Source organism: Coregonus clupeaformis, chromosome 22 (assembly GCF_020615455.1).
Source record: "Coregonus clupeaformis isolate EN_2021a chromosome 22, ASM2061545v1, whole genome shotgun sequence".
Classification (NCBI taxonomy): domain Eukaryota; kingdom Metazoa; phylum Chordata; class Actinopteri; order Salmoniformes; family Salmonidae; genus Coregonus; species Coregonus clupeaformis.
Window position 1 is genome coordinate 3,946,710 of NC_059213.1, and position 69,224 is coordinate 4,015,933.

Below are 69,224 nucleotides of genomic sequence, written 5' to 3' on the forward strand. Positions count from 1 at the left end.
GTCACACCAGATACTGACTGGTTTTTCTGATCCAAGCCCCTACCATTTTTTAAAATGGTATCTGTGACCAACAGATGCATATCTGTATTCCCGGTCATTTGAAATACATAGATTAGGGCCTAATGAATTTATTTAAATTGACTGATTTCCTTATATGAACTGTAACTCAGTAAAATCTTTGAAATTGTTACATGGTGCGTTTATATTTTGTTCAGTGTAGATATATTGTCTTTAGAGGTCTCTCTCTCTCCTCACCCGTCTGTGAGGTTCCCGAGCTTCTCTCCTCGGCTTCCTCGCCAGCTCTCCCACAGTCCGCACATTTCCCCCTCCGGTCTCCCTTGCCATCCCTCTCCCTGCGTCTGTTCTCCGACCACTGCAGACGCTTCTTCAGCGACTCGACCTGCTCCCGGCTGCGGGACACCTCCTCCAGGAAACTATCCTCTACCAGCCTGGTGATCTCATATATGGCTGACTTTAGGACCGTCTCCATGACTCCCGAGAGCTGGGCCTGGAAGCTTACGATGGCCTCGGACATCATGGCAAACTGTCTGAGTAGCTAGCTACAGTTAAGAGTTCGTAAAGTTTACCTACTTTTTTTCAGGTGGGTTAGTGTTACGATCCAGTCTATCAAAGGGATAGAAAGCTAGCTAATTAGCTAACGTTAGCAGCAAAGATACTAGTACTAAACCTCTTTTGTCTCTATCAATAACTGTCCTATTGCAATTTTTAATCATTTTGAGATATAAGCTGTAGCATTTACTGTATATGAGGCTATTCGAATGAATATAAATACCAGGGGTATTGAGAGAAAGTAAGGCTATGGTAATTGGCTTGCTACTTAGCTAGCCAGGCAACACAAAGAAAATCCACAAAAACTTCCGTAAACAAACCAACGGGTCGGGTAGTGGGACAGTCTACATTGGAAAGCTCCTCACTGGAGTCTTCGATGAGGTTTAACGGCGGTTGGCATCCAATAAATGTTGCATTACCGCCACCTACTAGACTGGAGTATAACTCCCTTATACTTTGCTTTTAAAAAATACAACAAATACCCTACCATCTAACACTACACTCACATATATATATATATATATATATATATATATATATATAAATAATAACTACAATACTCCACTATTTAAATATATTTATTCCTACTTCAGGCCAACAGCCTGAAAGGATGGGACACCACCACTTAACATACCCTGTAACTCTTCTGATGTCAAGTCTCGCACACCCAAATACCTCTCTGCAGCTGCCACCACAACCTCTATTTTCTGCAACTTACGTTCCATCCCTGCAGTACAGTTGATAACCATTGCTATGAATGCTAAAAATCCAATCTTACTAAAACATACAGTTGAAGTCGGAAGTTTACATACACTTAGGTTGGAGTCATTAAAACTTGTTTTTCAACCACTCCACATATTTCTTGTTAACAAACTATAGTTTTGGCAAGTCTAACCGACTTGACACATGTAAATGTTCCAACAATTGTTTACAGACAGATTATTTCACTTATAATTCACTGTATCACAATTCCAGTGGGTCAGAAGTTTACATACACTAAGTTGACTGTGCCTTTAAACAGCTTGGAAAATTCCATAAAATGATGTCATGGCTTTAGAAGCTAATTGACATAATTTGAGTCAATTGGAGGTGTACCTGTGGATGTATTTCAAGGCCTACCTTCAAACTCAGTGCCTCTTTGCTTGACATCATGGGAAAATCAAAAGAAATCAGCCAAGACCTCAGAAAAATAATTGTAGACCTCCACAAGTCTGGTTCATCCTTGGGAGCAATTTCCAAATGCCTGAAGTTACCACATTAATCTGTACAAACAATAGTACGCAAGTATAAACACCATGGGACCAAGTAGCCGTCATATCGCTCAGGAAGGAGACGCGTTCTGTCTCCTAGAGATGAACGTACTTTGGTGCAAAAAGTGCAAATCAATCCCAGAACAACAGCAAAGGACCTTGTGAAGATGCTGGAGGAAACAGGTACAAAATGATCTATATCCACAGTAAAATGAGTCCTATATCGACAACCTGAAAGGCTGCTCTGCAAGGAAAAAGCCACTACTCCAAAACTGCCATAAAAAAGACATTTTGGAGAAATGTCCTCTGGTCTGATGAAACAAAAATAGAACTGTTTGGCCAAGGGGGTGGCTTGCAAGCTGAAGAACACCATCCCAACTGTGAAGCACAGTGGTGGCAGTATCATGCTGTGGGGGTGCTTTGCTGCAGTAGGGACTGGTGCACTTCACAAAATACATGGCATCATGAGGAAGGAAAATTATGTGGATATATTGAAGCAACATCAAGACATTAGTCAGGAAGTTATAGCTTGGTCGCAAATGGGTCTTCCAAATGGACAATGACCCCAAGCATACTTCCAAAGTTGTGGCAAAATGGCTTAAGGACAACAAAGTCAAGGTATTGGAGTGGCCATCACAAAGCCCTGACCTCAACCCTATAGAAAATGTGTGGGCAGAACTGAAAAAGCGTGTGCGAGCAAGGAGGCCTACAAATCTGACTCAGTTACACCAGCTCTGTCAGGAGGAACGGGCCAAAATTCACCCAACTTATTGTGGGAAGCGTGTGGAAGGCTACCCAAAACGTTTGACCCAAGTTAAACAATTTAAAGGTAATGCTACCAAATACTAATTGACCGTATGTAAACTTCTGACCCACTGGGAATGTGATGAAATAAATAAAAGCTGAAATAAATAATTCTCTCTCTATTATTCGGACATTTCACATTCTTAAAATAAAGTGGTGATCCTAACTGACCTAAGATAGGGAATGTTTACTAGGATTAAATGTCAGGAATTGTGAACAACTGAGTTTAAATGTATTTGGCTAAGGTGTATGTAAACTTCCGACTTCAACTGTATATCACTTGTTGGCCTATCCCTCTGTACTGGTACAGATCTACTACTCACACCACTCCTCTCAGGATCCCTCCCCCTTGACCCATCTTCCTCTATTGTATTCCCTGCCTCAGCATATGACAACTTCTGCACTACTCTAACCCTGGAAACCTCAACCTGCCTCTCTCGCACCGGACATTTCGGATCCCCAGCCCCATGGGCACCCCTACAATTAACACATATGCTCCACACTTTCCCCAATGCTACACATTCCTTTGTCTCATGCCCTTCTGCACACTTCTCACACCTAGGAACCTCCCTCCTACACACTGCTGCCACATGCCCATAAGCATGTATGTGGATTATGTGAAATGGGAACTGGAAAAATGGGAGGTAAATCATGACGTCAGTGATCTTCAGGTTGGAGCTCTAGAAAGAGGACCGAGTTGAATTCCGAGTTGGATGACCGTTCAAATCGATTTTCCCATTTATATTTTTCGTCATTTAGCAGACGCTCCTATCCAGAGCGATTTTACAGTTAGTGAGTGCATACATTTTTCATACTGGCCCCCCGTGGGAATCGAACCCACAATCCTGGCGTTGCAAGCGCCATGCTCTACCAACTGAGCTACAGGAGGCCAGTCGGAGCTCGTTTATTTCCGAGTTCCCAGTTGTTTTGAACGCGACAATAGTCCACGCACTTTGAAAAATGTATTAATTTCTACACTATCACTGTAATGTAGTGCATGTAACGAAAAGCTAGATCGATCCTTCAGTAAATGAACAGGAAATCTACACGGAAGCAGTTTACCCCGGCCAACACTCAGTGCGTCACACAAAGCACTGTGCGCAGAGTTCCATTGCCTTTGTACACAAAACACCCATTGAATTATTCAAATAATCGTTGCTGAGGACGATTTTTCCCCCAATCACTCACAGACGAAGTTATTGGCAGTGTTCGAGAGGATCAAAACAGCAATTTATCATGGCTAAATTGACTGAATGATCTACAAATAATAATTAGTCTGTATTTATGATGCAAGGTGATATGTAGATCAGTCAGCCTGCAGTCGTTTTTATGCTCGCGCTGCTCCCTCGGCGCACTGAGTGCTAGTGCGCATGTGATGTTGGTCCGTATAAACCGGATGCAACCCGCCAACCCGGATATAAACGGTCAATGAATCGGCGTATGCGAACGTGGGTAGATTACCTCAAACAACGGTCAGACATCTTTTGGACGCAGTCTCCAGTTAATATTATACCGCAGCGTTCCATAGCGGAAAGAGGAGCCATGATGTCACTGACATAGGCCGCCAATTCTGATCAATCCTGTACATTAAATTGGAAATAATAATCGAAAGTGTGGGTTGAAGCTGGTTGCCGCCAACATGTCGAAAGACTGTTTTCAAACCCAGTTCGCCTTTGTTATGGAGAGTGTATTGAAGAATGCAGTCACTGAGACAACGAAACTTTTCGAAACAACTATTGAGGAACTGCGAGCCGAAATATCCAGAATAAAAGAAGAGAACGAGTACCTCAAATCGAGGCTTCTATCCCTCGAAAAAACGAAGAGATCGACTGGTGAAAGTGAAAGCGAAAGCCAAACCGCAGAGCCCAGACCGAGTCAAAGAACCACACTTATCGGCAAACGTGACATTGGCGTTCAGTGCGGTGAGTAGAAAACAGGGGTGTATTCATTCCGCCAAACAATTGCAGATGGTTTTGCAACAAACGAGTTTCTATTGGACAAATTCAGGTAGGTCCCTCCCCGTTTGCTTCCGAAACATTTTGCAACAGAATCGGCGGAATGAATACACTCCTGGACTAGCTAGCTAAAATACGTTCAGATGATCACACATCCTGATAGCCTAGCTATTTAGCTGAGTATGAAGGCTCAAAGCTGAGAATATTTTCCAAAACTGCTTCATGTATACGTTTTAATTTGTATAGAATTTGGAACGTAAAACTAATTCAGAATGCGCGGCCCCACTCTACATCAGGCGAACTAGCTTCCCTGGAGAACTCAACATGTCAAGTGTATGTTACAAGCAGAAAAGGAAACAAAATTATATTTATAAAGACGGAGAAGCGGGCTTACATGTAGCCTAGTCAGTGTATGGAGAAATTGGAGGCGGAGCTAGCCAAACACTACAGAGGATGTGGAATACTTGGCCTGGATACTTGGCGAGAAGCAACAGGGGAGGTGACTCCGAGTCGATAAGGAATTCCCCTCAACCACGCCCAAAAATAGATGGGGGAAACCAACTTAATTTCCTATTGACCACTGCTGTGTTCTTCAATGTACATGTAGCCAGGTCAAACATCCCGACCATACAATTGATAATGGGCGGCAGGTAGCCTATTGGTTAAGAGCGTTGGGCCAGGAACCGAAAGGTAGTTGGTTCGAATCGCCGAACCGGCAAAGTGGTAAAAATCTACCTTTCTGCCATTGAGCAAGGCGCCGTTGACGTGGATGTCGATTTAAGCCTGCCCCCTGCAGCTCTCTGATTCAATGGGGTTGGGGTTAAATGCCGAAGACACATTTCGGTTGAAAGCATTCTGTTGCGCAACAGACTAGGATACCCCCTTCTGATTCCCTTTCATTTTCTCAATGCTCCCACATAGGGAAATAGAGCTTGCGAGAAAGCCCTGTGGCGTCAGCCTATTCGCCAAGTAGGCTTAACGTAGCTATGTGTGTGTGGAAAACATTTAATCAAAGGTGAGACATTTAACTTGTTTAGTACTGTCCGTGTGTAACTCCATTCGCTAATTCTAGCTGTATAGTCCGTTTTTGTGTTGTTGGACTTGGCTAGCTTTATCAAATATTTTTATAACTAACCCAAGACAGACCTGAGCCTGTCATTTCCAATGGGAGCAAATTAATCATGGTGGGCAGAACAAGCGAGGAGGAGTGCAGAGCCAATCACCAGCTAGTGAGATCCTATAGAGGTGTCATAGTACCCATAAAACCTAGCGGTCAAATAGGGAAATGGTTCCAATCATTTTCCACCATTCATTTTTCCCATAGGAGATTCCATAAAAACTTAAACTAAAGGCTGTGTTTTGTGTAGGCTTACCCTGCCGTGACGTTTTGATAACTATCAGGCCTAGCTTGCTATTATGAAAATCGAATTAAAAAATACAAATAATGTTTTCAATTGGACTTTTGCTTTCAACAGCAGCTCAAACAAAACATGTAACGATGAACTATAGCCATTGAATTCTACTATGTCAATATACCATGCATTATAGGGAAATAATACAAGCTCTAGAACGCCCTTCAAGCCAATCAGAAATGAGTATTCAACAATGCCATGGTATAAAGAAATAAGAATGTATGACAGGCAGACAGTCGAACAACGTTTCTGGTTAGGAAGAAATACTTAAGCCTAATTTTTATTTATCCTTTTATAATTTCTGAAATTTGATAGGCCCATGTTTCATATATGAATAAATGTTCCATATGCACAAAAAGTGTATTTCTCTCATTTTGTGCACAAATTTGTTTACATCTCTGTTAGTGAGCATTTCTCCTTTGCCAAGATAATCCACCCACCTGGCAGGTGTGGCATATCAAGAAACTGATTAAACAGCATGATCATTACACAGGTGCACTTTGTGCTGGGGACAATAAAAGGCCACTCTAAAATGTGCAGTTTTACCCGACCTCAACCCAATTGAGATGGTTTGGGATGAGTTGGATTGCAGAGTGAAGGAAAAGCAGCGAACAAGTGCTCAGCATATGTGGGAACTCCTTCAAGACTGTTGAAAAAGCATTCCAGGTGAAGCTGGTTGAGAGAATGCCAAGTGTGCAAAGCTGTTATCAAGGCAAAGGGTGGCTTTTTTGAAGAGTCTCAAATATAAAGTATATTTTGATTAGTTTAACACTTTTTTTTGGTTACTACATGATTCCATATGTGTTATTTCATAGATTTGATGTCTTCACTAATATTCTACAATGTTGAAAATAGTAAAAATTCAGAAAAACCCTTGAATGAGTAGGTGTCCAAACTTTTGACTGGTACTGTATATTTCTAAACTACTGGACAGATATGCATGCCACTTTCACCTAGTAGTAGTAGTAGACACATTAGGCTTATGATTATGGGCTGAGATTTCTAGCTAACAGTTCTAGGATTTTCGTCAAAGGTCTATAGACTACAATATTACACAGAAGAACATGTGGTTTTGAGAGGCGTAGTCTATAGCTATGGTGTTTTGGGTTTACCTACTAACCACTCTCTCCCCTGATCTGGTATTCCCAGTTCTGACAGCGCACGCGTTGCCTTGGGCTGGGGTGCAGCAACAGCGCGAGGAGAACCAGGGGACGGAGCTGCACCGTGGGGCCCACGACGAGGAGGGAAACCCACAGACTGCCTTAGCACCACAGGAAGTGGACTGGGTAAGACGGTGCCCACCTACCCTGAGTCCCGATCTGTTTGGGTCAGTGCAATCTCGGATCGTTGGGACGTCCCTACCCTAAACCCCTACCAAACCATGTAAAATGTCAACTTCAATGGGGTAGGGACGTCCTAAGGAACCTGGATAGCACGGACCGATTTGTTTGTGCTGTCTTGCCAATTCATCCACCTCTCTATACTCAACCTATTGTTGTTGACCCAAGAGAGAAGAAAAACCTGTACACTGCACTTGCTAGCATGCTTTTTATTTATTTAAACTTAAGTACATCGGCCTAACAGCCTTCGTCAGAGTTTTGTTGACCCTATTAACCTGTCCATCCACTTCTTTATACTCAAACTGTTGTTGTGGTTGCCTTTTTCCACCACCCAGACTACCTCAGGAGCCGCAGTGGCCCTCCTCCAGGGAGATCCAGACACCCAGGAGGCCCCCCAGGCTCTCAGCCCATCCCAGCCCAGGACCAGAGGGGTTACCAGGGGCAGTGCAGGGCAGGACCAGGCCCCTGGAGGAGAACAGCAGTCACTGGTAATACCAGCAGCAGAGTCTCCATCAACATTACACCTGACAGCATCTTCTCAATCACCAGCCACTATCCAGTCTACATCAACTGTCCTGTCGACTGTAATGGTCCAGTCCACGGTAACTACTCTGTCAAAAGAAACTGTCCAAACGACCGCAGCGGTCCAGTCTACCGTAACGGCGACAGCAGCAGCGTCAGAGCGCCCGCCACCTGTCCTCTCCGGGTTACCCAGTACCCCTCTTCAGGATACACAGCCCAGCCTCGTACCCCCTTGTCCACCCCGACCTCCTCGAGCACCACCATCACAGTCTCACACAGACGTACTACCTGTAGCTCGTCCAATAGTAGTGCCCTCAACACAACCAGCTAGGCCTACAGCCGTACCCGATGGACCACCGGCCGCACCACCAACACAACCGCCTACGGTTTTGGAGCAGTCGGGTGTTGGCACGGCAACATCGTTAACACCACCGGTCCAGTCCTCTCCGTCTCCGACTGAGTTGACAGAACCTTCCGGCACCCCTGAAAAGCAGGCGTCATTGGTCACTGAGCATGTGCAACGCTCCTCCACCGTGCCACCTCCGAAGTCACCTGCTGTCCCAGAGACGTCTGATGAAGCCCCTCTACAGCCGTCAGCCCCTGCTGTAACCACACCCTCACCCTCTGGCCCCTGTCAAATGTCTAAGACACAGTTTTTAGCTCAGTTGTCAGTAGTACCCCTAGTACGCACCCCGCCGAGGGTGGAGGAAGATGAGGAGGGGGAGAGGCTTTCCCCCCTCCCTGCCATGTCTACGGAAGCTGTGATAACCAGGTCTGTCGCTACGGAGACGACTCCCGCCAAAGAGACTAAGGAGGAGATTGTTGTCCAGGTAGGCGGCCGCCGAAAGTCAAGTCCACGTGAAGCGATCCTCTCTGGTCTCCGCCTCCGCTTAAGGCCCCGCCCCAGGACAGCGCGACATCTCCCGTGGTTGCTAAGAAACCCAGAGGAGATAGAACCGCCCCTCTAGACCACGACTACTCAAAGGTGATGCAGAACGGAGGAGAAAAGTCCAGTGAATCACACGTTGACCAGGATGTAGTAGAGGACACCACTAACGGTGTGACGGCTGACGACAAGTCTACTGGACAAGGAAGTAGTAACCAAGTCATCAGTGAGGAAGAGGGAGGAGCTAACACTGATGTGACCTCCCCGACTAGACAGTCACCTATTGGTGGAGGAGGAGGCGTGTCCAAATCCAAGAAGAGAAACATGACCTGGGTGCAGGCTCAGAGACTATTGGCCCTAGCCCAGGCTAAGAGGAGTAGGTCAAAGGTCACCAAGACCTCCCAGAGAGGTCTGAGGTCAGAGCTAAGAGGTCTGGTGACACAGTTTCTGCCTTCCAACCCACAGCGCCGCCTGTCATACAGCCCCAGCCCTCACGCTACCTCCACCTCCAGCCCACGCCGCACCAGTCCTCGCCAGGCTACAAGGGCGGACACAAACCCTTCTCCTGCCACCGCTCCTCACTCACAGCCTCACCAGTTCAAAGTTACTTCCACCACCTCTCGTCGCGGAAGACCTCGTTCAGGGGCCGTGGCGGCTTTAAATTTGAAACGGTCTCCCTCCAACCCTCAACCTATCCCCTTCATTGTCAAAGTCAGCCCTCGCTCCGGATTCAAGAAGTCCCCCCAGTGCATGCTGACGTTAAAGCAGGGGCGCCGATACCGCCAATCACAACCGATGTGGTCACCGCCGGGACCGTTCCAGCACCAACAGTCTCCCCAGTCTCCACGGAAACGTCTCGCCAAGAACCAGTGTGCAGACTGCGGTCGTGTCCTGAGCAGCGGCGCTGCTTTAGAGAGCCACGCCTCCCTCCACACGGGGAAGCGCCCGTTCGCCTGCTCCGCCTGCGGCAAGGACTTCCCCAACCTCAAGGGCCTCAACCGCCACGCCCGCGTCCACGGCGACCAGCGGGGCCACCAGTGTCCGCAGTGTGACAAGACCTTCGTCTACCGCTTCGGCCTGACCAAGCACGAGCAGGTGGTCCACAGCGGCGTGCGTCCGTTCGTCTGCCCGATCTGTGACAAACGCTTGATCACCCGGCGTGACCTGGAGACGCATATCCGCGTTCACACTGGAGAGAAACCATTTGCCTGTTCCCTCTGTGTGAAGCGGTTCAAGAGGCGTGTGGAGCTGAATGTTCACCTGATGTGGCACAACGGGGAGAAGAGACACTGGTGCTCATACTGCGGGAAGGGATTTCTGGATTACAATAATCTGAAGAGCCACAAACTGGTCCACACAGGGGAGAAGCCCTACACCTGCTCTGAGTGTGGCAAGTGTTTCAAACAGACTGGCCATCTGAAGAAACACCTGAAGACCATACACAAACACAGATAGGGAGGGGACGAGTCTTAAATGGCACCCTATTCCCTATATAGTGCACTACTTTGGACCAGATAGTGTCAGGCCCTGGTAAAGTAGTACACTATCCAGTGAGGGAAAAAAGTATTTGATCCCCTGCTGATTTTGTACATTTGCCCACTGACAAAGACATGATCAGTCTATAATTTTAATGGTAGGTTTATTTGAACAGTGAGAGACAGAATAACAACAAAAAAATCCAGAAAAACGCATGTCAAAAATGTTATAAATTGATTTGCATTTTAATGAGGGAAATAAGTATTTGACCCCTCTGCAAAACACGACTTAGTGGCAAAACCCTTGTTGGCAATCACAGAGGTCAGACGTTTCTTGTAGTTGGCCACCAGGTTTGCACACATCTCAGGAGGGATTTTGTCCCACTCCTCTTTGCAGATCTTCTCCAAGTCATTAAGGTTTCGAGGCTGACGTTTGGCAACTCGAACCTTCAGCTACCTCCACAGATTTTCTATGGGATTAAGGTCTGGAGACTGGCTAGGCCACTCCAGGACCTTAATGTGCTTCTTCTTGAGCCACTCCTTTGTTGCTGTGTGTTTTGGGCCATTGTCATGCTGGAATACCCATCCACAACCCATTTTCAATGCCCTAGCTGAGGGAAGGAGGTTCTCACCCAAGATTTGACGGTACATGGCCCCGTCCATTGTCCATTTGATGCGGTGAAGTTGTCCTGTCCCCTTAGCAGAAAAACACCCCCAAAGCATAATGTTTCCACCTCCATGTTTGACGGTGGGGATGGTGTTCTTGGGGTCATAGGCAGCATTCCTCCTCCTCCAAACACGGCGAGTTGAGTTGATGCCAAAGAGCTCGATTTTGGTCTCATCTGACCACAACACTTTCACCCAGTTCTCCTCTGAATCATTCAGATGTTCATTGGCAAACTTCAGACATGCCTGTATATGTGCTTTCTTGAGCAGGGGGACCTTGCGGGCGCTGCAGGATTTCAGTCCTTCACGGCGTAGTGTGTTACCAATTGTTTTCTTGGTGACTATGGTCCCAGCTGCCTTGAGATCATTGACAAGATCCTCCCGTGTAGTTCTGGGCTGATTCCTCACCGTTCTCATGATCATTGCAACTCCACGAGGTGAGATCTTGCATGGAGCCCCAGGCCAAGGGAGATTGACAGTTATTTGGTGTTTCTTCCATTTGCGAATAATCTCACCAACTGTTGTCACCTTCTCACCAAGCTGCTTGGCGATGGTCTTGTAGCCCATTCCAGCCTTGTGTAGGTCTACAATCTTGTCCCTGACATCCTTGGAGAGCTCTTTGGTCTTGGCCATGGTGGAGAGTTTGGAATCTATCTGATTGATTGCTTCTGTGGACAGGTGTCTTTTATACAGGTAACAAGCTGAGATTAGTAACACTCCCTTTAAGAGTGTGCTCCTAATCTCAGCTCGTTACCTGTATAAAAGACACCTGGGAGCCAGAAATCTTTCTGATTGAGATGGGGTCAAATACTTATTTCCCTCATTAAAATGCAAATCAATTTAACATTTTTGACATGCGTTTTTCTGGATTTTGTTGTTGTTATTCTGTCTCTCACTGTTCAAATAAACCTACCATTAAAATTATAGACTGATAAAACATTTTGTCAGTGGACAAATGTACAAAATCAGCAGGGGATCAAATCCTTATTTCCCTCACTGTATAGGGAATAGGGTGTATAGAAATAACTATTCCCTCATATCGGCTTTCTATTTGCTGTGAATTCAAAACCCAGCCATGTTAGTTTTATCGAAGCAGGGATCCCAATCTATTCTCACAGTGCTTTGGAAGGACTTGTTATTTTATGTATTGATTACAAGAGTCAAAGCTTTTGTTGTCTAAACATTTGGGGCTGATTTTGTTGTGTGGAAGAATCATGCTGCAAGAGAATGACGTCGCTAAGTGTAAAAATGTTTTTACAAGTTGTTGACTTGAATTGAGTTGGTTATTTGTATTTAAAACATCAATTCTGGTTATTCGTCATTTGTTATTCATTAGGAAAGTTATAAGCCTAAACAAGTTTGAATGTAGGTGTACTGTGTTTACGTCTCACGTCATGGTTTTTATGTTCTGCGGTTTTGAACTACACTGAACAAAAATATAAACTCAACATGTATAGTGTTGGTCCCATGTTTCATGAGCTGAAATAAAATAACCCAGAAATGTTCCATACGCACAAAAAGCGCATTTCTCATATATTGTGAACAAATTTGTTTACATCCCTGTTAGTGAACATTTCTCCTTTGCCAAGATAATCCATCAACCTGACAGGTGTGGCATATCAAGAAGCTGATTAAATGTGGAGTTTTGTCAAACAGAGTGCCCCATGGTGGGGTTACGGTATGGGCAGGCATAGGCTACAGACAACGAACACATTTGCATTTTATCTAAGGAAATTTGAATGCACAAAAATACCATGAGATCCTGAGGACCATTGTGAGGCCCATTTTTTTTGAAGGTATCTGTGACCAACAGATGCATATCTGTATTCCCAGTTGTGAAATCCATATACTAGGGCTTAATGAATTTATATAACTTACCTGATATCTTCATATGAACTGTAACTCAGTAAAATCAATGAAATTGTTGTTTATATTTTTGTTCGGTATAGATGCATTAAAATGTTTTTATTTTTATGTAAAAATCTGCGCTGGACTTGAATGACCCTCCAGGTCGTAATTAGAAGTAGAAAACGCTGAAAAAATATTGTTACCCAAGTTGTGACGTTTTACCTTTCACCTTTTCAACCAAAACATGACAAAAAATCAAATTCTTTACAGAAAAGTCTATCAATTAGGATAATGTAGCTAGTTTGACAATATTGTCAATGTTAAGCAAGCTAACTTTTATTAGCAACGTTAACTAGCTAAATGTTTATTGGTTGAAGATTTGTTCGGACTTCAAAAGCACTTGAACACAATCATGGCAGACTTACGACATCCCACAAGCACATGAATGCCCCATTTTCAAATGTTTGTTAGGTTGGCATGGTCATTATGACAGACAATTCATAGACAGTCTATAATTTAAGGCATACATTCTTATTCAACACAGGGTTAGATTTCCAACAGTTCATATTTTCAATGTCCTTATTAATAAACAATTGATCACCCAAAAAATAAATGTTCTCAATGTCAAATTAAAACTAAACAAAAAATAGTTGTTTTCTAGACCACCACTCAGTCCACGAGATTCGGCCTGTGTTTGTGCTGGTGTGACTTCAGATGGTTCAGTTGTTTGAAGCGGAGTCCACACACAGCACAGCAGTACGGTCTCTCCCCAGTGTGGGTGCGCTTGTGCACCTTCAAAATGTCTGCCCGTGTGAAGCTCTTGTCACACATGGTGCAGCGGTGGGGTTTCTCCTGCGTGTGAATGCGCTGATGCAGCTTGAGGTTCCAGAGCCGACTGAACTTGTTCCCGCAGAGGGAGCAGCAGTAGGGCTTGTCTGTCGTCTGGCTGCATTTGTGCCTCTTCAGGTCGGAGAAGGAGGTGAAGCCCTTGCCGCAATCTCTGCAGAGGTGGAGTCCCTCGGCCTGGTGGACCTTGAGGTTGCAGGCCTGGGTGAAGGTCTTACCGCACTGGGTGCGGGAGTACAGACGCCCTGGCCCTAAACTCGACCATCTCCCAGTTTTGTGTTTCTCCTTGTGGGCCTTGAGGGAACCAGAGTCTGGGAAGGTCATTGTGCATTGATTGCAGGCGTGACGCCTCCCCCCTCCTCCGGTTACCTGCTCTTGTGAACGATCTCTCAGGTTTAGAGAGTGTCCAAAGTCATCAGCGGCACCATACAGGCTCTCTGTGTTGTTGTGGGCTGAGCTTCCAGAGTGGATGGAGGTTAGACCCCTTTGGCCAGCTCTGCTACCCATGTCCGGAACACCGTGTTCAGGGTACCCCTCCTCGTTGATCAACAGGCAGTTCAGGTCTCCCACCTCCTGGTGGGGGGACCTCGTTAGCGACCCCATCCGCTCCCTCATGCTCTGATGGGGGCCAGTCATGTGGGAGCGATGGTGATGGTCTCCCCCCTCAGACCCCACCAGGTTCACCTGGTAGTGACCCACAGCTCCGTAGCTCAGCGCCCCCAGACGAGACGAGGAACCAGGAAGCCTATCCAGCCCTTCCATGTCTAGAATATGGTCGCCACCACCACCACCGCCGTAACCAGACTTCTCAAAGCCGCCCCCCAGTTCCTCCATGCTGTAACGAGGGCGGTAGAGAGGGTCAGTGGGGTCCCCTGGGTCTCCCTCGGGACCCGGTGGTTCAGGCCCCTGGTCTAGACCGGATCCCCAGTCATCCTGGCACTGCTGCAGCTCCTGCTCACTGAAACTCTTACTGGGCCCCGAGACGTCCAAACCATCGGCCCCTGAAGAACACAGGAGCCATGAGGTATTAGAAGCATTAGCATTAGAGGCATTGGTAATAGTAGAAACTGTAGTAGAGTAACTAATGCTAAATGTGAACTTAAAGTTTCAAGTTGATTTGTTATGATACCAATGACAACATATTAGAAGCTACTTTCCTTTTCATTCTCATCATCATAAAGATGGTCTGTTATGTTTGTTGTAAACTCCTCAACTCACCGTCCAGGCAGCCGGCCCATCTCTCCCGTAGTTCAGTGTTGGGGAGAGCCTCCTCTTTCAGCAGGCTGTCCTGCTTCTGACCTCTGACCTCTGTGGACTGCCAGAGGAAATTAATGAGTCGATTCAGACTAAATGATGGATAAACTGACAGTGAATGAATAGAGTGGACATGACGGTCCCCTATTCCTCCTGACAGACAATAAGTTCTAATCTGTTCTACACAATACATTTTTATCTGAAGGTTCTGTAACACTGGTGTTTAGTCCATCCCCTAGCTACCTCAGAGGTACTCCTAGGGCTGGTGGCCTCGGCCTCCTCCAGATCATGCGAGGCTGTTTCCTCTGCCACGGCCCCACAGCTGCTCCACTCCTCCCCTGGAACCTTCTCCTGCTTCAGGCCAAGCTCCCTCTCTGCATCTGGCCACAGGTAAACAAAGAGAAAAATGAATCTTAAGGAAAGGTGAAAGCTGAATTGTGAATAATGTAGTCTCCTCGTATCAGTGCAGATGAAGGAAATAAAGCATCTTACCACCAATTCAACTGATCAGTGTTCACCAAAATCTGGAAGGTACACATTACAGCAGCCGCACTTCAGAGTGATTCCTCCATTCGGAAAGTATTCAGATCCCTTGACTTTTTCCACATTTTGCTACGTTACAGCTTTATTCTAAAATAGATTAAATCTACACACAACACCCCATAATGACAAAGCAACATCAGGTTTAGAAATGTTTGCAAATTTATTGAAAATAAAAAACTAAAATATCACATTTACATAAGTATTCAGACCCTGTACTAAGTACTTTGTTGAAGCACCTTTGGCAGCGATTTCAGCCTAGAGTCTTCTTGGGTATGATGCTACAAGCTTGGTACACCTGTATTTGGGGAGTTTCCCCCATTCTTCTCTGCAGATCCTCTCAAGCTCTGTCAGGTGTGATGGGGAGCGTCGATGCACAGCTATTTTCAGGTCTCTTCGGAGATGTTAGATCGGGTTCAAGTCCGGGCTCTGGCTGGGCCACTCAAGGACATTCAGAGACTTGTCCGGAAGCCACTCCTGCGTTGTCTTGGCTGTGTGCTTACGGTCATTGTTCTGTTGGAAGGTGAACCTTCGCCCCAGTCTGAGGTCCTGATCGCAGGTTTTCATCAAGGATCTCTGTACTTGGCTCCGTTCATCTTTCCCTCAATCTTGACTAGTCTCCCAGTCCCTGCCGCTGAAAAACATCCCCACAGCATGATACTGCCACCACCATGCTTCACCGTAGGGATGGTGCCAGGTTTCCTCCAGACGTGACGCATGGCATTCACTCCAAAGAGTTCAATCTTGGTTTCATCAGACCAGAGAATCTTGTTTCTCATGGTCAGAGTCCTTTAGGTGCCTTTTGGCAAACTCCAAGCGGGCTGTAATGTGCCTTTTACTGAGAAGTGGCTTCTGTCTGGCCACTACCATAAAGGCCTGATTGGTGGAGTGCTGCAGAGATGGTTGTCCTTCTGGAAGGTTTTCCCATCTTCACAGAGGAACTGGAGCTCTGTCAGAGTGACCATCGGGTTCTTGGTCACCTCCCTGACCAAGCCCTTCTCCCCCGATTGCTCAGTTTGGCCAGGCGGCCAGCTCTAGGAAGAGTCTTGGTGGTTCCAAACTTCTTCCATTTAAGAATGATGGAGGCCACTGTGTTCATGGGGACCTTCAATGCTGCAGAAATATTTTGGTTCCCTTCCCCAGATCTGTGCCTCGACACAATTCTGTCTCGGAGCTCTACAAACAATTCCTTCAACCTCATGGCTAGTTTTTGCTCTGACATGCACTGTCAACTGTGGGACCTTACATAGACAGGTGTGTGCCTTTCCAAATCATGTCCAATTAATTTAATTTACCACAGGTGGACTCCAATCAAGTTGTAGAAACATCAAGGATGATCAATGGAAACAGGATGCACCAGAGCTCAATTTAGAGTCTCATAGCAAAGGGTCTGAATACTTACACTACCAGTCAAAAATGTGGACACCTACTCATTCAAGGGTTTTTCTTAATTTTTTTACTATTTTCTACATTGTAGAATAATAGTGAAGACATCAAAACTATGAAATAACACATATGGAATAATGTAGTAACCAAAAGTGTTAAACAAATCAATATATATTTTATATTTGAGATTCTTCAAATAGCCAGCCTTTGCCTTGATGACAGCTTTGCACACTCTTGGCATTCTCTCAACCAGCTTCATGAGGTAGTCACCTGGAATGCATTTCAATTAACAGGTGTGCCTGTTAATTGTTCTTGTGGAATGTCTTTCCTTCTTAATGCGTTTGAGCCAATCAGTTGTGTTGTGACAAGGTAGGGGGGGTGTACAGAAGATAGCCCTATTTGGTAAATGACCAAGTCCATATTATGGCAAGAACAGTTCAAATAAGCAAAGAGAAACGACAGTTCATCATTACTTTAAGACATGAAGGTCAGTCAATGCTGAACATTTCAAGAACTTTGAAAGTTTCTTCAAGTGCAGTCGCAAAAACCATCAAGCGCTATGATAATAATAAATAATATGCCATTTAGCAGACGCTTTTATCCAAAGCGACTTAGTCATGCGTGCATACATTTATTTTTTGTGTATGGGTGGTCCCGGGGATCGAACCCACTAACTTGGCGTTACAAGCGCCGTGCTCTACCAGCTGAGCTACAGAGGACCATGATGAAATTGGCCCTCATGAGGACCGCCACAGGAATGGAAGACCCAGAGTTACCTCTGCTGCAGAGGATAAGTTCATTAGAGTTACCAGCCTCAGAAATTGCAGCCCAAATAAATGCTTCACAGAGTTCAAGTAACAGACACATCTCAGCATCAACTGTTCAGAGGGGACTGTGTGAATCAGGCCTTCATGGTCAAATTGCTGCAAAGAAACCACTACTAAAGGACACCAATAAGAAGAAGAGACCTGCTTGAGCCAAGAAACACGAGCAATGGACATGAGAGAGAGAGAGCGAGAGAGACCCAGAACGTGAGCAGAGCAACAGGCCCAACACTATTACACCCGCCCAATCACCATCCTGCGACCTAAGAGGTATGAATCAGATGCTCAACATTCTCTTCTCACATCTACTGTGATGGTCCGGGCCTAAACCACACTAGACACTATGGAACACAAAGCTTTTACCATCTCATCCTGGAATATACAGTTGAAGTCGGAAGTTTACATACACTTAGGTTGGAGTCATTAAAACCTGTTTTTCAACCACTGAACAAATTTCTTGTTAACAAACTATTGGCAAGTCGGTTGGGACATTTAGTTTGTGCATGACACAAGTCATTTTTCCAACAAATGTTTACAGAGATTATTTCACTTATAATTCACTGTATCACAATTCCAGTGGGTCAGAAGTTTACAATACACTAAGTTGACTGTGCCTTTAAACAGCTTGGAAAATTCCAGAAAATGATGTCATAGCTTTAGAAGTATCTGATAGGCTAATTGACATCATTTGAGTCAATTGGAGGTGTACCTGTGGATGTATTTCAAGGCCTACCTTCAAACTCAGTGCCTCTGCTTGACATCATGAAAATAAATCAGCCAAGACCTCAGAAAAAATGTGTAGACCTCCACAAGTCTGGTTCATCCTTGGGAGCAATTTCCAAATGCCTGAAGGTACTACGTTCATCTGTACAAACAATAGTACGCAAGTATAAACACCATGGGACCACGAAGCCGTCATACCGCTCAGGAAGGAGACACGTTCTGTCTCCTAGAGACAACAGCAAAGGACCTTGTGAAGATGCTGGAGGAAACAAATGTATTACTGTAAAACGAGTCCTATATCGACATAATCTGAAAGGCCGCTCAGTAAGGAAGAAGACACTGCTCCAAAACCGCCATAAAAAGGCCAGACTACGGTTTGCAACTGCACATGGGGACAAAAATCTTACTTTTTGGAGAAATGTTCCCTGGTCTGATGAAACAAAAATAGAACTGTTTGGCCATAATGACCATCGTTATGTTTGGAGGAAAAAGGGGGATGCTTGCAAGCTGAAGAACACCATCCCAACCGTGAAGCACGGGGGTGGCAGCATCATGCTGTGGGGGTGCTTTGCTGCAGGAGGGACTGGTGCACTTCACAAAATAGATGGCATCATGAGGAAGGAAAATTATGTGGATATATTGAAGCAACATCTCAAGACATCAGTCAGGAAGTTAAAGCTTGGTCGCAAATGGGTCTTCCAAATGGACAATGACCCCATAAATACTTCCAAAGTTGTGGCAAAATGGCTTAAGGACAACAAAGTTAAGGTATTGGAGTGGCCATCACAAAGCCCTGACCTCAATCCTATAGAACATTAGTGGGCAGAAATGAAAAAGCGTGTGCGAGCAAGGAGGCCTACAAACCTGACTCAGTTACACCAGCTCTGTCAGGAGGAATGGGCCAAAATTCACCCAACTTATTGTGGGAAGCTTGTGGAAGGCTACCCGAAACGTTTGACCCAAGTTAAACAATTTATAGGCAATGCTACCAAATACTAATTGAGTGTATGTAAACTTCTGACCCACTGGGAATGTGATGAAAGAAATAAAAGCTGAAATAAATCACTCTCTACTATTATTCTGACATTTCACATTCTTAAAATAAAGTGGTGATCCTAGCTGACCTAAGACAGGGACTTTTTACTAGGATTAAATGTCAGGAATTGTGAAAAACTGAGTTTAAATGTATTTGGCTAAGGTGTATGTAAACTTCCGACTTCAACTGTACAAGGTCTGAGGTCATCTGCCTTTGGCCTAAGAGCAGGAACCCAGACTTCCTCAAAGAAATTGGAAATACAGACTCAGGGGTATGCTAATTTGGTATAGAGCAGACCTAACTCACTCTATTAAATTAGTCAAAACAGGAACATTTTACATCTGGCTAGAAATGAATAAGGAAATTATTTCAGAGAAAAATGTACTCATGTATGCTACCTATATCCCCCCAATAGAATCCCCATACTTTAACAATGACAGCTTCTCCATCCTAGAAGGGGAGACCAACAATTTCAGGCCCAGGGACATGTAATAGTGGTGACCTAAATGCCTGAACTGGACAAGAACCCACACAGGGGGATAAACACCTACCTGGAGGTGACAGAGATCCATTTCAGGCCCAGGCCCATTTCCAGACCCAGTGATTCCTATGTTGTTTATGTAAAGAATATTTGTTGGTCCATGGTGGGTAATGAGGAGCAAACAGACACTGCACTTGACACATTTATGAAATTGCTTATTCCAGTTACTAATAAGCATGCACCCATTAAGAAAATGACTGTAAAAACTGTTAAATCCCCGTGGATTGATGAGGAATTGAAAAATTGTATGGTTGAGAGGGATGAGGCAAAAGGAATGGCAAATAAGTCTGGCTGCACAACCGATTGGAAAACGTATTGCAAATTGAGAAATCATGTGATTAAACTGAATAAAAAGAAGAAACAACACAAGGATTAATGACAAAGAATGATAGTAAAAAGCTTTGGAGCATCTTAAATGAACATTTGGGAAAAAAGGCAAACTCAGCTCCATCATTTATTGAATCAGATGGCTCATTCATCACAAAACCAACTGATATTGCCAACTACTTTAATAATTGTTTAATTGGCAAGATTAGCAAACTTAGGCATGACATGCCAGCAACAATTGCTGACACTACACATCCAAGTATATCTGACCAAATTATGAAAGATAAGCATTGTAATTTTGAATTCCTTAAAGAAATTGACAACAAACTTTCAGCATGCTTATAGAGAAGGACATTCAACAAGCACAGCACTTACACAAATGACTGATGATTGGCTGAGAGAAATTGATGATACAAATATTGTGGGGGCTGTTTTGTTAGACTTCAGTGCGGCTTTTGACATTACCAATCATAGTCTGCTGCTGGAAAAACTTGTGTTATGGCTTTACACCCCCTGCTATAATGTGGATAAAGAGTTACTTGTCTAACAGAACACAGAGGGTGTTCTTTAATGGAAGCCTCTCAAACATAATCCAGGTAGAATCAGGAATTCCCCAGGGCAGCTGTCTAAGCCCCTTGCTTTTTTCATCTTTACTAACGATGCTTTGAGTAAAGCCAGTGTGTCTATGTATGTGGATGACTCAACACTGTACACATCAGCTACTACAGCAACTGAAATAACTGCAACACTTACAAAGAGTTGCAGTTAGTTTCAGAATGGGTGGCAAGGAATAAATTAATCCTGAATATTTCCAAAACTAAAAGCATTGTATTTGGGTCAAATCATTCACTAAACCCTAAACCTCAACTACATCTCGTAATGAATAATGTGGAAATTGAGCAAGTTGAGGAGACTAAACTGCTTGGAGTAACCCTGGATTGTAGACTGTCATGGTCAAAGCATATTGTAGCTAAGATGGGGAGAAGTACAGTGGGGAAAAAAAGTATTTAGTCAGCCACCAATTGCGCAAGTTCTCCCACTTAAAAAGATGAGAGAGGCCTGTAATTTTCATCATAGGTACACGTCAACTATGAAAGACAAATTGAGAAAAAGAAATCCAGAAAATCACATTGTAGGATTTTTAATGAATTTATTTGCAAATTATGGTGGAAAATAAGTATTTGGTCACCTACAAACAAGCAATATTTCTGCCTCTCACAGACCTGTAACTTCTTCTTTAAGAGGCTCCTCTGTCCTCCACTCGTTACTGTATTAATGGCACCTGTTTGAACTTGTTATCAGTATAAAAGACACCTGTCCACAACCTCAAACAGTCCACACTCCAAACTCCACTATGGCCAAGACCAAAGAGCTGTCAAAGGACACCAGAAACAAAATTGTAGACCTGCACCAGGCTGGGAAGACTGAATCTGCAATAGGTAAGCAGCTTGGTTTGGAAATCAACTGTGGGAGCAATTATTAGGAAATGGAAGACATACAAGACCACTGATAATCTCCCTTGATCTGGGGCTCCACGCAAGATCTCACCCCGTAAGGGTCAAAATGATCACAAGAGCGGTGAGCAAAAATCCCAGAACCACACTGGGGGACCTAGTGAATGACCTGCAGAGAGCTGGGACCAAAGTAGCAAAGCCTACCATCAGTAACACACTACGGCCGGGGACTCAAATCCTGCAGTGCCAGATGTGTCCCCCTGCTTAAGCCAGTACATGTCCAGGCCGTCTGAAGTTTGCTAGAGTGCATTTGGATGATCCAGAAGAGGATTGGGAGAATGTCATATGGTCAGATGAAACCAAAATATAACTTTTTGGTAAAAACTCAACTCGTCGTGTTTGGAGGACAAAAATGCTGAGTTGCATCCAAGAACACCATACCTACTGTGAAGCATGGGGGTGGAAACATCATGCTTTGGGGCTGTTTTTCTGCAAAGGGACCAGGGCGACTGATCCGTGTAAAGGAAAGAATGAATGGGGCCATGTATCATGAGATTTTGAGTGAAAACCTCCTTCCATCAGCAAGGGCATTGAAGATGAAATGTGGCTGTGTCTTTCAGCATGACAATGTTCACAAACACACCGCCCGGGCAACGAAGGAGTGGCTTTGTAAGAAGCATTTCAAGGTCCTGGAGTGGCCTAGCCAGTCTCCAGATCTCAACCCCATAGAAAATCTTTGGAGGAGTTGAAAGTCCGTGTTGCTTAGCGACAGCCCCAAAAACATCACTGCTCTAGAGGAGATCTGCATGGAGGAATGGGCCAAAATACCAGCAACAGTGTGTGAAAACCTTGTGAAACTTATAGAAAGCGTTTGACCTGTGTCATTGCCAACAAAGGGTATATAACAAAGTATTGAGAAACTTTTGTTATTGACCAAATACTTATTTTCCACCATAATTTGCAAATAAATTCATTGAAAATCCTACAATGTGATTTTCTGAATTTTTTCTCCTCATTTTGTCTGTCATAGTTGATGTGTACCTATGATGAAAATTACAGGCCTCTCTCATCTTTTTACGTGGGAGAACTTGCACAATTGGTGGCTGACTAAATACTTTTTTTCCCCACTGTATGTCCATAATTAAGCGCTGCTCTGCCTTCTTAACAGCACTATCAACAAGGCAGGTCCTACAGGCCCTAGTTTTGTGGCACCTAGACTACTGTAGTGTGGTCAGGTGCCACAAAGAGGGACTTGAGAAAATTGCAGTTGGCTCAGAACAGGGCAGCACGGCTGGCCCTTAAAAATGCACTGAGAGCTAACATTAATGACATGCATGTCAGTCTCATGGCTCAGAGTGGAAGAGAGATTGACTTCATCACTGCTTGTTTTTGTAAGAGGTGTTGACAAGCTGAATGTACCGAGCTGTCTGTTTAAACTACTATCACACAGCTCGGAAACTCATGCATACCCCACAAGACATGCCACCAGAGGTCTCTTCACAGTCCCCAAGTCCAGAGCAGACTACGGGAGGCGCAGGAGTACACATAGAGCCATGACTACAAGGAACTCTATTCCACATCAGGTAACTGATGCAAGCAGTAGAATCAGATAAAAAAATTATGGAACAACGGGGACTGTGGAAGAGACACATGCATACGCACACATTGTGATATTGTTGTATGGTGGTATTAAACATTTTGATTGTAGATAGGTAGTGGTGTAATAATGTCATATGATGTACTTTTATATTTGGTTTTATATGTAATGTAAGTGCTTTAATATGTTTGGATCCCAGGAAGAGTAGCTGCTGCTAATGGGATCCCTAATAAATACAAATACTAGCCTGTGGTGACCTGTATGCCAAAACTGGACAAGAACCTGACACCCTAGGCACACAGGGGGACAAACACCTAACTGGAGGTGACAGCATTCCCTCCCCCAACATGCCCCCTAGACACAACTACGACAACATAACCAACAAAAACGGGTCACAACTCCTGCAGCTCTGTCGGACGCTGGGTATGTACATAGTCAATGGTAGGCTTCCAGGGGACTCCTACGGCAGGGTACACATATAGCTCATGTCTTGGCGTAGTAATGTAGACTACTTTATCACTGACCTCAAACCAGAGTCTCTTATTGCGTTCACAGTCAATACACTGATACCCCCTATCAGATCACAGCAAAATCACACTACTTGAACAGAGCTATGCTCAATCATGAGAACATCAAAGCCAAAGGAACTGAATAAGACATGCTATTGATGGAAGGAAAGTAGTGTGGAAATCTACCCAAACACTATATTTTCTTTTTTATTTTATTTTATTTGGCAACATCAAAAACAATCCCTTCTAGACAATTTCCTGGACAAAATGTTTCACTGTAATAGTGAAGAGTGTAAACTTGGCAGTAGAAAACCTAAACAGTATATTTGACCTCTCAGCTTCCCTATCAAATCAAAAATATCAAGCAGACAACCTTAGAAAATTTACAACAATGACAAATGGTTTGATGAAGAAGCAAAAACCTAAAAGAAATTGAGAAAGCTATCCACCGAAAAAACATAGAGACCAGAAAACCTGAGCCTATGCCTTCACTATGGTGAATCACTAAAACAATACAGAAATGCACTACGGAAAAGAGAAAGAACAGCAAGTCAGAAATCAGCTCAATGTAATTGAAGAATCCCGGAGAATAGCTGTGCCGCTAGAGATCCTGGTTCGAATCCAGGCTCTGTCGTAGCCCTGGGCCGCGACCGGGAGACCCATGGGGCGCGCACAATTGGCCCAGCGTCGTCCAGGGTGGGAGGAATGGCCGGCGGGGACGTAGCTCAGTTGGTAGAGCATTGCGTTTGCAATGCCAGGGTTGTGGGTTCGATTCCCCACGAGGGGCCAGTATAAAAAATTATAATAATAAAAATAAAAATAAACAATTTATGCAAAAATAATCCATAGAATCTAACCACTTCTGGGAAAATTGGAAAACTAAACAAACAACAACCACGAAGAATTATCTATCCAAAACGGAGATGTATGGATCAACCACTTCTCCAATCTTTTGGCCCTATCACAAAGAACAAACAGCAAAAACATATACATGATCAAATGAAAATATTAGAATCAACTATTATAGACTACTAGAACCCTCTGGATTCTCAAATTACGTTGAATGAACTACAGGACAAATTACAAACCCTCCAACCCAAAAAAGGCCTGTGGGGTTGATGGTCTGTAAAATATACAGACCACAAATTCCAATTGGCTATTCTTAAACTCTTTACCATCATCCTCTGCTCTGGCATATTCCCCCAATATTTGGAACCAAGGACTGATCACCCCAATCCACAAAAGTGGAGACAAATTTGACCCCAATAACTACCGTGGGATATCGTCAACAGCAACCTTGGGAAAATCCTCTGCATTATCATTAACAGCAGACTCGTACATTTCCTCAGCGAAAACAATGTACTGAGCAAATGTCAAATGGTCTTTTTCCAAATTACCGTGACCGACCACATATTCACCCTGCACCCTAATTGACAAACAAACAAACAACCTAAAACCAAGGCAAAGGCTTCTCATGCTTTCTTGATTTAAAAAAAAGCTTGACTCAATTTGGCATGAGGGTCTGCTATACAAATTGATGGAAAGTGGGGTTGGGGGAAAAACATACGACATTATAAAATCCATGTACACAAACAACAAGTGTGCGGTTAAAATTGGCAAAAAACACACATTTCTTTCCACAGGGCCCGGGGGGTGAGACAGGGATGCAGCTTAAGCCCCACCCTCTTAAACATATATATATATATATACGAATTGGCGAGGGCACTAGAACAGTCTGCAGCACCCGGCCTCACCCTACTAGAATCTGAAGTCAAATATCTACTGTTTGCGGATGATCTGGTGCTTCTGTCCCCAACCAAGGAGGGCCTACAGCAGCACCTAGATCTTCCGCACAGATTCTGTCAGACCTGGGCCCTGACAGTAAATCTCAGTAAGACAAAAATAATGGTGTTCCAAAAAGGTCAGTTGCCAGGACCACAAATCCAAATTCCATCTAGACACCGTTGCCCTAGTGCACACAAAAAACTATACATACCTCGGGCCTAAACATCAGCGCCACAAAATAGGTAACTTCCACAAATCTGTGAATGATCTGAGAGACAAGGCAAGAAGGGCCTTCTATGCCATCAAAAGGAACATAAAATTAGACATACCAATAAAGATCTGGCAAAAAGATTTGAATCAGTTATAGAACCCATTGCCCTTTATGGTTGTGAAGAATTCACAAAATGGGACAAACACCAAATTGAGACTCTGCAAGCAGAATTCTGCAAAAATATCCTCAGTGTACAACGTAAAACACCAAATAATGCTGCAAAGCAGAATTAGGCCGATACCCGCTAATTATCAAAATCCAGAAAAGAGCTGTTAAATTCTACAACCACCTAAAAAGAAGTGATTCCCAAACCTTCCTTAACAAAGCCATCAGCCTACAGAGAAATGAACCTGGAGAAGAGTCCAACACAGACCCCACAGAGCCCCAGGACAACAACAACACAATTAGACCCAACCAAACCATGAGAAAAAAAAAAAAAAAGAGATTTACTCTACATATTGGAAAGAATGTACAAAAAAACTGAGCAAACTAGAATGGTATTTGGCCCTAAACAGAGAGTACACCGTGGCAGAATACCTGACCACTGTGACTGACCCAAACTTAAGGAAATCTTTGACTATGTACAGACTCAGTGAGCATAGCCTTGCCCACAGAATGAGGTGGAAACTGAGCTGCACTTCTTAACTTCCTGCCAAATGTATGACCATATTAGAGACACATATTTCCCTCAGATTACACAGACCCACAAAGAATTCGAAAACAAATCCAATTTTGATCAACTCCCATATCTACAGTGGGGAGAACAAGTATTTGATACACTGCCGAATTTGCAGGTTTTCCTACTTACAAAGCATGTAGAGGTCTGTAATTTTTATCATAGGTACACTTCAACTGCGAGAGGCGGAATCTAAAACAAAAATCCAGAAAATCACATTGTATGATTTTTAAGTAATTAATTTGCATTTTATTGCATGACATAAGTATTTGATACATCAGAAAAGCAGAACTTAATATTTGGTACAGAAACCTTTGTTTGCAATTACAGAGATCATATGTTTCCTGTAAGTCTTGACCAGGTTTGCACACACTGCAGCAGGGATTTTGGGCCACTCCTCCCTACAGACCTTCTCCAGATCCTTCAGGTTTTCGGGGCTGTCGCTGGGCAATACGGACTTTCAGCTCCCTCCAAAGCTGTTCCTATTGGGTTCAGGTCTGGACACTGGCTGCCACTCCAGGACCTTGAGTATGCTTCTTACGGAGCCACTCCTTGGTGCCTGGCTGTGTGTTTCGGGTCGTTGTCATGCTGGAAGCCCAGCCCCACGACCCATCTTCAATGCTCTTACTGAGGGAAGGAGGTTGTTGGCCAAGATCTTGCGATACATGGCCCCATCCATCCTCCCCTCAATACGGTGCAGTCGTCCCTGTCCCCTTTGCAGAAAAGCATCCCCAAAGAATGATGTTTCCACCTCCATGCTTCACGGTTGGAATGGTGTTCTTGGGGTTGTACTCATCCTTCTTCTTCCTCCAAACACGGCGAGTGGGGTTTAGACCAAAAGCTCTATTTTTGTCTCATCAGACCACATTACCTTCTCCCATTCCTCCTCTGGATCATCCAGATGGTCATTGGCAAACTTCAGGCGGGCCTGGACATGCGCTGGCTTGAGCAGGGCTTGCGTGCGCTGCAGAATTTAATCCATGGCGGCGTAGTGTGTTACTAATGGTTTTCTTTGAAACTGTGGTCCCAGCTCTCTTCAGGTCATTGACCAGGTCCTGCCCGTGTAGGTCTGGGCTGATCCCTCACCTTCCTCATGATCGTTGATGCCCCACGGGTGAGATCTTGCATGGAGCCCCCAGACCGAGGCTGATTGACCGTCATCTTGAACTTCTTCCATTTTCTAATAATTGCGCCAACAGTTGTTGCCTTCTCACCAAGCTGCTTGCCTAGTGTCCTGTAGCCCATCCCAGCCTTGTGCAGGTCTACAATTGTATCCCTGATGTCCTTACACAGCTCTCTGGTCTTGGCCATTGTGGAGAGGTTGGAGTCTGTTTGATTGAGTGTGTGGACAGGTGTCTTTTTATACAGGTAACGAGTTCAAACAGGTGCAGTTAATACAGGTAATGAGTGGAGAACAGGAGGGCTTCTTAAAGAAAAACTAACAGGTCTGTGAGGGCCGAATTCTTACTGGTTGGTAGGTGATCAAATACTTATGTCATGCAATAAAATGCAAATTAATTACTTAAAAAATCATACAATGTGATTTTCTGGATTTTTGTTTTAGATTCCGTCTCTCATGGTTGAAGTGTACCTATGATAAAAAATTACAGACCTCTACATGCTTTGTAAGTAGGAAAACCTGCAAAATCGGCAGTATATCAAATACTTGTTCTCCCCACTGTATTGGGTGAAATACCACAGTGTGCAATCACAGCAGCAAGATTTGTGACCTGTTGCCACAAGAAAAGGGCAACCAGTGAATAACAAACACCATTGTAAATACAACCTATATTTATGTTTATTTATTTCCCCCTTTTGTACTTTAACTATTTGCACATCATTACAATACTGTATATAGACATATGGCACTTGAAATGTCTTTATTATTTTGGAACTTTTGTGAGTAATGTTTACTGTTCATTTTTTATTATCAATTTCACTTGCTTTGGCAATGTAAACACATGTTTCCCATGCCAATAAAGCCCCTTAAATTGAAAGTGAATTGAGAGAGAGTGACTGTCATTAGATGTATCTCTCTATACTAAGCAAAAAGGCAGTAACTGCTCATTTGGTCGAAAATGAGTTAGTGTCATTTTTGCTACATTAAATACATGCTTAATCATGTGGACAAGTATCCTGCCTCTATTGTATTGTGTTTTGGAGAAAATGGGGGTCATGTTAGCAGTAACTGCATAAGGTTACTGTGAAACCAAGGTAAATAAAAGACATTTTTCTCAGTTCCATGCTATGAGCAGTTACTGCCTTTTTGTTTGGTAGGGCAGTATACCTGTCTGTGAGGTTCCAGAGTTTCTCTCCTCGGCAGCCCTCCCACAGTCCCCACACTTCCCTGTCCGACCTCCGTCTCTGTCCCTCTCCCTGCGTCTGTTCTCCGACCACTGCAGCCGCTTCTTCAGCGACTCAACCTGCTCCCGGCTCCGGGACACCTCCTTCAGGAAGCTATCCTCCACCAGCCTTGTGATCTCGTACATGGCAGTCTTGAATACCGTCTCCATGACTCCGGAGAGCTGAGACTGGAAGGTTACGGTGGCTTCGGACATCATGGCAAACTGTCTATGTGTAACTAGCTACAGTTAAGCGTTCGTAACGTGTAGCTACTTTTGTACAGGCGAATCAGTCCTGCGATCGAGTCTAGTAAAATGATAGTAAGCTAACGTTAGCAGCAAAGATACTGCCAACTAAACCTTGTGTCTGTGTTAGCAGGCTAGCAAAGCTAGCTACTATTGGAAGTTGTTGTCTGACTCAGTGACTGCCCTAGTAATATATTTTTTTGTAGCATTTCGTGATATAAGATGTAGCAGTTACTGTATATGAGGCTATTCTAATAAATATAAAAACATATATAAATACCAGCGTTAATGAGAGATGATAGTTGGCTTGCTAGCTAGTTACAGAGCCAACACCAAAACATAAGACTTCCGGAAACAAACCTACGGATCGGGTAGTGGGACATTCTAAATTGGAACGATCCTTATCGTACTGGAGAGAAAAGACGACCTTTCTTTGAACAAAACCTTTGTAAGTTTACTGTAAATAAGATTCGAAATATAATTCGGCTATTATAATAACATTCAGATACAGATAATTACCGTAGTAGGCTATTTATTGTGTAAACGATTTACAGGGAAATCTACACGGAAGCGATTTATCCCGCCACACACTCAGCCTTATGCGGGCCCCAGGTCTAAGGTAGTGGCGTGGACTAGATAGGGAATAGCGTGTCCAAAACTAGGTTTCTATCCAATTGGCGACAGAAAGTTAGGTTATATCAGTTATCCTGTTAGAGCTTTTGTGCAGAATCCACCGCGCTGTTTCAGGTGCAACGTTTATGGTCATGTTGCAGCAGTGCCCTAACGAAAAAGATTGCAGTCAGGGTGCAGTATAACTGCAGTATGCGGCAAATACTGCGTCCAAAATAACAGTTTTTTTTTTACTACAGGTTTTTTTTAATGTCAGTATTGCCTTGTAGCTTAAGCTTTATGCTGAATCCATTAATTAAATACACATGCATTTAGAATTCCATTCTCAGACCGTTCTTCATTGCCTATTACTGTAACTCAACCATAGTCTTGTGTATATTTTAATTATCTTTATGGAGTCAGATAAACATTTTAATAGGCTAACTGCTTAGTCTCATTATGAGTCGCATGTGATGTATATATAATATACTGTATATTCACATATCAAATATTACTGCCCACTAGTGCTCCCTCTCTCTTCGCTGTGAATTCAAAAACCCAGCAGTGTTAGTTTTAATGACGCAGGGATCCCAATCTATTCTCACAGTGATTGGGAAGGACTTGTTATTTTATGTTTTGATGTATTGATTGATAACACATATCAAAGATTTTGTTGATTGAAAGAAAAATGCCACGAAATAAAATTTTGATTTTGAATTGAGACTTGAATTAACAGTTGATTAATTGTTTTTAAAACATAAATTCTGGTTATTTATCATTTGTTATTCATTAGGAAAGTTAGAAGCCTAAAAACAAGTTCAAATTGAGGTGTACTGAGTTCACGTCTCACGTCATGGTTTTTATGTTCTGCAGGTTTGAACTAGTTGCTTTAAAGACTGGGAATTTTCACTTGAATAACCCTCTAAGTCATAATTAAGAGTGGGAAACCAAAAACAAAAAATGTTGTTACCCGAGTTGCATGTTTCACCACTGACCCTTCACCCTTTCAACCAAAAGATGAGAACAAATAAATGTTTGACAATTACAAATGTATCAATTTGGAAAAAATGTAAACACAACATGCAACAATTTCAAAGATTTTACTGAGTTACAGTTCATATGAGGAAATCAGTCAATTGAAATAACTTCATTAGGCCCCTAATCTATGGATGTCACATGACTGGGAATACAGATATATATATATATTTTTTTATGGGCCTCACAATGGGCCTCAGGATCTTGTCACCGTATTTTTGTGCATTCAAATTGCCATCGATAAAATGCAAATTGTGTTCGTTGTTTGTATCTTATGCCTGCCCATACCATAACCCCACCGCCACCATGGGGGCACTCTGTTCACAATGTTGACATCAGCAAACTGCTAGCCCACACAATGCCATACACATGGTCTTTGGCTGTCAGGCCAGTTGGATGTTCTGCTAAATTCTCTAAAACACATTAGATGTGGCTTATGGTAGAAAAATGAACATTAACTTCTCAGGCAACAGCTCTGGTGGACATTCCTGCAGTCAGCATGCCAATTTCACACTCCCCTCAAAACTTGAGACATCTGTGGCATTGTGTTGTGTGACAAAACTGCACATTTTAGAGTGGCCCTTTATTGTCCCCAGCACAAGGTGCACCTGTGTAATGATCATGCCGTTTAATCAGCTTCTTCATATGCCACACCTCACAGGTGGATGGATTACCTTGGAAAAGGAGAAATGATCACTAACAAGGATGTAAACAAATGTTAAAGTCAGCTTTTTTGTGCATATGGAACATTTCTGGGATCTTTCATTTCAGCTCATGAAACATGGGACCAACACTTTACATGTTGGGTTTATATATTTTTTCAGTATAGGTAGTTTGACCATATTGTCAATGTTAAGCAAGCTAGCTTGTAACATGCTTTACCAAGAAAGCACAATGTGAAATGAAATTAAACGTTGCCCCTAAAATAAATGAAATGATGAAAATAATGTGTTGCTGAATGTACTTAGTCTTGGCCACGTTATTACACTGTGTTGGGATTATAAAGGCCTATTATGCAGTCGGCCTTTAAGGTTGCAGATATGGGTGTGGTCGGGAGGCATGTCCAACCCACAGGTGCCATCTTGAATTGACTGCAAGCCCATTGTGAGAGAGAGCAAGCATTGTTTGCTGTGTGCTAAGAGGGATTTTTAGGCCTCTTTTCTATCACAGTCCACTGCTTTGGTGAAAATTAGGACCGGAATAACACTAGTGTGGTGATAAGGAAACAAAACACTAAAGCAGAGTTAACTTCCTAAACAAACATCATTATGTTGTCATCCAGAGTCACATTTATTTATCTTCCAGGCTATATCACACAGTATTTTACATACAGCAGGTTTTTAAAGGACCAAAGAGTTAAGTCTGCTTCGTGTTTTCATTTTTGGCATGGAAAAAATATCACGATACTGGTGTTGTCCTGGCCCTAGTGAAAATATCTAGGAGGGGGGATTCCTTTGGTTTACAAACATTTATTTGGACTTGCACTTCCATTTAAGGACTCACACTCTCAACCAAAGGTTCTGGTAGGATTCAGGTTTTGAACTGAGACTGTTGGCTCTGACAGGACTATATTCACTTGTTGTTGATTGGTTAATTATTATTTTGTTGTTTATGCTGAACCATCCTATCAACATGTCACAAGCTAATTTTATTATTAGCAATGTTAACTAGCAATCAAGCAAGCTAAAATCTTATTGGTTGATGAATTGGTCAGACTTCAAAAAGCACTTGAACACAATCATGGTAGGTTGGCATGATCATTATGAAAGACAATTCATAGACGGTCCATGTATGGCGTAAATTCTTATTCAACACACAGATTTCCAACCGTTCATATTTTCATCATAAAGAAAGGAGGACCAAGGCAATCTGAATATAATTAACAAAAATATATTTATTTGTATGACATGTTCAATGGAAACAAAGATTACAAATTCCGACACGTTTCGGCTGCATGGCCTTCATCAGGGAGTACAAAGATATGATAATACAATGTCCTCTTTTGAACAGCATTTTCCAATCAACCAATCAATATGAAGAGGGAGTGGTTACAGAATTCATTAGACAACACATAGTAGGAAATACTATACACATTAAAAAGTGAAATATTGTAGATATGTTATAAAAATGCAGATCAAGGCTAGAAGCATCAGAACCCCTAGAAAAGTAGTTCTGACATTGAATATGACTGGGCAAAGTGTTAAGAATAGGAGAGACGTCTCTTTTATAGTACACTAGATCACAGCAAACATGTCCTTATTAATAAACAACTGATCACAAGAAATGTTCTCAATGTCAAATAAAATAATAATAAACCTAGCTATCCTAAGATGAATGCACTAATTGTAAGTCACTCTGTTTTTAGAGTGTCTGCTATATGACAAAAAAAATGTAGCAATAAAAAAAATCAGTCCAGGAGTTCCGGCCTGTGTTTGCGCTGGTGTGACTTCAGATGGGCCAGTCTTTTGAAGCTGAGTCCACAAACAGCACAGCAGTACGGTCTCTCCCCAGTGTGGGTGCGCAGGTGCACTTTCAAAATGTCTGCCCGCGTGAATCTCTTGTCACACATAGTGCAGCGGTGGGGTTTCTCCTGCGTGTGAATACGCTGATGCACCTTCAGGTTCCAGAGCCGACTGAACTTGTTCCCACAGATGGAGCAGCAGTAGGGCTTGTCTGTCGTCTGGCTGCACTTGTGCCTCTTCAGGTCGGAGAAGGAGGTGAAGCCCTTGCCACAGTGGCTGCAGAGGTGGAGTCCCTTGGCCTGGTGGACCCGCTGGTGGACCTTGAGGTTGCAGGCCTGGGTGAAGGTTTTACCACACTGGGTGCAGGAGTATGGAGGCCCAGACCCAGACCCTGTACTTGACCCTCTCTCTGTTTTGTGTGTTTGCTTGTGGGCCTTGAGGGAGCCAGAGTCTGGGAAGGTCATGGTGCACTGATTGCAGGCGTGACGTCTCCCCCCTCCTCCCACTCTTCCTGTTAACTGCTCTTGTGAACGATCTCTGAGGTTTAGAGAGTGTCCAAAGTCGTCGTTGTGGGCTGAGCTTCCAGAGTGGATGGAGGTTATCCCCCTGTGGTCAGCTCTGTTACCCGCCTCTGGGACACCATGTTCGGGGTACAAGACACTGGAGTCCTGCAGGTACCCCTCCTCGTTGATCAACAGGCAGTTCAGGTCTCCCACCTCCAGATGGGGGGACCGCGTTGGCAACCCTAACCGCTCCCTCCGGCTCCGATGGGGGCCAGGCATGTGGGAGTGATGGTCTCCCCCCTCAGACCCCACCAGGTCCACCTGGTAGTGACCCGCAGCTCCGTAGCTCAGCGCCCCCAGACGAGACGAGGAACCAGGAAGACTATCCAGCCCTTCCAAGTCTAGACGATGGCCTCCATCACCATCACCGCCGTAACCAGACTTCTCAAAGCCGCCCCCCAGTTCCTCCATGCTGTAACGAGGGCGGTAGAGAGGGTCAGTGGGGTCCCCTGGGTCTCCCTCGGGACCCGGTGGTTCAGGCCCCTGGTCTAGACCGGATGCCCAGTCATCCTGGCACTGCTGCAGCTCCTGCTCACTGAAACTCTTACTGGGCCCCGAGACGTCTGAACCATCGGCCCCTGAAAACAAAGGGGACATGAGGCATTAGAAGCATTCATATTTAAGACATTAGAATTACTAGAAACTTTAGTAGAGTAACTGTAATGCTAAACGTGTACTTACAGTTTCCAGATGACTTGCCATGTGTAATAATGAATACATTTGGAATGACACAGCATACTATAAGTTACTCTTCTTATCATTCTCATAAACCTAAAGGTAGGCTATTAAAGGTAGGCTATTGTCTGTGTTATGTTTGTTGTAAACTCCTCAACTCACCATCCAGGCAGAACTCCCATTTCTCCTGTAGCTCAGTGTTGTGGAGAGGCTCCTCTTTCAGCAGGCTGTCCAGCTTCTGACCTGCGACCTCTGTGGACTGGAAGAGCAAATGAATGAGTCGATTCTGACGAAACGATGGATAAACTTACAGTAACTGAATAGAGCAGACATGATGGTTCCCTATTCAGAACTCTCCTCAGGGACCCTAAGACATCTCACAACTTTGTCATAGCCCTGAACTAGCATACCTGATTCAAGTAGTGAAGAGCTTGATGATTCGTTGACAAGTTGAATCAGGTGAGCTAGTTCTGGAACGGTTCAAATATGAGGAGAGGTTTGAAAGAGGCTGCCCTATTCTTAGTGACAGACTATCTGTTCTAATATGTTCTTTAAAATATATTTCTAACTGAACGTTCTGTAACACTGCACCCTCCACAGGTGTTTAGTCCCCTACCTACCTCAGATGTTCTCCTAGGACTGGTGGCCTCTGCCTCCTTCACATCATGGAAGGCTGTTTCCCCGGCCACGCACCCACAGCTGGTCCACTCCTCCCCTGGTACTTTCTCCTGCTTCAGGCCACGCCCCGTCTCCGCACCTGGCCACAGGTAAACATTTACATTTACATTTTAGTCATTTAGCAGACGCTCTTATCCAGAGCGACTTACAGTTAGTGAGTGCATACATTATATTTTTCATACTGGCCCCCCGTGGGAATCGAACCCACAACCCTGGCTTTGCAAACACCATGCTCTACCAACTGAGCTACATCCCTGCCGGCCATTCCCTCCCCTACCCTGGACGACGCTGGGCCAATTGTGCGCCGCCCCATGGGTCTCCCGGTCACGGCCGGCTACGACAGAGCCTGGATTCGAACCAGGATCTCTAGTGGCACAGCTAGCACTGCAATGCAGTGCCTTAGACCACTGTGCCACTCGGGACCTAAAATAACATTTTAATAATAACATTTTATTTGGAGTAAAAAAAAGGCTAAAGTAACATTGTGGATGATGGAGTATCCTCACATCAGTGCAGATGAAGGAAAGGAAGCATCTTATTAATATGACACCACCCATGACTTCAACTCTTTTCTTAAACCAATACTCATTGATCACCAACGTATGGAAGGTATACATTACAGCACCCCCACTTCAGAGTGATTCCATATACATATATATACAAGCACACAAAGTCTTGAGAATTAAACAAATATTAATTTTCACAAAGTATGCTGCCTCAGTTTTTATGATGGCAATTTGCATTTACTCCAGAATGTTATGAAGAGTGATCAGATGAATTGCAATTCATTGCAAAGTCCCTCTTTGCCATGAAAATGAACTTAATCCCCAAAAACATTTCCACTGCATTTCAGCCCTGCCACAAAAGGACCAGCTGACATCATGTCAGTGATTTTCTCGTAAAACAGGTGAGAGTGTTGACGAGGACACGGCTGGAGATCACTGTCATGCTGATTGAGTTAGAATAACAGACTGGAAGCTTTTAAAGGAGGGTGGTGCTTGAAATCATTGTTCTTCCTCTGTTAAGCATGGTTAACTGCAAGGAAACACGTGCGTCATCATTGCTTTGCACAAAAAGGGCTTCACAGGCAAGGATATTGCTGCTAGTAAGATTGCACCTAAATCAACCATTTATCGGATCATCAAGAACTTCAAGGAGAGAGGTTCAATTGTTGTGAAGAATGCTTCAGGGCGCCCAAGAAAGTCCAGCAAGTGCCAGGACCGTCTCCTAAAGTTGATTCAGCTACGGGATCGGGCACCACCAGTGCAGAGCTTGCTCAGGAATGGCAGCAGACAGGTGTGAGTGCATCTGCACGCACAGTGAGGCGAAGACTTTTGGAGGATGGCCTGGTGTCAAGAAGGGCAGCGAGGAAGCCACTTCTCTCCAGGAAAAACATCAGGGACAGACTGATATTCTGCAACAGGTACAGGGATTGGACTGCTGTGGACTGGGGTAAAGTCATTTTCTCTGATGAATCCCCTTTCCGAATGTTTGGGGCATCCGGAAAAAAGCTTGTCCGGAGAAGACAAGGTGAGCGCTACCATCAGTCCTGTGTCATGCCAACAGTAAAGCATCCTGAGACCATTCATGTGTGGGGTTGCTTCTCAGCCAAGGGAGTGGGCTCACTCACAATTTTGCCTAAGAACACAGCCATGAATAAAGAATGGTACCAACACATTCTCCGAGAGCAACTTCTCCCAACCATCCAAGAACCTTTTGGTGACAAACAATGCCTTTTCCAGCATGATGGAGCACCTTGCCATAAGGCGAAAGTGATAACTAAGTGGCTCTGGGAACAAAACATCGACATTTTGGGTCCATGGCCAGGAAACTCCCCAGACCTTAATCCCATTGAGAATTTATGGTCGATCCTCAAGAGGCGGGTGGACAAACAAAACCCACAAATTCTGACAAACTCCAAGCATTGATTGTGCAAGAATGGGCTGCCATCAGTCAGGATGTGGCCCAGAAGTTAATTGACAGCATGCCAGGGCGGATTGCAGAGGTCTTGAAAAAGAAGGGTCAACACTGCAAATATTGACTCTTTGCATAAACTTAATGTAATTGTCAATAAAAGCCTTTGACACTTATGGAATGCTTGTAATTATACTTCAGTATACCATGGTAACATCTGACAAAGATATCTAAAAAACACTGAAGCAGCAAACTTTGTGAAGACCAAAACGTGTGTCATTCTCAAAACTTTTGACCACGACTGTATGTATATACACTGCTCAAAAAAAATAAAGGGAACACTAAAATAACACATCCTAGATCTGAATGAATGAAATAATCTTATTAAATACTTTTTTCTTTACATAGTTGAATGTGCTGACAACAAAATCACACAAAAATGATAAATGGAAATCAAATGTATCAACCCATGGAGGTCTGGATTTGGAGTCACACTCAAAATTAAAGTGGAAAACCACATTACAGGCTGATCCAACTTTGATGTAATGTCCTTAAAACAAGTCAAAATGAGGCTCAGTAGTGTGTGTGGCCTCCACGTGCCTGTATGACCTCCCTACAACGCCTGGGCATGCTCCTGGTAAGGTGGCGGATGGTCTCCTGAGGGATCTCCTCCCAGACCTGGACTAAAGCATCCGCCAACTCCTGGACAGTCTGTGGTGCAACGTGGCGTTGGTGGATGGAGTGAGACATGATGTCCCAGATGTGCTCAATTGGATTCAGGTCTGGGGAACAGGCGGGCCAGTCCATAGCATCAATGCCTTCCTCTTGCAGGAACTGCTGACACACTCCAGCCACATGAGGTCTAGCATTGTCTTGCATTAGGAGGAACCCAGGGCCAACCGCACCAGCATATGGTCTCACAAGGGGTCTGAGGATCTCATCTCGGTACCTAATGGCAGTCAGGCTACCTCTGGCGAGCACATGGAGGGCTGTGCGGCCCCCCAAAGAAATGCTACCCCACACCATGACTGACCCACCGCCAAACCGGTCATGCTGGAGGATGTTGCAGGCAGCTCCAGACTCTGTCACGTCTGTCACGTGCTCAGTGTGAACCTGCTTTCATCTGTGAAGAGCGCGATTGGCGAATTTGCCAATCTTGGTGTTCTCTGGCAAATGCCAAACGTCCTGCACGGTGTTGGGCTATAAGCACAACCCCCACCTGTGGACGTCGGGCCCTCATACCACCCTCATGGAGTCTGTTTCTGACCGTTTGAGCAGACACATGCACATTTGTGGCCTGCTGGAGGTCATTTTGCAGGGCACTGGCAGTGCTCCTCCTGCTCCTCCTTGCACAAAGGCGGAGGTAGCAGTCCTGCTGCTGGGTTGTTGCCCTCCTACGGCCTCCTCCACGTCTCCTGATGTACTGGCCTGTCTCCTGGTAGCGCCTCCATGCTCTGGACACTAAGCTGACAGACACAGCAAACCGTCTTGCCACAGCTCGCATTGATGTGCCATCCTGGATGAGCTGCACTACCTGAGCCACTTGTGTGGGTTGTAGACTCTGTCTCATGCTACCACTAGAGTGAAAGCACCGCCAGCATTCAAAAGTGACCAAAACATCAGCCAGGAAGCATAGGAACTGAGAAGTGGTCTGTGGTCACCACCTGCAAAACCAGTCCTTTATTGGGGGTGTCTTGCTAATTGCCTATAATTTCCACCTGTTGTCTATTCCATTTGCACAACAGCATGTGAAATGTATTGTCAATCAGTGTTGCTTCCTAAGTGGACAGTTTGATTTCACAGAAGTGTGATTGACTTGGAGTTACATTGTGTTGTTTAAGTGTTCCCTTTATTTTTTTGAGCAGTGTATATACACACACTACCGTTCAAAAGTTTGGGGTCACTTAGAAATGTCCTTGTTTTCCATGAAAACATACATGAAATGAGTTTGAATAGGAAATATAGCAATATGAATAGGAAATGTAGTCATTGACAAGGTTAGAAATAATGATTTCTAATTGAAATAATAATTGTGTCCTTCAAACTTTGCTTTCGTCAAAGAATCCTCCATTTGCAGCAATTACAGCCTTGCAGACCTTTGGCATTCTAGTTGTCAATTTGTTGAGGTAATCTGAAGAGATTTCACCCCATGCTTCCTGAAGCACCTCCCACAAGTTGGATTGGCTTGATGGGCACTTCTTACGTACCATACGGTCAAGCTGCTCCCACAACAGCTCAATAGGGTTGAGATCCGGTGACTGTGCTGGCCACTCCATTATAGACAGAATACCAGCTGACTGCTTCTTCCTAAATAGTTCTTGCATAGTTTGGAGCTGTGCTTTGGGTCATTGTCCTGTTGTAGGAGGAAATTGGCTCCAATTAAGAGCCGTCCACAGGGTATGGCATGGCGTTGCAAAATGGAGTGATAGCCTTCCTTCTTCAAGATCCCTTTTACCCTGTACAAATCTCCCAATTTACCACCACCAAAGCACCCCCAGACCATCACATTGCCTCCACCATGCTTGACAAGATGGCACAAGCACTCCTCCAGCATCTTTTCATTTGGTCTGCGTCTCACAAATGTTCTTTGTGATCCGAACACCTCAAACTTTGATTTGTCTGTCCATAACACTTTTTTCCAATCTTCCTCTGTCCAGTGTCTGTGTTCTTTTGCCCATCTTAATCTTTTATTTTTATTGGCCAGTCAGAGATATGGCTTTTTCTTTGCACCTCTGCCTAGAAGGTCAGCATCCCGGAGTGGCCTCTTCACTGTTGACATTGAGACTGGTGTTTTGCGGGTACTATTTAATGAAGCTGCCAGTTGAGGACCTGTGAGGCGTCTGTTTCTCAAACTAGACACTAATGTATTTGTCCTCTTGCTCAGTTGTGCACCGGGGCCCCCACTCCTCTTTCTATTCTGGTTAGAGCCAGTTTGCGCTGTTATGTGAAGGGAGTAGTACACAGCGTTGTACGAGATCTTCAGTTTCTTGGCAATTTCTCGCCTTCATTTCTCAGAACAAGAATAGACTGATGTGTTTCAGAAGAAAGTTATTGTTTCTGACCATTTTGAGCCTGTAATCAAACCCACAATTGCTGATGCTCCAGATACTCAACTAGTCTCAAGAAGGCCAGTTTTATTGCTTCTTTAAATCAGCACAACAGTTTTCAGCTGTGCTAACATAATTGCAAAAGGGTTTTCTAATGATCAATTAGACTTTTCAAATGATAAACTTGGATTAGAAAACACAACGTGCCATTGGAACACAGGACTGATGGTTGTTGATAATGGGCCTCTTTACGCCTATGTAGATATTCCATTAATAATCAGCCATTTTCAGCTACAATAGCCATTTACAACATTAACAATGTCTACAGTGTATTTCTGATCAATTTGATGTTATTTTTATGGACATAAAAAAAGTGCTTTTCTTTCGAAAACAAGGACATTTCTAAGTGACCCCAAACTTTTGAACAGTATATACTACCGTTCAAAAGTTTTAGGACACCTACTAAGTCAACAGTTTTTCTTTATTTTCTAAATTGTAGAATAATAGTGAAGACATCAAAACTATGAAATAACACATGGAATCATGTAGTAACCAAAAAAAGTGTTAAAGAAATCAAAATATATTTTATATTTGAGATTCTTCAAATAGCCACCCTTTGCCTTGATGACAGCTTTGCACACTCTTGGCATTAGCTCAACCAGCTTCACCTGGAATGCTTTTCCAACAGTCTTGAAGGAGTTCCCACATAAGCTGAGTACTTGTTGGCTGCTTTTCCTTCACTCTGCGGTCGACTCATCCCAAACCAATTAAATTTGCTTGAGGTCGGGGGATTGTGAATGCCAGGTCATCTAATGCAGCACTCCATCACTCTCCTTCTTGGTCAAATAGCCCTTACACAGCCTGGAGGTGTGTTGGGTCATTGTCCTGTTGAAAAACAAATCATAGTCCCACAAAGCCCAAACCAGATGGGATGGCGTATCACTGCAGAATGCTGTTGTAGCCATGCTGGTTAAGTGTGCCTTGAATTCTAAATAAATCAAAGACAGTGTCACCAGCAAAGCACCCCCACACCATAACACCTCCTACTCCATGTTTTACGGTGGGAACTACACATGCGGAGATCATCCGTTCACCCACACCGCGTCTCACAAAGACACAGCGGTTGGAACCAAAACTCTCAATTTCGACTCCAGACCAAAGGACACATTTCCAGCAGTCTAATGTCCATTGCTCGTGTTTCTTGGCCCAAGCAAGTCTCTTCTTATTAATGGTGTCCTTTATTAGTGGTTTCTTTGCAGCAATTGACCGAACCCCCCAATGAAGGCCTGATTCACACAGTCTCCTCTGAACAGTTGATGTTGAGATGTGTCTGTTACTTGAACTCTGTGAAGCATTTATTTTGCTGCAATTTCTGAGGCTGGTAACTCTAATGAACTTATCCTCTGCAGCAGAGGATCTTCAATTCTTGTGGCGGTCCTCTAGAGAGCCAATTCGTCATAGTACTTTTTGCGACTGCACTTTAAGAAACTTTCAAAGTTATTTTAATGTTCAGTATTAACTGACCTTCATGTCTTAAAGCAGGGTTCTTCACTTCAGGTCCTGGAGGGTCGAAACACCTCTGTTTTTCATCCTCTCCTTCTAATCAGGGGCTAATTCAGACCTGGGACACCAGGTGAGTGCAATTAACTACCAGGTAGAAATAAAAAACAGAAGTGTTTCGCCCTCCAGGACCGGAATTGAAGAACCCTGTCTTAAAGTAATGATGGACTGTCATTTCTCTTGATTATTTGAGCTGTTCTTGCCATAATATGGACTTGGTCTTTTACCAAATAGGGCTATCTTCTGTATACCCCCACCCACCTTGTCACAACACAACTGATTGGCTCAAACGCATTAAGGAAAAGAAATTCCACAATTTAACTTTTAAGAAGGCACACCTGTTCATTGAAATGTATTCCAGATACACACGGGACACTGTTGAGCATGAAAAACCCAGCAGCGTTGCAGTTCTTGGCACACTCAAACCGATGCGCCTGGCACCTACTACTATACCCCTACTACTATACCCTATTCACCCCTCTGAATGGCACACATACACAATCCATGTCTCAATGCTTTAAAATCCTTATTTAACCTGTCTCACCCCCCTTCATCTACATTGATTAAAGTGGATTTAACAAGTGACATTAATTAGGGTAATAGATTTCACCTGGTTTGTCTGTCATGGAAAGAGCAGGTGTTCCTAATGTTTTGTAAACTCAGTGTAGTGTGTTTAGATGTCTCTCTCCTCACCCGTCTGTGAGATTCCAGAGCTTGCCCCTCGGCTTCCTCGTCCAGCTCTTCCATAGTCCCCACAATTTCCCCTCTGGCCTCCCTCTCTGTCCCTCTCCCTGCGTCTGTTTTCTGACCACTGCAACCGCTTTTCAGTGACTCGATCTGCTCCCGGCTCCGGGACACCTCCTTCAGGAAGCTATCCTCCACCAGCCTGGTGATCTCGTACATGGCAGCCTTGAATACCGTCTCCATGACTCCAGAGAGCTTAGACTGGAAGGTTACGATGGCTTCAGACATGAAGGCAAACTATATATGTGTATCTAGCTACAGTTAAGAGTTCGTAACGTTTAGCTTATTTTGTTCAGGTGGGTCAGTGTTACGATCCAGTTCAGCAAAAGGCTAGGAGGAAGCTAGCTAACGTTAGCAGGCTAGCAAAGCTAGCTACTGTTGGGAAGTTGTCGCTCTCAATGAGGTTAACAATGTAATAATTTCAAGATATAATATGTAGCATTTACTGTATGAGGTTATTCGAATAAAATACAATAGGGTATTGAGAGAACGCAAGCTTATGGCAGTTAGATAGTTACAGAGCCAACACTAAAGTCACAGATAGTACAATGAGACAGATATTCCACCGGATGTACAAACGTGAAGCATCCGCTTAGCAGTTCACACACTACTAAATATGGTAGTGAGAGGAAGCCCATTGGCCAGCAGTGGGAGAAGATGGAACGAGATGGATTTTGGCCGACATTCTGCACATTTTCTCATCGATGAAACATTTGATCTCAATAAAGTTTTCTCTAACCAAAAAAGAAAATCTGTTATGATCAGAGTGGACTACGTTTTGTAGACTTTACCCTTTGCGAAAGATTAAAAAATCGCGTTGTTTAGAAGGAGCGCCAAGGCGAATTAAGTTATTGCACACGCGCACTTCAGGGAAGGCGTTGCCTATCGGAAATATGCAGATTAATGTTAGAACGCGCCAATAGGATCTCGCTAACTCGTGTTTGGCTCTGCCCACCTCCTTGCTGCTTGTTCTGCCAACTATGACTCATTTGTTCCCATTGGAAACAACAGCCTGTGGTCTATCTTGGTTTAGTAATAAAAAAATCTTTGCTAAAGTCTTCACAAAACAATAGCACAAAAACAAACCCATGGATCTGATAGTGGGACAATATACATGGGAACGCTCCTTTCTAGAGAGAAAATATATTTATTTGAACAAAAACTTTGCATTTTCTCACGTTTACTGTAAATAAGGTTAAAAATATAATTGGCTATTTTAATCAAATTGTGTAAATTATTTACAGGGAAATCTAGACTGAATCGATTTATCCAAACCACTACTCACACAAAGCACCGTGTGCCGAGTCCATAGAGGAAGAAGCCATGTTCTGATCAATCTTGTACATTATATTCGAAATAATAATCGAATGCACATGTATATGAGTGTTGGTTGAAGATTGCTGCCGCAAACATGTTGAAAGACGGTTTTCAAATCCAGTTCGCCTCTGTTATGGAGAGTGTATTGAAGACTGCAGTCACTGAGACAACGAAACTTTTCGAAACAACTATTGAGGAACTGCGAGCCGAAATATGCAGAATAAAAGAAGAGAACGAGTACCTCAAATCAAGGATTCGATCCCCTGAAAATGCGAAGAAATCGACGGGTGAAAGTGAAAGCCAAACCGCAGAGCCCAGACCCAGCCAAAGAACAACACGTATCGGCAAATGTGACATTGGCGTTCAATGCGGTGAGTTGAAACGTTAGCTAGCTATCTATCTATCTATCTATCTATCTATCTATCTACGTTCAAATGACTCATCCATGATCACACAACATGATAACTAGCTAGCTGAGCATGAAGGCTCATAGTTAATAATAATTTCCAAAACTGTTTCATGTAGTTACATTTAATTTGTATAGACTACAATATTAGACAGAACATATGGTTTTGAGAGGTGTAGTCTGTTATTATGCATTCATAAATGACCTAGGGATTGATATGTCACCCAAAATGATAGGTATAGAATCCATAGAACGGGCTTGGAACCTCGAACCCTGGCAATTTGACTGGATTCTATTTATTTGGTTGCAACATATGATGTTGAAATGTTGTGTCACATGAGTCCCAGATCTGTTTGTGCTGTCTTTTCAATTTATCCACCTCTCTATTGTTGTCGACCCCAGAGAAAAGAAAAACCTTCACACTGCGCTTGCTAGTATCACTTGTTTATTTAAACTTACTTACATCGGCCTCACAGCCTTTGTCAGAGTTTTTGTTGACCCTGAGCTGCTGTTGTGGTTGTCTTCCCCCGAGGGAGGCAGGACTATTCTGATGACTACTCTCCTGGGTACATACTGCTGAAGCAGGAGGGGGGAGAGCCCCCGACACTGGTCCGTAGACAACCTCTCAGAGAGTTACCAGGCAGAGGTAGGAACTAGGGAAACCTGCTTCTGAATCACATGTTATTACAATGTATTAAAGAGTATTGGGATGAGAAACAAACTCTAATATCTCTAATAATCTCTCCACTGTTATTATTTTGTTCTTTCTCTGCTCTCTCCACTTCCCCTCTTTCCACTATCCCCTCCACCTTTCTCCGTCCTGTCAATCTCCCTCCTATGTAGCCCTGGTCCCTCCTGGAGCCGTCAGGGCCCTGGTCAACCGTTACACCCAGGAAAGGCCTCCCACCACCCAGCCTACCTCAGGAGCCGCAGTGGCCCTCCTCCAGGGAGATTCAGACACCCAGGAGGCCCCCCAGGCTCTCAGCCCATCCCAGCCCAGGACCAGAGGGGTTACCAGGGGCAGTGCAGGCCAGGACCAGGCCCCTGGAACAGAACAGCAGTCACTGGTAATACCAGTGGCAGAGTCTCCATCAACATTACACCTGACAGCATCTCCTCAATCACCAGCCACTATCCAGTCTACATCAACTGTCCTGTCGACTGTAATGGTCCAGTCCACGGTAACTACTCTGTCAAAAGAAACTGTCCAAACGATCACAGCGGTCCAGTCTACTGTAACTGGCGACAGCAGCAGCGTCAGAGCGCCCGCCACCTGTCCTCCCGGGTTACCCAGTACCCCTCTTCAGCATACACAGCCCAGCCTCGTCCCCCTCGTCCACCCCGACCTCCTCGAGCACCACCATCACAGTCTCACACAGACGTACTACCTGTAGCTCGTCCAATAGTAGTGCCTCAACACAACCAGCTAGGCCTACAGCCGTACTCCGATGGACCACCGCCGCACCACCAACACAACCGCAACCGCCTACAGTTTTGGAGCAGTCGGGTGTTGCCACGGCAACTCTGCCAACACCGGTCCAGTCCGCACCGTTGCTGACTTTGTCTGAAGAACTTGCCGGCCCCCCTGAGAAGCAGGCGTCATTGGTCACTGAGCATGTGCAACGCTCCTCCACCGTGCCACCTCCGAAGTCACCTGCTGTCCCAGAGACATCTGATGAAGCCCCTGTACAGCCGTCAGCCCCTGCTGTAACCACGTCCTCACCCTCTGGCCCCTTTCAAATGTCTAAGACACAGTTTTTAGCTCAGTTGTCAGTAGTACCCCAAGTACGCGACCCGCCGAGGGTGGAGGAAGACGAGGAGGGGGAGAGGCTTTCCCCCCTCCCTGCCATGTCTACGGAAGCTGTGATGACCAGGTCTGTCGCTACGGAGACGACCCCCGCCGGCGAGAAAAAGGAGGAGATTGTTGTCCAGTTAGGCGGCGGCCGAAAGTCAAGTCCTTGTGAAGCGATCCTCTCTGGTCTCCGCCTTTGCTTAAGGTCCCGCCCCCAGGACAGTACCCCATCTCCCGTGGTTGCTAAGAAACTCAGAGGAGATAGAACCGCCCCTCTAGACCACGACTACTCAAAGGTGATGCAGAACGGAGGAGAAAAGTCCAGTGAATCAAACGTTGACCAGGATGTAGTAGAGGACACCGCTAACGGTGTGGCGGCTGACGACAAGTCTACTGGACAAGGAAGTAGTAACCAAGTCATCAGTGAGGAAGAGGGAGGAGCTAACACTGATGTGACCTCCCCGACTAGACAGTCACCTATTGGTGGAGGAGGAGGCTTGTCCAAATCCAAGAAGAGAAACATGACCTGGGTGCAGGCTCAGAGAGGTTTGGCCCTAGCCCAGGCTAAGAGGAGTAGGTCAAAGGTCACCAAGGCCTCACAGCGTGGTCTTAAGTCAGAGCTTAGAGGTCTAGTCACACAGACACCATTTCTGCCTTCCACCCCACAGCGCCACCGGTCGTACAGCCCTAGCCCTCGCACTGCCTCCACCTCCAGCCCACGCTGCACCAGCCCTCACGGTGCCCCCAGCCCACGCCGCACCAGCCCTCGCCAGGCTACGGGGGCGAACGTGAACCCTTCTCCTGCCACCTCCCCTCACCCACAGCCTCACCCGTTCAAGGTCACTTCCACCACCCCTCGCCGTGGAAGACCTTGTTTGGTGGCTGCGGCAGCATTACATTTGAAACGGTCTCCCTCCACCCCTCAACCTGTCCCGTTCACTGGCAGCCTTCGCTCTGGCTTCAAAAAGTCCCCCTCAGAGCCCACTGATGTTCCAGCAGGCGCGGGTGGTACCGCCAATCACAACCGATGTGGTCGCCACCGTACCAGCTCCAACAGTCTCCACGGAAACGCCTGGCCAAGAACCAGTGCGCAGACTGCGGTCGTGTCCTGAGCAGCGCAGCTGCTTTAGAGAGCCATGCATCCCTCCACACGGGAAGCGCCCGTTCGCTCTGCTCCGCCTGCGGCAAGGACTTCCCCAACCTCAAGGGCCTCAACCGCCACGCCCGCGTCCACGGCAACCAGCGGGGCCACCAGTGTCCGCAGTGCAGCAAGACCTTCGTCTACCGCTTTGGCCTGACCAAGCACAAGCAGATGGTCCACAGCGGCGTGCGCCCGTTCGCCTGCCCGATCGTGGCAAACGCTTTGCCATTCGGCGCGACATGGAGACGCATCTCCGCGTTCACACTGGAGAGAAACCATTTGCCTGCTCCCTCTGTGTGAAGCGGTTCAAGAGGCGTGTGGAGCTGAATGTTCACCTGAGGTGGCACAACGGGGAGAAGAGACACTGGTGCTCATACTGCGGAAAGGGATTTCTGGATTACAATAATCTGAAGAGGCACAAACTGGTCCACACCGGGGAGAAACCCTACACCTGCTCCGAGTGTGGCAAGGACTTCAAACAGACTGGCCATCTGAAGAAACACTTGAAGACCATACACAAAGACAGATAAAGAGGGCAGTGGAGGGGACGAGTCTTAAATGGCACCCTATTCGCTATATAGTGCACTATGCTGGCTCTGGTCCAAAGCAATGCATTATATGTGAATAGGGTGTCATAGTTGGGAATAGTGCACTCTTTCTCCATTTGTGAATTCAAAACCCAGCCATATAGGTTTTGATGGGATATATTGTGTGTAGTTGGGTGAGGAAAAAAATACATTTAATCTTTTTTAAATTTGGGCTTGAATTCTGAAAGTGATTTGGAAGGACTTGTTCTTTTATGTTTTTATGTATTGATTGATTAAGTGTCAACGCTTTGGTTGTGTAAACATTTGGGCGTGCTTTTGTTTGGAAGGTTCATGCTGTGAGAGCATGACGTAGTGTAAAAAAAGAAAAGAGAAATGTTGAATTTACATTTATTGTATTTAAAACAAAATCGGATTATTTGTCAATTTGTTAATTTAGTTTATTATGAAATTGAAAAGCCGAAAAGCAAGGTTATATTAGTTTTATCGTGGTCACGCACATTATGGTTTTATGTTCAACAGGTTTGAACTAGTTTCATTTAAATGTGTTTTATGTTAATGTTATCTGTGCTTTCATTGCACTTTTGATCAATGATGTTCCTCATGGTTGGGCGGCAGGTGACTTAGTGGTTAAGAGCGTTGTGCCAGTAATCGGAAGGTCGCTGGTTCTAATCCCCGAGCCGACTAGGTGAAAAATCTGTCGCAAGCAAGGCACTTAACCCTAATTGCACCTGTAAGTCGCTCTGGATAAGAGCGTCTGCTAAATCACTAAAATGTAAAATGTAAATTTATAGAATAAAAATGGATTGGGCTGATAGATTTAGGCCTAACCCTAAAAGATAGCTTTAAGTTTATTCTAGGTTTTAACCTATTCAGTGCTGTTGAATGTTTAAAACAAGACATTACTTGTTTTAATAATTTTTCTGTGCTATTAGATATGCTTGGGAGGGTGCATTGTTTCAGCTTCCAGGCACATGTTGGGCCCAACACTATCAGTCATTTTAAAGTTTAAACCATCTAGGATGGGCGTTCTATGACATTGAAATATCAGATTTGCTAGATACATTGAAAATAAATCTGTCTCATCTCTCTGGGTCAGTTTGCAAGAACCAATCAAAGTTAATATTTTGCTTTGGCTATTGTGATTCTATGTGGGAAATGTATTATTTATCATATCAACTAATGGCAGTAGGACATCTACAGTGTTTTCAGAAAGTATTCATACCCCTTGACTTATTCCATGTTTTGTTGTGTTAAAGCCTGAATTCAAAATTGATTTTAAAGAAATTATTCACCATCTACACACAATACCCCATAATGACAAATGTATTAAATGTTTTTAGATAGTTTGGCAATTTTTGTGAAAATGAAATACATAAATATCTCATTTACATAAGTATTCACACCCCTGAGTCAATACATTATTATAATCACCTTTAGCAGTGATTACAGCTGTGAGTCTTTCTGGGTAAGTCTCTAAGAGCTTTGCACATCTGGATTGTACAACATTTTCCCATTTATTCTTTTCTAAATTCTTCAAGCTCTGTCAAGTTGGTTGTTGATCATTGCTAGACAGACGTTTTCAAGTCTTACCATACATTTTCATGCCGATTTAAGTCAAGACTGTAACTAGGCCACTCTGCAACATTCAATGTCGTCTTGGTAAGCAACTCCAGTGTGTTTTAGGTTATTGTCCTGCTGAAAGGTGAATTTGTCTCCCAGTGTGTCACGAGAATTTCTATCTCTAATTAATCAAACTTAATGCTTTGAATAATTCCCAGAGGGTGTAAGGCTCTGGTTTAATCATGAATTAAACAAATGTCCACAACCGGCAAGAATGATCTGTATGTGTAATCATGGAGAGCTCTGCCGCCAATAAACACATATACAGCTTTTATACCCCTTGACACACAAAGGCACTTTGCTCAGCCCACCTTTAGGAGGCCTTTAACCAGTTTCTCAGTCCCCTTCACCCTGGAATGTTTGTCTCAGCAGTTTCTAACTCACCCCCTCTGTTAGTGGGTTCATAATGATAACCCTAACACAGTTCACACAGTCATCATCAGTATTGGGGTTAACAATTTTAGTCATAATCATAATTCCTCTATCAGTCCACCCTTTGACTACATTTTTACACCCTTAGGATGAATGTATTTACAAGCATGACCAATCTGATCTTCATACGTCAGAACTAATAAACATTTCATCCAATTGCGGTCTTTCGGGGTGATAGATTAATTTGTATTTTAAGAATAATGACTAAAGGATTTCACCCCAAATACAGTATAAATGTGAAACGGTGTTAGAATTATAATGTAGTGTCAACCCACTAACAGAGGGGGGCAGGACTAAACATTCCAGAGTGAAGGAGACCTGGAAACTGTTTAAGAAAGCCTCCTAAAGGTGGGCGGAGCAAAGTGCCTTTGTGTGTCAAGGGGTATAAAACAGTATGTATGGGTTTTGGGCACCAGAGCTCTCCATGAATAAAAACACAGATCATTCTTGCTGGTTGTGGACCTTTAATCATTATGATTAAAACCAGAGCCCATAACCCCGGTAATGATTCAAGCTTAGGTTGAATTAGATATATAAATTCTCAGACAAGTGGTCCTTCGAGCGGAGCTCTAAAATACGTCTTTGTCGCTCTAAGGACACCGGAAACCGCACGGGCGGGTGATTGCATCCGTGGAGAATAGTCCTGGCCTTCGACGTTAAGGTTATAAACAGGCCAGTGATTAATCTTATGAACGATAAAGATGTTAACAAGATTGAAAAAGCATTTAAATCCAAATTGCAAGGAAAAGGTCAGTAATTTTTATTCATGGCTTTTGGTGAAATGATTTGAACTTGTATGAGAATAGTAATTATTGTGGAGGGCAGAGAATAGTTACCAAAATCTCATAAGAAAATTAAAAGGAAGGGGGTCTGAAATGACTCAAGGTGAATGGCCATCACCAAAATAAACTAGTTAATATTGAGATTGTACGGGGTACAGTGTTACATTATAAACAGGAAGGGAGATATCTATCTTACACGATGATAATTAAGTCAAAAGTCACATAAACAACTGGGGATTTGCTCTAACTCTGTCTATTTCATGAAACTGGAGCAGTTACGACCTCTAGGTTACGGATAGTGTTAGAAAAAAATCGTATAATGTTGTATACGTGTGAGACTCAATGATCCATCGAAATACGTGATAATTGTTTCAAGGAAGGAACTAAAATAGGTCGCAGTGAGAAAAATGGTTGTCCGATCCCTTTCATGAAACTGGAGTAAAAAAAAACTGGGTTACGGGTTAGATAATTTTAAATGGTTAATTACAAAAGCAGATCATAACATTGGCTCAAGAGTCGCACCTAATAATAAATCCCAGGAAAATAATTCTGGATTGAATTATTACTAAACGGGGGGATTTCTTATTTTTCCACCATGGGAAATAAATATTCTAAAGAGGTCCGATAATTAACGGGGGATGAAAGATATATGTTTGGAAGAGATCGAAGAAATATGTTTTATGGATCTATTTGGGAGAAGAGGTATGGATTTATTGGGCATCTCGATGTGGAGAAGTTAGAAGTTATGATTAAGCAGATGCATGTAAACTGTGGAACGGATTTGAAGAAACAGCAAGGGGAGGGGCTAGAGACAGCGAGGGTATGGCTTTTGGAAGCGCGAAGGAGAGAGGAAGGACAAAGGGAAAAAATAATTAGATATGCAAAGAGAAAGGGAAATAAAAATTGAGATTTCAGTGCCTCCCCCAGCGCAGAGAGCAGAAAGGTTATATCCAGTTTTGGTAGAGCAGGCATGGAAAGAAAACCCAGATGATAACGTTGTCATGTGTAGGAGAAAATTAGGAGTGATCCCCGTCCCTCCCCCATCATATGACGGCCAAGCCGGAATGTTGGAAGGGCGGGAAGAGGGGGGGCAGAGTAGGGAGGCCAGTAAAGAGAACAAAGAGGGGCAAGTTTTACAGAAGGAAATTACAGAACTCAGGGAAAGTAGAGAGGAAATAGGCAGGCTAAGAGTAGAGCTGGATAGAGAGAAAGAGGCAGGAAGAGCTAGAGAAAGTAAACATAGAGAGTTTAAACACAGGGAATTGAAGAGATTAGAAGACTATAATAAGCCAGGGAAGAGAGAGTGGTTAGATGATGAGGAAGGGGATGACCAGTACCCTTTGATAGCCTTGCCGAACCCAAGGGCTGGGGAGGAGCATGCACCAGACACACTGGATGTATATAGGGCGTGGACACAGCGAGATGTAGTAAGAGCTATAGAGGGTGTGGTGCACCCTAAGACGGGGATAGAGGGATTCAGGAGGGATTTGGAGAGTTTAGCAGCAAGCTTTAAGCTAAACACAGGGGAAATTGAGAGGGCAGTCAGAACGCTAGTTGGGAAAGATTGGGCAGCTGTTCGGGGGCAGTGGGTTTCAGGGGATGCCAATGGAGCAGTCCTGCCATGGGCAGATGATGGGCAATATGTTGGGAAAATAACTGAGTTGAGGGAACATTACCATCGACATGCGGACTTCTCCAAAGTACATGAATGTAAACAGGAAGACAGTGAGAACATCAGCCAATACTTAGAGAGACTGAGAAATGTATTTAATGTAAATAGTGGCATACCTGAGCCTCCCCAGGGGCAGGGAAATGATACTCCGTACCATCAGCAGCTAAAAATAGCATTCCTTAGTGGAATGAGACCAGAAATAAGCAGGAATATTGAAAGGATTTTAGTGGGATGGGGAACTACTTCGTTAGCTGAGGTCAAGAGATATGCAATCCATCATGAGCAGAATAGTAGACAGGACAGAGTAAGAAAAGAACAGAAGGGAGCAGAGTATTTAATGACCACTCTAGGGGAAATAGCTGGTAGAGGTTGAACACCAGAAGAGGGGGGAGGGAGGCCTCGCTCTTTCCTGCCCTATGGGAAAGGAAGTAAGTGCTTTAACTGTAACAAAGAAGGACACTTTGCAAGAGAGTGTTGGGCCCCGTGTAAATACTGTAACGAGACAGGTCATAACCATCGCAGCTGCGGCAATAAAAGAAGGGGCGAGCAAGATAATCGGGGTGGAAAAAGAGAAAGGGCCTACAAACACCCCATCACCCAGTTCCGGTAGGGAGGAAGAGGAAGATGAGGCATGACTAGAACAAGGGGAAGATAGTAAGACAGATAGTGGAGGAGAGGGGTCAGAGGAACCCATTGATACGGGGTGTGAAGTGTTTGAATTGGAAATGATTGAATTGGCTCTGCAGCAAGAACAGAAACCATACCTCACCTTAACAATATTGGGGAAAAATATTACATTCTTGTGTGACACAGGGGCATGTCGCACAGCGATCTGTGCAGCCGACATACCCAAAGGAATTAGAATTAATGGGGAAAAAATCATGGTACGCTCGGCCTCGGGCCATCAATTTATAGAGCGATTATCGGCCCCTGTGACTTTACAACATGAAGATTCAGGGGGAGAGGTATGCATACCTGTACTTGTATCAAGCCTGTGTCCAGTCAATTTACTAGGAAGGGATGCCATGATTCAGTTGAACGTAGCTGTGAAGCCGACGCTGAGGGGTATGAAGGCATATGTCGTAAGGGATAATATGGTATTGAGCGGGGAGGGAGAACCGTGCTATTGGTATAGCCAGGACCTGCTAAGAGGGGGACTTACAGACATACCGAAATCACTAATAGATCTAGCAAATGATTTAGTGATTGGATCAACCAAGATGACAGTAGATGACTTACACTGTAAATTATGGTGTAATGAGCACCCGGGCCCTAACCCAGATTATGAAGAAGAATTGTTAAAAACCACAGAAAGAACAATTGGGTTAAAATGGGTTCACTATGATAGAAAACATGCAGCTGTAGAGGTGGAGTTGGGACCACAGAGTCAGAGACTGTACAGAGAAAGGTGGGGCCCCCATGTTGCCCTAGTGAAAGAACCTTCAGAGGAATGGGTATCACTAGGTAAATGGGTAAAACAGGGGAAAAACATCACTGACTGGCAGAATACACCAAATGGGGATCAGTATAGCCACTCCACTGGAAGATACAGAATAAAGTTGAATTGGAGAGCAAAAACCCAGCCTGGGGTCCACCTGGAGACAAGTTTTAACGAATGACAGGAAGATATTTTTTTAACTCAGGAACAGGAGGATGAGTTAGCAGCAATTCCGTTCAAATTATGGTCACAAGGACCAGCCGATGTGGGACTAATTAAGGGGGTAGCTCCAGTACAAGTGATTCCTCGATCCGATCACAGACCAAAAGCAATATCCTATGAAACCAGAAGCAATAAAAGGGATAACACCTACATTTGAGCATTTACTTAAGGGGAGGGGTGATAATTCCTGGAGATGAGGCACAATGCAACTCTCCAGTATTTCCTGTTAAAAAGGCGGCACCTAGCACCGACTGGAGGGATGGTCATGGACTTGCAGGGGGTTAATAGAAATATAATTCCCAGAGCTCCATGTGTACCAGATCCACATACATTGCTGAACCAATTGAAACCAGAAAACTCCTATTTTACGGTGATAGATTTAGCTAATGCTTTCTTAGTATCCCAGTTCATCCGGATAGTCAGGGGTGGTTTGGCTTTACTTTTCAGGGAAGGAAATGGACTTACGCTAGGATGCCACAAGGCTACTCGAAAGTCCTACAATCTTTGCCCAGGCTATAACTAGGAATTTGGGAAAGTTTGAACCTCAGGAAGGAAGCCAAATGTTAGTTTATGTAGATTATATTCTATTGGCTAATCCCACTCAGGAGGGATGTAAGAGGGATACAATCCAATTGTTAACTTTCCTGGCAGAACAGGGACACAAAGTGAGCAAAAATAAACTTCAACTTTGGCAGAGCGAGGTGATTTACCTAGGACACACCATAACTCAGGAGGGCGAATGTTAAACTCATCCAGGAAAACTGCTATACTTGGAGTGCCAAACCGTTAAACAAGAAACAAATGATGAGCTTTTTGGGGATGATAAACTACTGTAGAGCTTGGGTACCGATTATGCACTGCATACTGGGAAGTTAAGTGATCTTATCTATGGGAAGGCAATGGCAGCCCATGATAAAATCATTTGGAACTCCGAGGCGGAGGAACAATTTGTAGAGATAAAAAAGTTGCTCACTTCCCAAACAGCCTTAGCTTTTCCTAGATATGACAGGCCTTTTACCCAAATGGTAGACTGTAGGGAGGGATATATGACATCGGTCTTGACTCAAAAACATGGGGATAAGAACAAACCCATTGCATATTATTCATCTAAATTAGACCAGGTAGCACAAGCAATGCCACTATGTTTACAGTCTGTGGTAGCTTCAGCTCAGGCGGTGCAAGATTCGGCATCAATAGTTTTGTACCACGATTTAACCCTAAAGGTTCTGCATGCAGTATCCATACTGTTGTTGGAGCATAAGATGGCCTATATGTCACCCGCTAGACATTTATCTTGTATGATAATCCTGTTAAATATGCCTAATTTGACCATTGAACGGTGTACAACTCTGACCCCTCTACTCTGGTTCCTATTGCAATAGATGGCAGCCCACATGATTGTATAACTGAAACTGAGAAACTTGTGTTGCCAAGACCTGACTTGAAAGCCTTAGTAGATGGGGAAGTGACTATGTTTGTTGATGGTTCATCTAGAAAAAAACCTGATGGTACGAATGCTACAGGATATGCAGTTGTAACAGAGACCGACGTCTTGGAAGCTGAATCATTACCTAGAAATTATTCTGCACAACAGGCCGAGATAGTGGCTCTCACTCGGGCATGTCATTTGGGGAAAGGGAAAAAGGTTACTATTTACACCGATAGTGCCTATGCATTTAATACAGTACACGTATTTGCTGCACAATGGAGAAACAGGGGAATGGTAACCACTTCTGGCAAAACCATTACACATGCCCAGTTAATTTTCAATATTTTAGATGCTGTACTCCTACCAGAGAAGTTAGCTATCTGTAAATGTGATGCTCATACTAAAGGTGTAGATGGCAACGGCAACAGAAAGGCAGACGAGGAAGCAAAAAAGGCAGGTCTCAAACCACAAGCACCCACATACTTACATCTGAAAGAAGAGGTGGACATTGATGAAGCATTACTGATGGAGAGCCAGTTGAGAGCACCAATGAAGGAAGTGACTAGATGGGAGAAAATGGGAGCAGTCAAGAAGGGGGAAATTTGGCATCAGGGTAATTTACCTATATTACCAAAATATCTGTTTAGATATGCAGCAATTTTGATACATGGGCAAAGCCACGTATCAACCGGGGGGATGGTGGAAATAATTAGAAAGCACTTTGTAGCGTACGGGATAACAAATTACTTTAAAAAAAATTGTTCTAGGTGTGTTATATGTGCACAAGGTAATCATCAAGGAAAGCAGAGAGCACCAAAAGGGGAATTTCCCCAGGCCAGATATCCATTCCAACAGTTGGAAATGGATTTTATAAAACTTACAAGAAGTGAAGGGAAAAAATTGTGTTTGACTGTAATAGACAAGTATACCAAATGGGTAGAAGTCTTTCCAACCTCCTCCGCTGATACATTCACAGTAGCTAAAGCTTTATGTCAGGAAATAATCCCTAGATTCGGATTGCTGGAAACTATCTATTCCGACAATGGGTCTCACTTCGCCAACCAGGTGATAGATAATATTGGACAGAAGTTACATATTAATATGAAGAAACATTGTTCATATCATCCAGAATCAGCGGGTTTGATTGAACGCACTAATTCAACGATTAAATCACGTCTGAGAAAAACGCACATGAGTACAGGAAGAAATTGGGTACAATGTCTACCAATAGTATTAATGACGATTAGGGTAACACTGGATAAAGATGTGTTATCCCCCTTTGAAAAAGTGTTTGGGAGACCATATAGAATGCCCGAGTTAGGCAGACTAGAGCAGGCAGAAATAGAAGTAGAAGGGACGTTGGCGGGACATATGAGAAGACTGTTCATTAACCAAACACGTCTAAGATTTTGTGCCCCACAGGAGAACTAAAGGAGAGGGTAACCCACTCTATCCAACCAGGTGACTGGGTGTGATACAATCCCCTAAAGAAGAAAGACTGGAAGCAGCCCCGTTGGGGAAGGCCCCTATCAGGTTTTATTGGTCACCGCCTTTGCCATTAGAATAGCAGAAAGAGCAACCTGGGTCCACGTTACCCACTGCAAGAAGGTAAGACCACATACAAGCACCACTGAACACACGCAGAGTTGGAGAGAAGAACTGTACCAATAGGGTCTGGGGATCACCTCTGTTAACGAAGATCTCCTACCCCGACCTATCATCACTGTAGTGTGTTCCTAGGGTGTGAGTATGGGGTGGTACCAAGCAGAAGGACTAAAGGCAGGAGAGGGTTGGCGGTTTTTGGGAATATGGGTGACCCTGAGCTGCATCATAGTCTCGACAATAGTCTTGGTATGTCAAGATCCACCACCACCTCGCACCAATTTCGCTATGGCCTTACCATTATTAAGAAATAAAAGGGAAGCGACCCGACATTCTGACCGTCAAGGACGAGTGATCTACAAAATAGGAGTCAGAGAAGTGTGGGGAGTAAGATTCAAAATTAGGATTAGGGATGTTATCAGGGCGGATAAGCAAGCAACGTGGGATTATAAAATCCCATTGTATTTATGTTCAGCTCCCTTGGCGGATTCTTCCTGGGCTCAGGTATTTAGACATACTGGGGGATGGAGATATGAGACGGGGGAGGGGGGGACGGACGGACTGGGGGGCTGGACATCCAGATGGAGGATAAGAAGGTATAACAACATCCCCACGGAGATGGTAGTAACAATAGTAAAGGTCACTAAAGAGGACATGAAAAGAACTTACTGGGCTTGCGCGGATGAATACGGACGGGATACTTGTCTAAGATTACATTTGATGGAGTTGAAAGATATGGAGGGCACAGGTACTGTCATTAATCCATTAATAGCAATAGACCGAGTAGATCAGTCAAGGGATGACGGAGTCAATTCGACTAATCCGTCCACTATGAAAGATTTTCTCCTCCAAGAATGGAACCAAGGGGAAGTAGAGGGGGGTCCCTGATGAAAATCTCTGGTTAAAGTGGATGAAGTACACCGCTAGGGCCTTGGGGAGACCAATTGTCATGCATGCTCCATTGGGCGACCGACAATGTTGACCGCCCCAATGCCAAAGGCAATGTTTCCCTGTGTATTAGACCTGGAGTCCAATCAAAAAGAGCCCAATTGCACAGGGATTGGGCTGGCAAAGTTGACTTACTCGGCCAGCCCACCTAGATTCACTTTAACTCCTGGCGAATACCAGTGTTACAGACATAGAAATGGCACCCGTAACTTGGGTGATTTTGATGGCTGTAAGGAGATAATTAATGTGACTGATTTAGATAAGGAAGGGAGGGGAAAAATTATGAAACTTACCATCCCTCTGACTGATGTGTGGTGGGCATGTACTAACAAAGGGAGAATTCGACAGACATTACCAGAAGGATGGGTGGGTACTTGTGCACCAGTATTGTTGGTCCAACCTGTAAGAATTAGTCATCAAAGACCAGTGACAGGAAGAATAATCAGGAGGAAAATAAATATAGGTCAGGAAGGAAATAGCCCAATTTGGATAGATGGTATAGGCATCCCCAGGGGTGTTCCAGATGAATACAAAGCTATGAATCAAATATGGGAGGGTTTACCACAACATTTTTCTGGTGGGTGACAATAAACAAAAATGTGGATTGGATTAATTATATCTATTACAACCAACAACGATTTATTAACCAGACTAGAGATGCAGTAAAGGGGATCTCCGAACAATTATCCGCCACCTCACTTATGACTTGGGAAAATCGGTTGGCTCTGGATATGTTGCTGGCAGAAAGGGGTGGAGTCTGTAAAATGGTGGGGGGCCATTGTTGCATATTCATCCCTAACAACACCGCACCGGAGGGGACGGTCACAAGAGCTCTTGCAGGATTAACTGCGCTAAGTGAAGAATGGGCTGAAAACTCAGGAGTTAGTACATCTTGGACAGGGTGGTTTGATACCATGTTTGGTAAATGGAAAACCATAGCATCCACCATCTTAGGGGAAGTCAGTGTTTGTATGGGTATTCTTGTATTATGTGGTTGTTGTCTTGTTCCCTGTGTCCGAGGATTGGTGAGCAAGGCGTTGGTGAATGCAGTATCTCCCCAAATGATAAGAGATGGACCGACTCCGGACTCTGACCAGGAGAGTGGGAAATATGATCCTCCAGGCTTGGGGGATAACTAGGACTTTGACCCTGAAAGACTGCAATTGGATGAAACGTTTATTGGTTCTGACGTATGAAGGTCATAAGGAAAATCCTAAAAAGAAGACCTATGATTGGAAGTAGATAAATATAACTAATCTCTGAGATTAATCATGTTTGTAAATACATTTATCCTGAGTATGAAAACATTTAGTCAAAGGGGTGGATTGATAGATTAATTTGTATTTTAAGAATAATGACTAAAGGATTTCACCCCAAATACAGTATAAATGTAAACGGTGTTAGAATTATAATGTAGTGTCAACCCACTAACAGAGGGGGGCAGGACTAAACATTCCAGGGTGAAGGAGACTGCGGAAACTGTTTAAGAAAGCCTCCTAAAGGTGGGGCGGAGCAAAGTGCCTTTGTGTGTCAAGGGTATAAAACAGTATGTATGGGATTTGGGCGCCAGAGCTCTCCATGAATAAAAATACAGATCATTCTTGCTGGTTGTGGACCTTGAATCATTTATGATTAAAACCAGAGCCTTACAACCCCTGGTAATGATTCAAGCTTAGGTTGAATTAGAGATAGAAATTCTCATGACACAGGGTCAAAATCCTCGTCATCCACCAAGCCTGGAGGATCGTTTTTCCCACTCCCCTGGTCAGAGTCCGGAGTCGGTCCATCTCTCATCATTTGTTGAGATTCTGCATTCACCAACGCCTTACTCACCAATCCTCAGACACAGGGAACAAGACAACAACCACATAATACAAGAATACCCATACAAACGCTGACCGCCCCTAAGATGGTGGCTGCTATGGTTTTCCATTTACCAAACATTTCATCAAACCACCCTATCCTCGATGTACTAATTTCTGAGTTCTCAGCTCATTCTTCACTTAGAGCAGTTAATTCTGCAAGAGCTCTGGTGACTGTCCCATCCGGTGTGGTGTTGTTAGGGATAAATGTGCAACAATGGCTTATCATTCTATAGACACCGCCCCTTTCTGCCTGATCTAGAGCCAACCTCTTTTCCTAAGTCATGAGTGAGATGGCGGATAATTGTTCAGAGATCCCTTTTACTGCATCCTTAGTCTGGCCAATAAATTGTTGTTGGTCGTAATAGATATAATTAATCCAATCCACAATTTTGTTTATTGTCACCCACCAAAAGAACGTGGTAGTAAATCCTTCCCCTAATTCTTTCATAGCTTGGTATCCATCCGATACCCCCCTTGGTATCCCAATCGCATCCATCTAAATAGGGCTATTCTCCTTCTTGTTAAAACTCCTCCTACGTCTGTTTAACCCTTTCCTTGGTTCCTGGTGACTAATTATAACTAGCTGAATCAGTAGAACCAGGGCGCACGTATCTAGCCACCCTTTTGGTATTCTCTGCCTTATACTGCCTTTACTGGCACACGCCCACCACCCATCGGTTACAGGGGCTGTAAGGTTCAGAATTCTCTCCTGTGCTTCTGAACTTAAGTCAATCACATTACTACTATCTCCAATTGATAATTGGTGATGTCTTTGTTTCTATTTACCACCCATCTGGATGTTCAGTCCCCTCGGTCTCATATCCCCGTCCCCCAAGTGTGTTTAAACACTTGAGTCTAGGAACAATCCACCGTGGGGGCCGAACACGAATATAATGGGATTTTATAATCCCAAGTTGCTTATTGACATGTACCCCACCCGTTGGCTACGTCCCTAACCTTTATTTTGAATCCTACAGTCTGCCCTTCTCTGACTCCCATTTTGTAGGCCACTCGTCCTTGATGGTCAGTATGTCAGGTCGCTTCTCTTCTCTTTTACTTCTTAACAATGGTAAGGGCATAGCGTAATTGGTGGTGGATCTTGACATATCAAGACCATTGCCGAGACTATGATGCAGCTCAAGTCACCCCTATTCCCAAAAACCGCCAACCCTCTCCTGTCCTCAGTCTTTCTGCTTGGTACTATCCCATACTCACACCCTGAGAACACACTACAGTGATGATAGGTCGGGGTAGGAGATCTTCGTTAACAGAGGTGATCCCCAGACCCTATTGGTACAGTTCTTCTCTCCAACTCTGCGTGTGTTCAGTGGTGCTTGTATGTGTTCTTACCTTTTTGCAGTGGGTAACGTGGACCCAGGTTGCTCCTTTTGCTATTCTAATGGCAAAGGCAGTGACCAAGCTAACCTGATAGGGCCCTTCCCAACAGGCCTGCTTCCAGTCTTTCTTCTTTAGGGACTGGATGCTCACCAGTCACCTGGTTAAATAGAGTGGGTCACCTTCTCCTTTAGTTCACCTATGGGGCACAAAACCTCTGACATACCGGTGTGGTTAATAAACTACCTTCTCACGTGTTCTGCTAGGGTGCTCTTAATTTCTATTTCTGCCTTCTCTGGTCCTCCTAACTCGGGCATTCTCTATGGTCTACCAAATCCCTTCTCCAATGGCAATAACCCTTCTTCATCTGGAGTTCTCCTGATCGTCATTAATACTATCGGTAGACCTTGTCACCCATTTCTTCCTGCTCTCCTGTGTGTTTTCCTTAACCCCTCTCTAATCATACCGTTCACATCAGTATTCTCTTTCTAGACTGTATCTAAATTTTTTATTTTTTTTTAAGTATTTTGTCCTCTCCTTCGTATATTTACTATTTAATCCTATCACTACCATCTCCCCCCCTCTTGACACATGTCACTGCCCATGTGTCAATATTACCACCTACCTAAACAATCACTTAGGTAATATTGGTAATTTATTATCCAATTGCCATCCCTTATTTATTTTTGAGACTGTCCCTTGCTTCTTTATTGCTCCTCCCACTTCCTTTGTCTCTTATGGCGGCTAAATTCGACTTTCATTCAGTTCAGAATCAATAGTAATCCAATCAATCATTCCCTTATCTTGTAAAAACACTCATGTTTAGTTCAAACTCTGTTCTACACCGGCTCTCCTGGGCTTGACCTGAAGACTGATGGTTGGACATGACAGGTCCATACTTAAATCTTTCAAACCTAGCACAAACCCCCATTCATGCTGTAATCAATCAAGAAGATAGCAAAGGAGAGACAAAGGTTTTAGCCTGAACTCTGCTCAACCCTGGCAGCTTTTTCCTCTCTGTTTGAGGAGAGAAGCAAAAGGTTCCCTTCTGCTTTCATTCACTGATAACATAGGACAGCGTAGGACAGCCATGGATTCCCACTTCACTTACACACTGAAATAACCTAACTAAGTCTTCCGCCTAGCAACAAAGAATTCAAACTCTATGTTCGTGATTAACCCAGTTAATCTAATAGTCCACTAAACAATCTCCCTCATCACCATCTTTAAATCACGACCAATGTCATATATCCCTCTTTACTCTCTACCATTTGGGTAAAATTCCTGTTATATGTTTGGGAAGTGAGCAACTTTTTTATCTTCATAAATTGTTCCTCCTCAGAGTTCCAAATGATTTTACCATGGGCTGCCATTGCCTTCCCATAGATAAGATCACTTAATTTACCAGTATGCAGTACATAATGGAGTACCCAAGCTCTACAGTAGTCTATCATTCCCAAAAAAGCTCATCATTTGTTTCTTGTTTAACGGTTTTGGTACTTGCAAGTATAGAAGAACACTTCACAACTCTTTCTGTATTTCGTCTCTGCATTTATTCCTTAACTCATCCTTCTTCATCTATTTCTGGACAGCTAGTCCCTATCTTAAATTCTCCTATCCAGCTTCCTATTATTACTATCTTCCTGATCTTATTACTAATTTCAATGATCTAGGTAATAGCTGTTTCGCATTAGATTGTGCCTTCCTCTGATTACTGCAGCTCATTGCATTAATTTAGTTTCAAATACCAAGTTCTTGTTTATTAAAACATAATAAAAATGAAATTTAAATGACAACCTTTGATAATATCTCAACTTACTTCTATTCCGTAAAAGTAATCCAAGATTAGTACAATTGACTAGCAACAGGTATCCCTCATTCAGGGAAAGCTCTCTCTCTCTTCTGCTATTTTATGGTTCAACATAAATGTTACTTATCCCAAGTGTTCATTAAGTCCTCATGACATCTATTCTCATAAGAAATCATGTATACCCCAAACTCAGTCAAAAAAACAGAAAAACTCCATAAAATTCACTGTGTGTGCTCCTTTAAGACCCATCACCTATGAACTGTTGAAAACCCCCTAAATTCAACATAACAACCCTTTATAAACATCATACTAGGTGTGTTGTTTTTTATTTGAAAAACCCAATTGAAAAACAACAACCAAAAATAGCCAGGCCCCACTTAATTTGGTAGCTCACTTTTATGACCTAAATACTGCCTAACTTCACTACTGCTCCCCCTAGCCCTGGGCAACATTCCAATGAGATAAGGTAATCTCTTTCTCCTGGTTATACATTTTGTTAACCTTCAATTACCATCAGTAATCTAAAAATGGTAAGTACACACAAAACATGATACAGATATCCCCAGTCCTAACTCATCAATAATCGTTTGTATCAATCTAATTCCTCATAACAAATCTCACAATGATTATTGAACCCCTAAATCTGCTCCATGTGATCTCATCTCAAATGATCCATTATCAATTATTTTACCAACACCATAAGGAAAATCTGTCTCCCCTTCTATTGTTCCTCTTCCCCTGTAAATGTCATATCTCATTCATTAGCCAATACAATCACATACTCCGTGTAAGTAAGACATTATATTTTATCCCAGGCATCCCCTTTAACATAATGCTATAGGAGACTTCCATCAATCCTGGAAGACACTATATAATACCACGTTTCATTAAGTTCACTACACCTTACCTAACCCTATAACCCCTTTCTATTAATTGAATCATCGCAACCTGTTGCATTGATGTTTTTAAAATATTAAACCTATTGTTTAATAACTTCATACTTATAACCAATGTTTATTCAATCCATCATCCTAATAGTCACAACTATATCCCATTGTTCAGCGTACCATAAACAGAGATTATCGTTTTAGAAATCACCAATTATTTTCATACACCACTGGTGTTACCCAACCTATACAACAAAGTAATAACCATTAGACTTTGTCAAATAAATGCTTTTCATTCAACTATTAAAACTTCTGCTCGATCTAGTCAAGCAAGTACAACTCTTTTACCCGGGAACTAGAACCATCAATTATTTTCCCTTGTCCTCAACTTAAATAATTTTCACAGCTGTATCAGCAAATTCTGTTCGCTATTCAATTTCTTTAACTGTTCTCTCTGATTAGGCCCTAATTAATAAAACAAATACTTGCTATCGTTGATAAGCATACATTTAATCATATTCCTATCATTTGAACTATGTACTGTCTCTCCCCCTCCCCCTGCTCCTTCCTGCACAACGGGGAGGCGCGAGGGACCTGATTCCTATCATTTGAACTTCTTACGAAATCATGTAATTAGTACTTGTAACATATTTTCATAGACCTTTCTAGAATACTTCTAAAGCTATCTAATTCAACTTTTCACATTTCTCAATCCACGTAGTAATCTAGGTCCATAGCCCCAATGCAAGCTTTACCCACTGTCTCTACCTGGGTTCGAACCAGGGACCCTCTACATACATTGCCAGTCACTCCACAAAATCTGCGATCTTTTCAAAGCAACTACTTCCAGTTCATAGAGCAAGTGACGTCACCAAATGAAACCGCACTAGCTCTCACCTCATTCAGCAACACAAAAACTATCTCTCCCTGCACCTATTCCTGTTGAATAAGTGAGTCTTTCTATTTAACCCAAACCACGCTACAAATCTTCCATTCAACATCACCAAACCAAATACTCAGTAGTATCCGGTTTCCACCCATACCAGCCGTTGAATTCACTCATACATACAGATTTCACCTTATGCCATTGAAATGCCCAATAAACCATAATAGTTCAATGGAGCCCCCTATTGGCTCTCCACTATATTATACATTACTTCTATAACCACATTAGTTATGGTCCGATTACCCATTAAACCTTATCACATAATCAAACAACGGCACAACCTTAAACTCATATGGGGCGGCAGGTAGCTTAGTGGCTAAGAGCGCCGTGCCAGCAACTGAGACGTCGCCAGTTCCAATCCCCGAGCCGACCAGGCGAAAAATCTGTCGGTGCCCTTGAGCAAGGCACTTAACCCCAATTGCTCCTTTAAGTTGCTCTGGATAAGAGCATCTGCTAAATGACTGTAAATGTAAATATTCTCTACTTTCTCACCCATGACGTATGTCTACGTTTGTGTGAGAAAGTTCATACATATATATCGTTAGAAATGTATAGGTACCTCTCAAATAATCGCTACGTGGTGTTTTTAGCCAATTCTTAATAGACACAAATCACTTCTTCAAACATTTTACCCATGGAACCAAAAAATAGACTGTCATTCCCCGGACACTGCCCTTTCCTTTATCTCTGCAGTCGCGATGGTTATGACCTGTTTTGTTACAGTATTTACACGGGGCCTCACACTCTCTTGACTTTATTTTCTCTCTGCATAACTATTTTGTTTTCTTTTCTGTCCTTTCTCTCTCTTTCGAGCCTCCAAAAGCCATACTCTCGCTGTCTCTAGCCTCTCCCCTCGCTGTTTCTTCAAATCCGTTCCACAGTTTTCATGCATCTTTCTAATCATAGCCTCTAATTTCTCTACATCGAGATGCCCAATAAATCCATACCTCTTCTCCCAAATGGATCCATAATACATATTTATTTGATCCCTTCCTAACATATATCTTTCATCCCCCGTTAACTCTCGGACCTCTTTAGAATATTTATTTTCCATGGTAGAAAAATAAGAAATCCCCCCGTTTAGTAATAATTCAATCAATAATTATTTTCTTTGGGACTTATTATTTGGTGTGACTTTTGAGCAAATGTTATGATCTGCTTTTGTTATCAACCATTTAAATTATTCAACCCGTAACCCAGAGTTTTTAAAGATTCCAGTTTCATGAAACGGATGGGACAACCACTTTTTTTCTCCAGCGACCTATTTTAGTCCCTTCCGTGGAAACAATTATCACGTATTTCGATGGATCATTAGATCTCACACGTATACAACCTTATACGATTTTTTGCTAACACTATCCGTAACCCAGAGGTCGTAATTTGCTCAGTTTGATGAAATAGACAGAGTTAGAGCAAATCCCCAGTTGTTTAGGACTCTTGACTTGTTTAATGTATCTATCTCACACGATGATAATTATCTCCCTTCCTGTTTATATTGTAAACACTGTACCCCATGCAATCTCAATATTAACTAGTTTATTTTGGTAATGGCCATTTACCTTGAGTCATTTCAGACCCCCTTCCTTCCTTTTAATTCTCTTATGAGATTTTGGTAACTATTCTCTGCCCTTCACAAGAATTCAAATCATTTCACCAAAATCCATGAATAAAAATAACTGACCTCATCCTTGCAGTTGGGATTTAAATGCTTTTTCAGATCTCGTCAACGTCTTTATCGTTCATAAGGTTAATCACCGGCCTGTTTATAACCTTAACGTCAAAGGCCAGGTCTATTCTATACGGATGCTATCATCCGCCCGTGCATGGTTTTCGGTGTCCTCAGAAACGATAAAGACGTATTTTGAGATCCGGCTCGAAGGACCATTTGTCACGGAGAATTTCTATCTCTAATTAATCAAACTTAATGCTTTGAATAATTCCCAGAGGGTGTAAGGCTCTGGTTTATTCATGAATTAAACAAATGTCCACAACTCGACAAGAATGATCTGTATGTTTAATCATGGAGAGCTCTGCCACCAAAAACACATATACAGCTTTTATACCACTTCACACACAAAGGCACTTTGCTCCGCCCACCTTTAGGAGGCCTTTAACCAGTTTCTCAGTCCCCTTCACCCTGGAATGTTTGTCTCAGCAGTTTCTAACTCAACCCCCTCTGTTAGTGGGTTCATAATGATAACCCTAATACAGTTCACACAGTCATCATCAGTATTGGGGTTAAGCAATTTTAGTCATAATCATAATTCCTCTATCACAGTGTCTATTGAAAAAGCAGACAACCAGGTAGTCCCTCTAGGATTTTGCCTTTGCGTAGCTCTATTCCATTTATTTTTATTGTAAATAACTCCCTAGTCCTTGCCGGTGACAAGCATACCCATAACATGATGCAGCCACCGCCACGCTTGAAAATATGTAGAGTGGTACTCAGTGATGAGTTGATTCGGATTTGCCCCAAACATAGGGCTTTGTATTCCAGGACATAAAGTTCATTTTCTGCCTTTTACTTTGGTGCCTTATTGAGAAAACAATTTTTTTCAGGTTTCCTTCTTTTCACTCTGTCATTTAGGTTAGTATTGTGGAATAACTACAATGTTGTTGATCCATCCTCAGATTTCTCCCTATCACAGCCGTTAACTTTGTAACTGTTTTAAAGTCACCATTGGCCTGAGCGGTTTCCTTCCTCTCTGGCAACTGAGTTAGGAAGGACGCCTGTATCTTTGTAGTGACTGTGTGTATTAATACACCATCCAAGTGTAATTAATAACTTCACCATGCTCAAAGGGATATTCAATGTCAGCTTTATTTTTTATTTTTTTACCTATCTACCAATAGGTGCCCTTCTTGGTGAGGCATTGGAAAACCTCCCTGGTATTTATAGTTGAATCTCTATTTGAAATGCACTGCTCGACTGAGGGACCTTAAATGTCATTGTATGTGTGGGGTACAGTGATTAGGTAGTCATTCAAAAATCATGTTAAACACTCCATGCAATTTATGTGACTTGTTAAAGCACATTTTTACTTCTGAACTTATTTAGGCTTGCCATAACAAAGGGGTTAAATACTTTATTGACACAAGACATTTCAGCTTTTCAGTTTTTATTAATTTGTAAATATTTCTAAAACAATTTCACATTATGGGGTATTGTGTGTAGATGTTTGAGAAAAAATCAATTTTGAATTTAGGTTGTAACACTAAATGTGGAAAGAGTCAAGGAGTATGAATACTTTCTGAAGGCACAGTACATGTATTGAAAGCAGTAACTCCCCTTAATGTACTTTGAACATTTCATGACTAAGACCAAGAAAATGTGTTCAAAATAGCTCTGGAAAGCGTCATAATTGTATGTTCGTTAATGGGAAAATATGTTGTTATGGAGATGAGATGTTTTCATCCGATGGCAACGTCTTGCTATATTTAGTGTCCCAGCATGCCTAGCTGGTCCGTAACCTGATATAAATGCATTTAATGTGAGAGTAAGTGGTAAGTGCAGAAGGTGTAGGATGTGTGTGAACCTATAGGACAGACGGTCAAGGCTGCTCGTGTTATTCTTCTTCATATGTTGACAAACAACATACAAAAAAGCATGCCAAACAAAAGTATTCAAACATTGAAAAACCCGGGTCGGGAGACTACCCAGGACACCTCTCAGCTCCACAATCACCTGTCAATTACCCACATTTGTCAGCAATCACGCCATAAGGTCTATGGGCCCGGGGCTGGGATTCTAGTGAGCTAACATATGGGATTGTTTTTAGACGGTCATTCCAAGGAAAATGTAGCTATTTGATTTGGAATTTTAGGACCCCTGTAGGTATCAAACAATATATTCAAAAATGATTTGATTAAACATTGAATTTGGCTTTACTGCTGTTAGCCCATAGAAACACATTGGATAGCATTCATACATGGCAAAATATAAAATAAATACATCAAAAAGGTATTATCTGAGTGATATAAGAAAGCTCAGGAAATTATTGTATTTTGTTAACCTATATTTGATGTCGAGTTCACATGCTAGTCGGAACTAGAAAACTCTGAAATGTTCTAACTGGTTGTAGTTAATCACAGGCTGCGTTCAACGAATTAGCAAGTCTGAAATTTCGGAGTTTCCTAGTTCGACTAGCATGTGAATGCAGCATAACCACTTTTTGACACTAGAGTACTTTCATATATACTTCCATTCAGTTTTGAAACTGGTACCCAGGTTACCTTCTGACAGGGCTTGTGGGCTTTGTAGAGCAAAACAACCGAAATGTCTGTGTTTGTGAGAGTCTCACCTTTCGATGGTGGGGTCATATTGGTTTGTAGCCCAAACCGTTCGGACGATACACACGTCCGGATGTCTCCTGGTCTGGCGAACACGCTGTAGCTGTCACCTTCCACCGCACATGCAGATTGCCGACATCGGCAGATCTGTGGATTGATACGCAGACCATGCAAAAAACTGATCTCTAGTTTAAACAAGCGGATTCTGATGGGGATTTTTTATGATGCTAATTATTATGCTGCTGCTCCCTAGGGGTGAGATGTGTGCAGTCTAAATGCATTATTTACTCTAAACTGTGTCCTAAGCACTAAACTACAAGCCTAGTCAAGCAGACTGACCGCTAATGTTTCGTTTCACTGATATGTGAAG

The 69,224-nt window shown here is 43.5% G+C and overlaps 3 protein-coding genes across 4 annotated transcripts; 1 reads left to right on the forward strand and 2 right to left on the reverse strand.

Moving 5' to 3' along the window:
• Positions 1–3,501: 3,501 nt before the first annotated feature.
• On the forward strand, positions 3,502–10,341 carry LOC121560332 (zinc finger protein 62 homolog). 2 transcript variants are annotated; one of them, XM_041873341.2, is made up of 3 exons: positions 3,502–4,546; positions 7,141–7,277; positions 7,667–10,341. In XM_041873341.2, exon 3 carries the CDS (start codon positions 8,842–8,844, stop codon positions 10,192–10,194), a length of 1,353 nt encoding a protein of 450 aa, XP_041729275.2. In that variant the 5' UTR covers positions 3,502–4,546; positions 7,141–7,277; positions 7,667–8,841; the 3' UTR covers positions 10,195–10,341. The 2 variants fall into 2 exon arrangements, with proteins under 2 accessions (XP_041729275.2, XP_045062321.1); XM_045206386.1 differs by having other exon boundaries at positions 7,667–8,834.
• Positions 10,342–13,076: 2,735 nt separating this feature from the next.
• On the reverse strand, positions 13,077–29,550 carry LOC121560337 (zinc finger protein 135). The gene is made up of 4 exons (XM_045206385.1): positions 28,785–29,550; positions 15,072–15,208; positions 14,793–14,889; positions 13,077–14,575 (listed from the first exon to the last, which is right to left on the reverse strand). The coding sequence occupies exons 1-4, from the start codon at positions 29,056–29,058 to the stop codon at positions 13,398–13,400; spliced, it is 1,686 nt and encodes a 561-aa protein (XP_045062320.1). The 5' UTR covers positions 29,059–29,550; the 3' UTR covers positions 13,077–13,397.
• A 3,138-nt stretch (positions 29,551–32,688) lies between these two features.
• On the reverse strand, positions 32,689–42,600 carry LOC121560674 (zinc finger protein 2-like). Its single transcript, XM_041873595.2, has 5 exons — positions 42,461–42,600; positions 42,322–42,368; positions 35,050–35,186; positions 34,592–34,688; positions 32,689–34,332 (listed from the first exon to the last, which is right to left on the reverse strand). Exons 1-5 carry the CDS (start codon positions 42,598–42,600, stop codon positions 33,137–33,139), a joined length of 1,617 nt encoding a protein of 538 aa, XP_041729529.2. The 3' UTR covers positions 32,689–33,136.
• Between the last annotated feature and the right edge of the window lie 26,624 nt (positions 42,601–69,224).

Coding starts and splice junctions, on each gene's coding strand:
- LOC121560332 (XM_045206386.1), top strand. CDS start 4,264: ATGTCGAAAGACTGTTTTCAAACCCAGTTCGCCTTTGTTATGGAGAGT. Junction 4,547..7,140: donor TGACATTGGCGTTCAGTGCG/GTGAGTAGAAAA, acceptor TGGTATTCCCAG/TTCTGACAGCGCACGCGTTG. Junction 7,278..7,666: donor CACCACAGGAAGTGGACTGG/GTAAGACGGTGC, acceptor TCCACCACCCAG/ACTACCTCAGGAGCCGCAGT.
- LOC121560337 (XM_045206385.1), bottom strand. CDS start 29,058: ATGATGTCCGAAGCCACCGTAACCTTCCAGTCTCAGCTCTCCGGAGTC. Junction 15,209..28,784: donor CTCTGGAACCTCACAGACAG/GTATACTGCCCT, acceptor ACCTGTGGCCAG/ATGCAGAGAGGGAGCTTGGC. Junction 14,576..14,792: donor ATGGGCCGGCTGCCTGGACG/GTGAGTTGAGGA, acceptor TGTGTTCTTCAG/GGGCCGATGGTTTGGACGTC.
- LOC121560674 (XM_041873595.2), bottom strand. CDS start 42,600: ATGTCTGAAGCCATCGTAACCTTCCAGTCTAAGCTCTCTGGAGTCATG. Junction 34,689..35,049: donor GTCCTAGGAGAACATCTGAG/GTAGGTAGGGGA, acceptor TTGCTCTTCCAG/TCCACAGAGGTCGCAGGTCA. Junction 34,333..34,591: donor ATGGGAGTTCTGCCTGGATG/GTGAGTTGAGGA, acceptor CTTTGTTTTCAG/GGGCCGATGGTTCAGACGTC.